The sequence below is a fragment of the Sphaerodactylus townsendi genome, linkage group LG02 (assembly GCF_021028975.2).
Source record: "Sphaerodactylus townsendi isolate TG3544 linkage group LG02, MPM_Stown_v2.3, whole genome shotgun sequence".
NCBI classification, from domain to species: Eukaryota; Metazoa; Chordata; class Lepidosauria; order Squamata; family Sphaerodactylidae; genus Sphaerodactylus; species Sphaerodactylus townsendi.
The window spans coordinates 49,435,581-49,498,367 of NC_059426.1; the positions used below are offsets into that span (position 1 = coordinate 49,435,581).

At 41.0% G+C, this 62,787-nt stretch overlaps 1 protein-coding gene across 1 annotated transcript; it reads left to right on the top strand.

The window, feature by feature from the left end:
- Positions 1 to 20,765: 20,765 nt before the first annotated feature.
- Positions 20,766 to 60,703, top strand: NXPH2 (neurexophilin 2). Its single transcript, XM_048486465.1, has 2 exons — positions 20,766 to 21,110; positions 57,499 to 60,703. Exons 1-2 carry the CDS (start codon positions 21,054 to 21,056, stop codon positions 58,240 to 58,242), a joined length of 801 nt encoding a protein of 266 aa, XP_048342422.1. The 5' UTR covers positions 20,766 to 21,053; the 3' UTR covers positions 58,243 to 60,703.
- The last annotated feature ends 2,084 nt before the right edge of the window (positions 60,704 to 62,787 follow it).

A 62,787-nucleotide genomic window follows, 5' to 3' on the forward strand; every position in this document is an offset into this window, starting at 1 on the left:
AATGAGAACCTGCAAGAGTTCTTGCTGATATATTTTAGATTTAAATGATATTTTTGTAATTGTGGTTTTAAAGTATTTATTGCTGTTTTATGTATTGTTTTACTGGTTGTTGTAAACCACCCTGACCTTCTAGGGAAGGGTTAAACAAACAAATAAACGAACAAACAAACAAATAAACCAGGGGCTACAGAGGTTAGAGAGCTTTGGGGAGCAATTCGGTCAGTGGCTTCCTGCTGGTCCAAATTAGTGTTCAGATGAACATAATGATGTGGATGTTCCCTGTTTCGCGTCTGGCTTTCCTACCTGTGCATGATGGATTTCCCTGTGAACCTTAGAGTGCAATGTGTAAGCCACTCTTTCACCTGTCTGTTCTTTCCCCATACTTGATCCTAGTCTCATTCTACAAGATGTCTCCTATTTCTTCCCTGCTTTCCTTCCCTCTTCCCCATGGAAAACCGTAGCAATTCTCAATGAGGGAGGATGCAAAAAGTAGAAGGTACTTTTAACTAGACTAATTTTTAATAGCAGAAAACTGATGAATGATTCACACTTCACTAATAAAAACTTATGTGTATTAAAGAGGCTCAGAAATTTCATGTGCTTCAGAAGTGTATTTTGTGGAAACTGGTGATAGACTGGGCTACCAAAAGCTCCCATGAGATACTCGACAAAGATTTCTTCTTCCTCCACACATTTAATGAGCATTTTAAAAAACCCATAAAATTTAGAAGAAAAAAAGGGGAAGGGATTTGCACAAACGCTGAAAAAAGCATATGCCCCACTGAACTCAATGGCCTATTATGCCAGCAGTGCTTACCTGGGGCACTTTTCATCACAGTGAGCTTTTCCCACAGCTCTCTGTTTAAATTGGAGATTTTCCTGCTGCAAGGCATCCCCAGCTAGGCCAGCCACCATTTTGCTTGCCCACCACCCCTTGTTGCTTCCTGTATTGCCTGCCTTCTTTTATTTTGGTTTGGTTTTGGCTGTTGCAGGTCTAGAATACCTAGGCTAGATCAGAACCTCTTAAAAAAAGAAACCCCTCAGGCTTGAAGAGTGGTGGAAACTACTATTGAGTGGGCAGCAAAAGGTGGGCGTGGCAAGCAAAGCCAAAGCAAGCAAAATGCTTTCTCTTTCCCTTCTCTTTTTCTGAGGGGTGGGGGAGTGGGTCGCACTTTTCCTGCTTTCAGAAGTCATGGAGCAACTCTGATCAGAGCCACCATGAGTTCCAAAGAGGCTAAAATGAGTGTGTAACTGATAATCCAAGCCGAAGGGATGGATGCTCAAAGCGAGGTGGACCACAAGAACATAATAGGCCAATGAAATTTCATTTTTCTTCATTTTTCCAGTTGGCTTGGCAAATCAGAAATAAAAAGCCTACACAGAGAGGGGGGGGGAGGAAGGAAGGAAGGAAGGAAGGAAGGAAGGAAGGAAGGAAGGAAGGAAGGCACTTACCAATCAGGAAAGTTCTCTTCTTTTTTTCTAATTTTAACCAGTTGCTCAACTGGAAATCACAGCAAGTTATTTCTTGCTTCAGAGGGTACAGGCTATGATTTCAAATCAAGTAATATGGAAGCTATTCTGGGTTCCTCATGGGACTTCTTGTTGTCGTTGAAGCCCTGGATTTCAACTGTTGTCCCAGACCAACAAGTATGGGAGCAAATAATTTAAACAAGTGCCATGATTTGTAGGATTAGCAGTACAATCCTATCCAGAGTTAGACCAGCCTATGCCTATTGATTTAAATAAGCTTAGACAGTAGGGATTTCCCTGTAATTTTACGAGTATGTAGGATTACCAATTTTAAGATGGGGCCTGGAGTTCTCCCATAATTAAGACTTCCATCTAGACTACAGAGATCAGTGTCCAAAGAAGAAATGGCAGACTCTACACTGCTGAACAACTTCATAAACTCTGCCCTCCCCAGGCTCCAGGCTCAAATTTCCAGAAATCCCCTACACTTGTGTAGGGAATCCTGAGGGTAATAGTAAAATAAAATAAAATGTTTACAGTAGAATCCTAAGCAGGTCCTACTTCAAATCTTGCTCAAGTCTATTTAACAGGGCTTAGACTCAGGAAAGTATTTTTAGGATTACACTGCTAGTCTGTTCATAATTAGAAACACTAACAGCTCCATTGGAACTGATTTAAATAGCAATTAACAGAACCTGTGCATAATGCATTTTGTGGTCCAAAGGTTTTTGTGAACATGCATTTTCTGTTAATCTCAGGGAAACATGGTTTTAGGTGATGCGTTGATCACTAGCATGACAAATCTAATGCCATTTTAATGGGGTCTGATCATAACAGGACAGACATTTATTCAGTAGTTTAAACCCTATTGTTCCACTGAACACCAAAGTAAGTTCAGCTTTCCTTTATGAGACATAAGATTCACATTTTTAAAAATCTTTCTAAATTCATCATCTGAATTTAGATTATATCATTTTACTTGGAAAATTTTACTTGTATAATTGTAAAATATGTTTTTCAGTCTTTCTGCTTGAATATAAAGATCTCAGAAATATGCTGGCAATTTCTCCCCTTATCTCTACTCGTAATACTACCTTTGTGCAGCAGATAGCGCTCAAGATGTTTGTATTTATGAAACAGGGCCAAGTGATGGAGTTACCAGCTGTTGTTCGATTGCTGTCAGACAAATTTATCTTTATTCTTTCTGGCAAACTTCTTAGAATTAGTTAAACTGCTTTCTTTGAAAGGATTTCTTCTTCTTACTCTTTCATTAACTGATTTTGAAATAATTTTCATGTATTATTGTATTACAGAGAAAGTAATGTATTATTGTAATGTATCACTGTGCAAGTAACAAGCATATGCCTAAAATGAATATCACAATTCTTGCAAATCCTACCAAATGAAATTAATAGATTTAAGCCTGAATCTAAAGAGCTACTTAGGCTAAACAAAAGAAATGTCACTAGTCTCAAGGAAATTAATTCAATTCAGAGCTACAGAAAAGAAGAAGAAGGGTTTGGATTTATACCCTGCATTTCTCTACCTTTAAAGTCTTAAAGGAGCTTACAATCACTTTCCCTTCCTCTACCCAGAACAGATACCTTAGCCCCTTTCACACAGGCCAAATACAGTGCTGTGCAAACTGTGTAAATAACACCGGGTCGCCCTGGTCCATTTGCACAGCTGGCCCTCCCGTCAACGGCAAGCGAATCGGCTGGACTTTGCATGGCGGTGCGGCGGTTTTTTTGTTGGCCATCATTTCTGCATAGCTACACAGGAATGCGCCTCCTGCCCGACCGTTCGCTTGGCACCGGTTGCAGAGCACTGTTTTTGGAAAGAATCGCTAGTTTAGCGATTCACCAAAACACCGTTTGAGAGGGAATGGAGCATTGCAGCTTCGTTGCAGCAACAGCGGCTATGCCAGTGGTGGCGAACCTATGGCACGGGTGCCAGAGATGGCACTCAGATCCGCCTCTGTGGGCACACGGGCACAGAGTTCATCTTGTGATAATAATGTAATTATTTCAGGGAGATTATTAGCTTTAAACCGAAGACCTAGTTTTGGGGAAGCAGTGTAGGTAACCCTGTTAAGCGCTGTTAAACCCCACTGATTTTCATGGGAAGAATGAAAGCGTGATCTGGGAGTAAGCTCAGTTGCTGGCAATGGGGTTTGCTTCTGAGTAAACCCTCCTAGGGTCGTGATTCACCCGTTTGAAGTGTTGCACAGTTGCTTCAAAGCGAAGCCACCAACTACCACTGAGCTTACTCCCGAATAACACGTGCCTTGGAGCCAACCGTTTTTTCTATACTAAAACCTCAGTATTCAGGTTAAATTGCCGGGTTGGCACTTTGCATAAATGTGGGTTTTGGGTTGCAATTTGGGCACTCGGTCTCTAAAAGGTTCACCATCACTGGGCTATGCAAACTTCTCTCCCAAAATGGTGTTTTTACCGTCCTTAAACCACTTTTTTGGCCTGTGCAGAAGGGGCCCCTGTGAGGTAGGTGGGGCTGAGAAAGTTCTGAGAGCCGTGACCAGCCCAAGGTTATGTTGCAGGCTTCATGTTTAGGATTGGGGAAACAAACCTGGTTCACCAGATTAGAATTCACCACTTTTAACCACTGCACTCTACAATATTTAATATTATCATTTAAGAATAATGGTTTAGATCCAAATCTCATTATCTACACATGAAAGGGCACTTCTACTATTGGAAAGAAGAATGATTTTTGTCTGTTCACCCCAAATCGCAGTTTATATTATGATCTTTGAATATATCCTGCATGATTCTGTAACTTAGAACCATATTTCAATATTATAACAACACTCTAGTACACATGACTTGTTGCAACCATAGCATAATATGCATATACTTGTTAAAGTATTGTATCTTTAGGTTGTAAGTAAAGTTGTTTCTACAGACCAACTGTTTTAGTTTTAAACCAGTTTATTCAGTCCTCCAGGTAACAGGTAGCATTTTGAATATGCCTAAACACAATTCTCTTAGACTAAAACCACAAGCGTTCTTGGTATGTAAACTACAGCATAAAAGTACCATTTTAATTAATGTGAACTCAGAACCATTTGGTTTTAAGAATGATCTTCATCCTTCCTGCTTTTGATTTCATTGTCTTGACATCACTACATTGTTATTCACCACCTAAAGGCATCATATTTTCAATAGTATTTCACATGCACAGATGTAAAAATGACTTCTGCATAGTAAAAATTAGGATGGAATGTCCACACCACACAACATAGTGGGTTGAATCTCCCAAACCATCAGCAGAGGTTGTGGTTGGTTTTCCTGGCTTTCCCCTCCTCACAGCACTCCTTTCCAATCCCAGGGAAATTTATACCCAGGCCAGGATGGCAGAATCTGCATGAAGTAATGTCCATGTGAGCAGTGGAAATTGCTTTATCCTCCCTCTCCATGTACCGAGCAAATTTCACCCCTTCCTGCTCCACACAGAAGCTGTCCAACGCACATACTTATTACTCCATGTGGTTCTCTTATGCTTAGGAATAAACTTTCCCAAGTTGGAAAGGACAGCTAGAGGGCAATTGAATGACAGGGTGAACAACAGTCCTTGTACAGTCTTTGTGTGAGCTTTGCATTTTAAAATATTGGCAGGTATAACGCATATAATAGTTTGAAACATAGGCTCATTCCGCACATGCAGAATAATGCACTTTCAAACTGCTTTCAGTGCTCTTTGAAGCTGTGCGGAATAGCAAAATCCACTTGCAAACAATTGTGAAAGTGGTTTGAAAACGCATTATTTTGCATGTGCGGAAGGGGCCATAGTGACTATTCCATACTTAATGAGTAATATATGAAAAATAACCCCTTTGTCATAGTAATTGTATGTTCTGGATCCAGGCAGTGTTTTTGCTCCATCTCGCCCAATTCCCTTCCTGACTACAGCCCCTGTTCTACTTGGCTTTTTAATGTCCCATGATCCCCAGCACATGCTCAAAGAGGATGTATCCTTCCTGTTATCACCTGGCTGAATCCAAGCCAATGTCTATATTTATACTATTAGGATTTTTTTAAACACACACATTTATTTATGCCATTTTTATATTGCCTCGCCTGAGTCCTGCTTGAGGCACTTTACAGGTAAAAACACCATAAAATTGTCAAATCATCATGAATTAGTATAAAACACCCACCCACAATTAAAAACAAATGATTTAAAACAAGCTAGAGGCATAAAAACAGTATAAAGAATACCTCGCACAAGAATTTCTTTTTACCACTGCTACTGAGTAATACATAAGGGATGTCTTTTCCGAGGTTGCAATTATCTTTTTATCATATGTCATACAGCAATTAAGAAAATATGGCCCCTATCAGTTCATGCAGTTACATGGATGCACGCATGCTTACTGAACCATATTTGTACTTAAGCAAGATCCTAAATGTGGCAGTGGGTAATGAAACCTGATTGTCATATCTAGTGTACACTTCCAAAGGGTCGATGTAGGACTATTCCATAGGTTTATGCACAGCTTCTGAAAAAAAAATTACTTTCTTTAAAAATTGCAATTTTTTAAAATGATGGACTTGAAAGTAGTTTGGGGCCATTTGCAGCAATAGCAAAGGTTGTAGCCTTCATAATTTATCTCAGGGCAATGGAAACCAAAAGAGGAAGGAACTGCCTGCCGTCCCACTTTCACAAAATGGTTCCAATTATATTTGTGCTTTTTATGGCTGCTCAGAAATGGAAACATGTTTTTTTCCCATGATGCTTGTTTCTCCTCTTTTTGCTTATTCTCATACAAATCTGTCCAGTGACCAGGCATTCTTGCAACCCTTCACCTGCCTCCCAACAATGGATTTGCTTTCTCCACTTAATATGTGCAATGCTTCTGATTTTCCTCTAACGGCCCAAGAGATAGCATTCTCTGACTGAAATTTTCCTTCTGTCTTATAGATCCAAAATTAATTAACAGTGTTTTACAGCACTACTCCTGTGCTTTGTATATGATCCTGTGCTATGGTGAGGGCCCCCCTATGTGATGTAGCAGCTGGTTTCCCATCCTAAGGATCAGTCGAATTCAGAGTCTTGGGCTGTCACAGCGGAATGAGAAGCATATGACAGGATCAATGGAAGAGGCTGAAGCAAGTAACAAGAATTTTCATACATGTTTCCCAGGAGATCACCATTTTAAGCCAAGTAAAAAATGTGTCAACGTTAAAAATGTGTCAAAGCATGTGCAATGCTTGCAGAACCTGAAACCTGAATACGTGCTGCCTTTGACAAAAGTTATCATGCTACCATTTACCTACTGAAGAATACAGAAAAAAGGAATGCTGGGAACAACTTGTCTGAGAAAGGGAACTAATACTTAAACTAACTGCATAATGTAATATACTATAGAGATATTTTCTAACATAACAATAATGTGGTCCCTGTAATCAAATGGTTCTGTGTTCAACATCATGGATTTGGAAAAGGAGGTCTTGAGGGCATTATTGTACCTTTCTGATGATTCAAAATATGTCATTTTTTAAAATGTCATCACAGTGCTTGAATGCCCCTGAAGTACCCAGCCAGAAATCTGCTTGTCCAGAGCTTTTATTAAAGAGCAGTGAAACACCTAAAAGGCAATTTCCTTATGTTTACTTGACTCACTCAATTCCACACATTTCAAGTGATATCACATATTGCATCACAGAATTACAGAGAATTAGCTTTCTAAAATGCTTATGAACAGTATTGTGAGGAAGAGCAGGACTTTAAGCTTGGATAGAAAACTACTACTCTGAAATCAGTGCAGAAATGTTTTTGATATAGCACAAAAAAGTGATCAAGTATCAAATCACTGTACACGAGAATCAAACTTGAACTCTAAGAAAAAGCAAACAAAATGTACAACACACTGAAAACTAGAGTACAACAATATGTGATATACACTTTAACAAACACACAAGTTAGAACTGCAAATACATTGTTTTTAGGTACGCTATATAAAGGAAGAAGTACTTTAAAGTAATAGCATTCTAATCAAACAAAAAGGTGGGGGCAAAGCAGAGGTGGGATCCAACCAGTTCTCACCACTTCTCTAGAAGTGGTTACTAATTTTTTCTGAGTACCGAGAAGTGGTTACTAAAGCAACCTCCCTGCCCAATAGGGACTGGAGGTGCGTGTGTGGAGCCGCGCCACTGTTTGAATCCTACCACCATCGCAACCTGTTATTAAAATTTTTGGATCCCACCACTGGGGCAAAGTTGCAAACAAACCAAGCAAGGCATGCTATATCTAGTTCAGTCTTTGGTATAATAGTGTCTGGATTGTAAAATGGGAGCGGCAGAATGCTTGTGGTAGTCATTTGCAGCGTTTTGTGGGATACTGAGTCCATTTTATCCATTCTTCTCTATCTTTAGATATTGCTGTCACTGTTTCTGGAGCTGAGCACAAAAGCACAGCTCTGCATTTATCATTCCTTCCACCCTGAACACTTAAAAGATAGTTTTCCCTAAGCCAGTAGTGTAGCGCTAAGGGGACAGGGGGAGTGCCATGCACCAAGCAGGTATCCCTGTGGGGGGCATGGCAGGGCATTCTGGGGGCATAGTGGGACATTCTGGGGGCATTCCAGGGCGGGGGCTGATGGCGGTGTGGCAGGGGCACAGGATGCATGCGTGCCCTGGGCACAGTTCCCCCTCGCTCTGCCCCTGCCCTAAGCCAGCTGTTAAGGCTCAAAAGAAATTCCACTGATAACTAAGGATTTTGAGATTGCAAGACATCAGTTCAATCCAGAGGTCCCCAAACTTTTTAAACAGGGGGCCAGTTCATTGTCCCTCAGACTGTTGGAGGGCCGGACTAAAAAAAACTATGAACAAATTCCTATGCACAAATGATCGAAAAATGTTTGATTTCACCTTTCAGCCTTTCTGTCATGGTCTATTTTTAGAACAGTGACCAAAGTATGTCAAGTACAGGGTGGGCTCCAAATATTGTTGGGGAGGCTGTGGAATACCTTCCCCTGTAAAAAAAAAAAAAAGCAGAACTTTCCCAATGAAGCATTCCATCTAACCCAGGATCAGGTATCTTCCTGGGTTCTTTCCTCCCTAGCAGCCAGCGAGCGATTTGCCAGCCTGGCTGATGCCAGTGGGAGTGAGGTGGAACAGAAAGCCTGAGAGCAACACATGGAGTAGCCGGGAGGGAAGGACAGAACAGGAGTTGCCACGTGTAAGGTTTCCAACTCTGGGTCAGAAAATTCATGGAGATTTGGGGGTGCCATCATGTAATTGCAATCAGCAGCCGTTGGGGCCGGTTCCTGCTCTCCCTCGAGCCCCCACTACACATGAATGGAGCCATCGCCGCCATGCCTGGCGGGCCGGATAAATGCCTTCAGGGGGCCACATTTGGCCCCCGGGCCGTAGTTTGGGGACCCCTGGTTCAATCAATCAATGTTTATTAGCCACAGGCCATACACACAAGACATCAGTTGATACAAACATACAGAAATAGAGGGTATCCCACACAAGTCTTACAGTGAGCATGGGAAAGAGTGAAATTGACCAAAAGGGAAGAATTGTTTACATCTAAAACCCAGAGAGTGTCAATTTCCCCGTTCCGGCAATAATTCACTTGATGGGTTCAAGGATTTTATTGAAGACATGAGAAAGACAGAAGAAGACAGTTCTGGTGAAAAGGCACCAAATCAGTTGATAATATGTTGCAGCAAATCCCCATGCCCACATGTGAACCAAGTCAATTAGGAAAAGTCCAGCCTGAAGGCCCGTCCCAGCCACTGAGCTCCAAGGCCAGGGAAAAAGATAAAGCAGCAGCTGCAAAAGCTAAAGCTCTCCCTAGCAATTCCCCCCTCCCAACAATGGCATCCTGACAGAGAGAGAATCAGAGCATAATGTTTACTTTGGATTATACTCCTTTAATGGATGACATTAAAAGAATTATTTACAAACATTGGCATCTGTTAAGAGATATTCCTGGTTGTGAAGCTTCCCCTAGAGTTGGATTAAAAAGAAGAGAAAATTTGAGACAAAATCTAATATGGTCAGACATACTGAAGGTTCCTAGAGCTATTTCCATTACTGAGAGGAATTATAGCTGTGGACACTGTGGAGCTTGTAGTTTCTCCATGAATATTAGTCTTTAAATAGTCATTTATGGATTTTGAGTGGAATATCAACCATTTTTCTACTTGTAGGATGCTGCTGTACGTGAGTATGTCCACTAGGGCCCTGAACACCAAAGTTTTTGAACATGACAAAGATAAAAATACACAACAAAATGCTCCTTTAGTATCTCATTTTATTGAGGCAAAACACTGAAAATGACAGCAAATTCTGTATTTTATATAAATATGATCCAAATCCCTTTCAAATAGTAGACATCTGTAGACACCTTTTGCAGATGTAAGCTAGGTGGATTTTTAAACTGAAAACCTCAACTTCTGGAGGACTTAACTGAAATGTGGAATTTCCCAGTTTTTTATGATTTATTTGAAACAGTCAATAATTCTCTGGCAGAAGCAGGTTCAACCACTTTAAGTTACATCAGGATCTGCAAGAGGACAAGAGTCACACTTAAAACACAGCTGTAAGCAACTAACTTGATGTATACAAATCTAGCAAGCTTTATACACGCAATTCTAGTCAGTGCATGGTAGCCCAAAGGAGACTTGAGAATATTTGTTCAGCAATTAATGTGCTTCTCATATATCTATTCTGTACATAATACTTGAATTTTAATTGATATATTTATGATTTTTATAATATATTTATGGACTTATTTATAATTGTTTACATATTAAAATACTGAGTTTTTACCAGCTAGTACTAACTGGCACTTTATTGTTGATGTATAATTAATAGATACGACTTTATCTGTTAGCACTAAGAGACTCTTTATGAACAATGTATTATTAATACATTATGACACAGCCAGTATCTAGTGTTAATAGTTGTAAGCCCTGCTATATATTGTTGCTTACTACTCAGCTCCAGAAACAGTGTGGGCAAGATCTGAAGATTGGAAAGAGCAAAGTGGGCTCAGTCTCCCACAAAAAACTGCCATGACCAGCACGAGTGTTCTGCTGTTCTCATTTTACAAGTTAGTTGCTGTTACACTGAATGAACTGGATATAGCAGACCTTGCTTGGTTTGTTTGTGGCTTTGCTACTGTCTTTTTTGTTTGTTTGTTTGAATAGGACACTACTACTTTAAAGGGCTTCTTCCTTTATGTAGCATATCTAAGAACAATGTATTTGAAGTTCCAACCTGCGTGTTTGTTACAATGTATATCATATATTATTATACTCTAATTTTCACTCTTTCACACTATAGTAAATTTTGTTTGCATTTCCTTGAGGTTCAAGTTTGATTCACGCATATGGTAACAAAAAAACCAACCCCAGAACATGTTTTGCTGTGTATGTTTCATGTTTTTGAAATCTCAATAAATTAAGTGGTCAGAAATTCATCCCCCTTCACATGTATTTATTTATTTATCAAATTTTTAGACCGCCCTCCCCCAAAGGGCTCAGGGCGGTGAACAACAATAATAAAATTATAAAATAACAATAATAACAATATAAAAACCATGTACATTACAGCAAATTGGCTCAGATTATGACATTTATCCACACACATCCCTTTCCCTGGCCCCCCATGGGAGTCCTAGATGTTTCAGGGATCTGCCAGTTAACCCGGCTGGCCAAATGCCTGACAGAACAGGTCCGTTTTGCAAGCCCTGAGGAAACTTTGTAGGTCCCGCAGGAACCTGGTCTCTCTAGGGAGCCTGTTCCACCATGTAGGGACCAGGGCCATGAAAGCCTGGTCCTTATAGAGGCCAGCCGGATATCTTTCAAGCCAGGGACCTCCAATAGGTTCTCCTCCGAGGAGCAGAGGGACCTGGTGGGGCAGTATGAGGAGATGGCCTTGAAGGTTAAAACAAACACCTTGAACATGACCCAGAACTCGATGGGCAGCCAGTGAAGCTGATACAGGACCAGTGCTATCCAGTCCCAGCTAGATGCACCTGAAAGGAGCCTGGCTGCCGCATGTTGTACGAGTTTAAGTGTTTGGATCACAGTCAAAGGCAGGCCAGTGTAAAGCGTGTTACAATAATTGAGCCTAGAGGTGACCGTTGCATGGATCACCGTGGTCAGGTCAGAACGGGAGAGATATGGGGTTTGCTGCTGCCTCTGCCCGCAGATGGTAAAATGCTGTCCGAGCCGTCTGAGTGACCTGGATCTCCAGCGACAATGCCTGGTCCTGTGTCACTCCCAGGCTTCGGAAAGACGAGGCCAAATGAAAAGCCTCACCATCTAGCAAGGGCGGACAAAAGTCCACCGGTCGTTCCTCCTAAATAAGTCTTTGATAAAGAAAGCTTTTTCCCAGTGGAGAAAGACTTCTGATAAACATGGTCTTTTTCCACTGAAAAAAGACAGGACAGAGGAATTCAGATTAGCAGAAGGGAATTATAGTATCCAACCTATAAAAATGTAATATGTTAAATGGTCCATAGGTTGCTTACCCATAGTAAATATCATTGCAACAAAAGTTCCTTCTCCATATGGTGAATTGGATTCTTCACTCCATTATCATGTATATGAAGCTATATGGGATCATGGAAAATGGAAAATGGGCTGTCCTGAAATAAAGAATTTGACTTTTAATAAATTTGGAACAAGTTTTAACCTATCGCAGTGACACCGAATGAATGTTTCAAAACTGGGAACACAGTCTTTGAGTGTGAGCATTTCAGACTTCAGTAACAATATAAGAGCCCCTGTTAGATCAAACCAGAAGTCCATGTGGTCCAACACCTGCTTCCCATGTTTTCCAACCATATGCCTCTATAGAAAGACACTATTTTCAAACTGAACTTTCACAGATCAACTTATCCTTGAGGAAATCATCTAGTCCCCTTTTAAAGCTATCCATGCCAGAGTAACTATATTACATTGCAGCGGTTCCCCATTATGTGTGGAAGGGAATGCTTCATTTTGTCTATCCTGAGCCTTTCACCCTTTCACTCTCTATTATGCTCTCTTCATTACCTTTTCTCTAAATCAGAAAGCCACAAGCCCTTCTGCTTTTAAAAATTATTTTTCAGGCCTTAACCAAACCCAGATACCAGGTCTATAGGATGACATGAAATGTTATCATGGCACCACTTATTTCTGGCAATGATTTTACTGGAGTGATTCTTTCTGATCATCAGTAGAAGTACAAACCTTATTCATCATTTTCTATCAGAATATTTTGACATATATTAAAATACATGTGCATGAAGTTAATGTCACTGCTTCTTTTTATGTTAATTTTTCACCATTCAGTGGTGGCAGATGAATTCATTTCTTAAAGAGTTGCTTCTGTACTTCCGTTAAATTGAGCTTTAAAATTAATAATGCAATTATGAGAAATAGAGAAGATGTTGGGTTTAGGGGTTAGACTTTTGTTGAGGACAACCAGAGGAAACCAGAGGCGTAGCTGGGCCAGACTCCATCAGTGCATATTTGAAGTTGGAATTCAGGTTTGGGGCGGGGGGGGGGGGTTGTTTTGAGGAAAGGCTCAGAGGGCAACATATTTTACATTTACTTGATTCTTGTTTGAATTTGAAGAAACCCCTTTGACTATTTCTCAGTCCACTTTGATCATCATCCAGAATCATTTTGTGTTAACAGAAAAGTTACCTGCTTCAGTATTCACATCTGATTTCATACAATTCAGAGAATTAGTTAAATAGCACCAATACAGATCCAGATCCCTGCAGAACTCCATTGTTTCACTTCTTCCATGAGAAGTGCTTTCTGTTTACTTCTGTCCTGTGATTCTTATTGTTTACTCAGTAAGAGCATTTGTCTCCTTATCTCACAACTGCTAGATTTATTCAGGATCATTTGATGAAGGACTAAAAAAAAGTTTCAGAAGTCTACATTTCTAATACCATATCAACTTTATCCATGTGCCTATTAGTAATCATTAAAGAATTTTAAAATATTTGTGGCACAGGATTTTTCTTTGGAGAAGCCATGCAAATTCTCACTCAGTAGGGTTTTTTCTTCTTCTATGTGCTTAATCTTTAATCTATGTGCTTAATCTATGTGCCTATCTTTAATAGAGCTTGTCACCAATTTTACTAGTTCAGGCATCTGGCCAATAATTTCCTCTTCCTCCTCAGATCAGTTATCCCAATAGGCCCATTGTTGGATATCTTAAATGATTAAGCTGCCAAACAGTGCAGTGTTTTAAGGCACTGTAGTATGGTAATTTAATAGTTAATATGTAATAATCAGTGCAGCTGTCCCTCCTACTTCATTGAGGTTAGGGGTGCAGCACCCCCTGCAATGTGGAAAACCATGAAAAAATGCCTTCCTTTTTTCTTTTCTGGGGTGTTTTCAGTGAAGACATACATATAAGAACATAAGAACATAAGAAAGAGCCTGCTGGATCAGACCAGAGTCCATCTAGTCCAGCACTCTGCTACTCGCAGTGGCCCACCAGGTGCCTTTGGGAGTTCACATGCAGGATGTGAAAGCAATGGCCTTCTGCTGCTGCTGCTCCCGAGCACCTGGTCTGCTAAGGCATTTGCAACCTCAGATCAAGGAGGATCAAGATTGGTAGCCATAGATCGACTTCTCCTCCATAAATCTGTCCAAGCCCTTTTTATAGCTATCCAGGTTAGTGGCCATCACCACCTCCTGTGGCAGGATATTCCAAACACCAATCACACATTGCGTGAAGAAGTGTTTCCTTTTATTTAAGACAACACATATCACACATACAAAATACACCACTAACATACTGAACACTGTATATGGCAACTTATTACATGTGTTATCACTAACCTATTATTAACATTATCACTAAATGTATTTATTTATTAACTGTTTGGCATTCTCATCATTTACATCCGTGGAGGTGGATCATCACAGAGCTCTTTATCACTATCGTTTTCCATGGCCTGAAAAGAAGGAGAATGGGCAGAGGTGGTAGGGGTCGATGGAGTGGCTGGGGTGGCACCAGAGGTGGAAGGGATGGATTCTGAGGGATACTGGTTTTAACTAAATGATGATTTCCATTTGGCCTTTTTGCCTCTTCATTTCCTTAAAGATGTTAGTGTAGGTAGATATTGACTCCTCACACAATTGCTTGACCATCAAGGCACATATCATTGATGGATCAATTTCATAAAAAATAGTCCAACACAGTCTTAACCAGTGTGGTGTAGCGGTTAAGAGCAGGTGCATTCTAATCTGGAGAACCAGGTTTGATTCTCCACTCTTCCATTTGAGCTTTGGAGGATTATCGGTGAGCCAGATTAACTTGTGCACTCCAACACATGTCAGCTGGGTGACCTTGGGCTAGTCACAGTTCTTCGGAGCTCTCTCAGACCCACCAACCTCACAGGGTGTTTGTTGTGAGGGGGGAAGGGAAAGGAGATTGTTAGCCTCTTTGAGTCTCCTTATGGGAGAGAAAGGGGGGAACATAAATCCTCTTTTTATATCTTTGTAAACCTTCTGCAATGTTATCTGATATAAATCTATTCTCTGTAACTGTTTCTTCATCATCTGGGATCACTTCTTGTTCGGGAGTAGTCAGATCCACAAGTTCATTCTCCGTTAATGCTTCTGGGTTGGTGTTGATCAACTCTTCAACTTTCCCTTCTTTCAAATCCTCAAAATCTTCCCTATCAAAACCAAAATCACAATGTTTTCCAAAAGCTACAAATTGACTTTTTCTGGAGTATAATCTTGAACCAGCAATTACTGGACATTCTGGTCAAAAAAAAATTCCAGCCTAAGCCTACTGACTCAGTCCTGATAGCTTTTGTAGCTCTCTCAATAACATTAAAGGCATCAGCAATATTTACCTCCTTCCACACTTTCATTATGTTGTCTTTGTCAGGGTTTTATCCATTGAGTAGCATGCATAGTGTGCCTTAAATGTCTGGATAACTCCCTGATCAAGAGGCTAAATTACAGGTATGGTTTTAGGTGGCATGTAGATGGTTTCAATGGCTTCAATGTGGAATTCATGGAGTTCTGGGTGGCCAGGGGTACTGTCCAGAAGCAATAACACTTTAAAGGGCAATCCCTTAGAATCACAGAATTGGACGAGATCACAAGGGCCATTGAGTCCAATCCCCTGCCACGCAAGAAGACACAATCAAAGCACTCCTGACAGATGACCATCCAGTCTCTGTTAAAAAATCTCCAAAGAAGGAGACTTCACCACTCTCCAAGCAGCGCATTCAACTGGCAAACCGTCCTTACCATCAGAAAGTTCTTTCTAATGTTAAGGTAAAATCTCTTTTCCTGTACAGCCTTCTCGGTCCATGAAAGTCAAAGATGATCACAGGGGAAAGGGGGGAAAGGCACCCTTTCACCATCTAAAATAGTACCCTCTTTGCACAGAATCTTCTATCCACAGGAACACATTCCTTCTCTTACCACCTCCACCGCAATTCTCCTACCTTAAATTGTTGTGGAAACATTTTGCCACAGTTCGTTGGGACCATATGCTTCTAACCAAATGTCATTATTAGCATTACTTTGTTTTTGTAAGCATTCAAATTATATTCTGCTTTCAGGTTTGAAGAGATCATTATTTGAGGCAATTTAAATTGCGGCTAATTATGGAACAACAATGGTGACAATCAGAGCTGTTCACCAAGCAAACACTATCTGCCAAGGTGTGAGAGCCCCTTTGGTCAGAGACAATGATAATATGCTTTAATAGCTAAACTGGTGCATAATTACATAAAAGCTTGTTGTACGGGGATGAGAAGTCAATTGCTACTAAGGCTAAATGCCTGATCAGTCATAAGCCCTTTGTCCTAGAGCCGTCACAGTATATATATACTGTAGCTCTTTCTGGGAGTCAGGAGGTACACACATTTATTCCTAATTGAATGTTAGAAGAGGCTACACAATGCCTTTCTTTCTTTCTTTCTTTCTTTCTTTCTTTCTTTCTTTCTTTCTTTCTTTCTTTCTTTCTTTCCTTCCTTCCTTCCTTCCTTCCTTCCTTCCTTCCTTCCTTCCTTCCTTCCTTCCTTCCTTCCTTCCTTCCTTCCTTCCTTCCTTCCTTCCTTCCCTCCCTCCTTCCTTCCTTCCTTCCTTCCTGTTTACTTACTTATAACAACAGAGGTAGGGAAGAGATATTGGTGGCAGCTTATAAAAACCTATCTCAGGACAGCAATGTACCAAGAGTGTTTACTGAGCCTTGCTAAATTGTCTATATTGAAAGTGATGTGGCAAATAACATTAGTTACGATGATGCTGTGAGAAGTTTCACTGAAAAAAAGCACAAAAAGTTCACTTGTAATTAAAGGTGAGATCATGGTTAACACATATGCATAAAATGAAATTAAGTAGCAGTAAATATACATATAATTACTAATGCTTATTTTATTCTTCCATTGAGTTCCACAAATTTTTTCCACTTGGTTCTGAAAACATTTCCAAGTGCTTTTTTCATCATTGTTTCTGAAAATACTTTCACTTTTTCTGCACTCCATACTTGCCCTATCCACCATTTACAATGAAATATGTCTGTACTCTCCTCCTTCAAATGCTGTTTCCTAGTAGATTTTGTTGTTGTTGCTTTTTTCACACATGCATTGCAGTGATGATTCATAGTATAGCTCATAGGTGTTAAACTCGCAGCTCTCCGGATTTTATGGACTACAGTTCCCATCATCCCCTGCCAGCATCATCCTGGCAGGGGATGATGAGAACTGTAGTCCATAACATTTGATGGTCCCAAAAAAGGGGGGAGAGGAAAAAAGCAATTAAGAGGAAAGGGTGAAGCAACGAGAGGGGGGACAAAAAAATGGCAGAACAATCACAGAAGGGAAGGTGGGTGACCGCACAGAGGTACTGGATAGTGGCCCACCATTTTGGTGGGAGAGAAAAATCATTTTAAGTATAATCATTTTAAGTATAATCACACTGCTAGCTCAGAAACATTTCAGAAATGTGGTAAAATTGTTTTCACAAATCATGGAGAGAAAACTGCTTGGAGACATTTCGCAAACCTAACAGGGGCGGGGGGCGGGGAATGTGTGGAAGTCCATGGAGGAAATATTTTATTATCATCTTGGAAACGTTGTAAGTGATTTGTGCAGAAAAAGACTTTCACTGTGTTGTTTTTTCCTGAAACAGTTGTCATGATGTGAATGTACTTGAAACAATTTTTTGTTCCCACCAAAACAGCAGGCAATTATCCATGCCTTCGTGCAGTCGCCCAACATCCCCTTTGATGCTTGCTCTGTCAAAATTTGGATATATCATAAGGGGGCCATCATTCTGTCCTCTTTCTCCTGCTGCAGAAAAAAATGTAGATCCACCTCCAGCTTTGAAAGAGATCTCTCTGGGGGAACAGATATGGAAAAGGTTACATTCTAATTGAAAATCCACAAGGATATCAAGGTAAGACAGGAGCTGGCAAGTATCTAGTACTCATATATCTTTCAAAAATACCCATATATGGATTCTGATATTAACTTTCTCTGTGGGGAATCACTTGAAAAGCACTAACTGCAAAGCTTTTCAGAGCTTCCTTATCAAACTCCTGCGGCCCTTTGGTTTTCAATGGATGTCCCTGATTCCAAACTCCAAACCTGCAGTAAGGAACTCATAGCAATAAACATTTATTCCTAATTGTTGCTTGCATATAGTGTATCGCAGCCACTGCAGTAACCCTAAGGCACATGTGTCAAACTCAAGGCCCACGGGCCAAATCAGGCCCTCTGTATAAACACCCCATTGTCTGGCCCGCGGGCCTGGAGCCATGGGGGAAGGGCGGTGTGGGACCTGGGGAAGAGCAGCCAGGGAAAGGCTGCAGCCAAGGGAGTCTCTTGTACCCACCCAAACCAACAGCAGGAGCCTGAAGCTTGCAGCCTGCAGTGAGGGACGAAGGAGGAGGGGAGTGGGCAGGCAGGCTTCCCCTCTCCGGGGCTGCTCTGGCTCCATTTTGGGCCCGGCTGCCCCTCCCCGGGGTCCCAGCTGCTGCCCTTTGGGGCTTCTCTGGCAGCAAACCTGCTCTGGGCACTGCAGAGAGAATCACACGGGACACTCAGTGTATTTATTAGAGGGGTTCCTTGGCATTCGAAGAGCAGCTCCAACTGAGCCTCTGGGGCTGCAACTTGAGCATCAGTTGAGCATCAGTTGCCTCCAGTTTCCCTTTCGTTCTGCAGCTTGGCCAGCCGGCTGAGAGATTCCCTCCCAGGGAACCATATTTACATGCAAACTTTGCAATCCTTTGTAAGTAATGGTCTACCTTTTCCTAGCGCCAGACCCAAAAGGAGGCTGGTGGCCAATAATCTCTCCCTTGCAAGAGAACTCGGACTCGACAGGCAAACACAGCCCCCAGCCCTGTAATCCAGGCAAAAAAGGGGACCATGAGTTACAGAACTCCAAGCCAAAAGAAGGGCAAGCCCTCCTCTTTCACTCCACCCAATCTTGCAAACTCCCTGCCTCCAAGTCCCGTGGCATCTCCTTGTGGGCAGAAGTTGGTGTGTGTTTTTTTGCCTGGTGCTTTGCATGAGTTTTTTTGCAAGAGCCGCCCTATCTCTGGGTCATGCTTTGGGTAAGGCGGCCGAGTGGAAGGGGCGGATGGGAGGCCCAGATTCAACTTTGTGCCAGGGGAGTCCTGCTCTGACTTCTATTCAGACCTGCAGGGTAGGCTGCCGTGTGGGATGAACAGAAGCTGCTGCTCTCCGTAGGGCAGAGGGGGTTTGCATGCCTAGTGCTGCTGGCAGCACCAGTCAGGCTGCTGCTGCAGTCCCCTCTCTGCCCAACGGAGCAGGCGATTGCTTTCTCTGTGGGGCAGAAAGGGTTTGAATGCCCAGTGCAACCAGCTCATGCAGCACAAGAGCCGGCAGCACTGGGAAGGCTGCCGCCGCCCCCTCTCTGCCCAATGAAGCAAGCAGCTGCCTTCTCCATGGGGAAGAGAGGATTTGCATATCCGGTGTTCCCAGCTCACGCGGCGCAATAGCAGCAACAGGCAGGCAAGTCCCCTCTCTGCCCCATGGAGCACGAAGCTGCCTTCTCCATGGGGCAGAGAGGGTTTGCAAGCATGGTGTCGCCAGCTTGCGCGGCGCAAAAGCGGCAGCACCAGGTAGGCCGCCGCTGTCCCCTCTGCTCAACAGAACAGGCGGCTGCCTTCCCCATGTGGCAAGGGGGGTTGCATACCTGGTGCTGTTGCTCCCTCTGCCCAACAGAGCAGGTGGAACAGCTGCCCTCTCTGTGGGGCAGAGGGTTTGCATGCCTGGCACCGCCGCCCCCTCTGCCCAATGGATCAGGCAGCTGTCTTCTCCGTTGGGCAAAGGGGGTTTGCATGGCCGGTGTTCCCAGCTTGCGCGGCGCAAGAGCGGCAGCACCAGGCAGGCAAGTCCCTTCTCAGTCCAATGGAGCAGGCAGCTGCCTTCTCTGTGGGGCAGAGAGGGTTTGCAAACCTGGTGTTGCCAGCTTGTGCGATGCGAGAGCAGCACCACCAGGCAGGCCGCCGCTGCCACCATCCCCTCTGCCCAACAGAGCAGGCGGCTGCCTTCTCCATGGGGCAGAGGGGGTTTGCATGCCTGGCAATAAATGGTTATCCTGTTCGGCCCCCAACCTAAAGTGTGGTTTGAGTTTTGGCCCCCTGTGCAATTGAATTTGACACCCCTGCCCTAAGGTATCTTTCAAGACAAGTAAGGAGGAAGACACAGCCTGGGTTGTGGGATGATACAGTAATGGAAGCTAAGCAGGGAAGCTTAGTTGGGAAGCCACATCAGCTAGGAGGCAACCCAAGTTTAAATAGGATAGCAGGCACATGGGTCAAATGTGCTCGTGTCAAGGGAAGATTAGCCCTTCCTGCTAGTAAATGAACCTAAACAAATGCCTATATATAAATGCCTGAGCTGTACTCATTGAAAGAGTCCCACTGAGATGGTTTTATGGACCTTCCTCTGCGTCTGTATGAAGAAAATATGGTTCAGAAATGACGTCCAGCACTGCAGCCCTCGACTAAAAAAATCCCACCCCTGCCCCACTTCGATGAGGCGCGTTTTCCTACTCCACACGTCCAGGATCCTTGCCCACCCCTTAATAAACTCCAACCTGAACCCCGCCTTCTGGCCCCAAAGCAGCTCCCTCAAGTCGTTTTCCCGCCAAGAGCGAGCCAAGCGCCCTCGCCCCCCAGCTAGGCTGTGAGTGGCTTGACGCTCGCTGCCGCTCCGCTCATTGGTCTCTTCGCGGGGTGGGGGGTGGGGGGGGAAGGGGGTATCTCCTCTCCGGGATCTCCCAAGCTAGAGGAAAGGGAGGAGGGGGGGGGGGTGACACGGTTCTTGTACCGCTGCTAGTCGGCTCCCAGTCTCCCTCCAGCCACCCACCCAAGCGCCGCCAGAGAGTAGTCGAATGAGCGCCGGAGGACTGGTTTGGGGAGCCGCTCCTCTCCCGCCTGTTTGCCCCCCTCCCCGCGCGCGAGTGTCAGTTCGCTCGAAGCTCCGGGAGAAGGCGAAGAAGCGCCGTGGCATGTCCCTCGACTCAGTCCTGCCCCCCGACGTGGAGATGAGCAAGAGCCAAGGCGGGGACACCACCTCGTAGACGCCGAGCCAGGATGGTGCGCCTGCCGCAGCCCCTGCCTCTCGTGGTGGTGCACGGCTTCCTCCAGCTCGTAAGTCCACTTTTTCTTATGGGGAGGGGTGGGAAAAGGGAGCGAGCCTTCTTTTGTGCGGCTGGCAGAATCCCTCCAGATTCCCCTCGGAATGCACACCAGCCAGCAGGGAAGAAGGGGGGGGGGGTTGTTCTCACGTTCGTATGGGGTTATTTAATCCCCTTGTTACCAGCTGTTTTTGTGCAGGCTTGGAAAGATCTTGTAAGTTTGTAATGATTCAGCAGGAGTTCCGCCCGCAGCAAAATTCCATCCCCACCCCACCTCCGACCCCCGACCCCCTGCCTTTCCCAATCTATAGATGCAAAGGGATGCCTCTTCACCAGGCAGGCTGGGCTCGGAGGTGTCGGGGGCTAGCCCCCAGGTGCCTTTTGTTTTTTGCCAAAGAGGGTGTGCTCCTCGGTTTCGATCCCTTCCGCTTGTTCCCGGCTGCTTGCGGGAGAACTTTTGCACAGCGGACGAAGGCGGCGAGCTCGATGAAACATCTGGGTTTCTGTGGACGCTGCTGTCAGTTTTGCCAGGAGATCGTACTACATCGATTCGTTTGCTTGCTTCGGGGGGTGCAGTTCGGCATCCTCCGCTTCCTTCAAAGCAAGCAACTGAGTTGAGCAGTCCAGTAAATCAAAACCGACCAGAGCCAAATCCCCCCTTCCCAAATGTAAATAGAATGCCCTAGAGAGGCTTTTGACCAACATGTTGAATGTTCTGATCAGTGGATTTACCAATGACCGTCCGTTTGGGAATATGTGTTAATGTGACCAAGCTATTAAATTCTTTGAAAAATTTAGCTTCAAAGCACCGCCTCTTCTGATTATCTCCCCAATTACATCACTGTTTGCTAGATGCTCAGAATATACTATACATTTATTTAAAAGTAAAACAACTATTTAGTCTATGTTTCTGCAGGCAGGGATATTTCATAAAAGAAAACATGGTATGCTTTGAGGGAGGCCTCTTAACTGTACCAAATTGACATAATGCATCTTGGTTGATCACTGAGAACTTCAGATGTGTTTTGGGTTGATTTTCAATATAGAAAGATTTGCTTATATGCATTGTATGTGTGTGTCCCCAGTATTGTGGTGGACTCACGTCCCACTCTATCCAACAAGAAACTTACTGGCATAATCCTTTGATGGTTGTGGATTCTGATTATGTGCATGTTTCCTCTAAAGTAAATTTCCCAATGTTCAGTGAAGTAATTATGTGTAAGATTGTCCCTGCTGAATTGGATATGACCGATTTATCCGGACTGCAGCCTCCAGAAAACAACAGAATATAGTTCAAGGCATATATGCAGAACTTCAAGTGAGACATTACTATGGTGGGCGCAGCAGATAATGCAGTTGCAGCAAGTTTCTTAAGGTTTTCTTGATTGATCATATTGTATATTATGGCAAGGAGAAGAAAAAAGTAATTAACATATTCCAGTTTTGCCAAAAAAGCAAAACATTAAACATGGTCTTGCAACTGTATTTCAGCATTCTCCTTTTCAAGAAAACGCTACTAGTTTTATGTTCCCACCTCTAGCTGAAAGTTTTTTCCTTCTCTCTGTGTGTGTATATGTGTGTGTGTGTGTGTGTGTGAGAGAGAGAGAGAGAGAGAGAGAGAGATTGCAGTCATTAAGGAAATGTGTAATAAACCTTTAAGGATTAGATGCCTCCTTAAGAGCAGGATTCTAATATTACCGCATGAGTTGATTGATTAGTTTTTGAGGAAGCTTATGTCAAATTCTAATCCGTTTTTGGATTGTGCTTGTCTTGTAATGTTGGGGGAGAGAGGGTTTGCTCCAGCACTTTATCATAGCAATGAAGTGCCATGCTGCATCCTTGCGATAAGGCACACATTTTCTTTCTCACTGCTTTTCTTTTGGGCAATAAAAGGCTGTTTACATTTTTAGAGTGGAATTTCTAGCTAAACATAACACAGGGGTTAAGGGATGTGAATGGAATGCTGTAAATGGATTACAGAGTTGCTGAGCAGGAAAAAGCTAAATTGAAATACCTCTTTTCCCCCTTTAATTTCATCCAGATATTAAAGGGACTGATTAAACCTTCTGACAGATGTTGGTTTTGTTCCACATTTTATTGGATGATGTTGTGAACCTCTTTACAACAATAGCTTAGTGTGACTTCTTTGAAGGATGAAACTGTTTCCTTTGAGAAAAACACACCAGGCAGCACCTGTTCCCAGATGATACAGCATATAACTGTTCATTTTGATTTTTGTACTTTTATATATTTAAACTCAAACCATTGCAGTCTGAAATATTTTTATCCTTTAACTCCTAATAGGGTAGAGAACCCAATTTGTTTGATTTTCTCAAGAAGTTGGTGTCTTAAGTGAACATAGTAAGTCACATACTAAAATGTGCTGCTATATTTTGTACATCATCTTAACTACAGTTACTGCATAGAAGACTTTGGGATATAATTAATGTGTGAATAAAAATAGATAGTGATTCAATGCCTCCATAGTGTTAAGACTGTTGTACTCACTATATACTTCTGTGTCCAGTCATTCCAATGATTAGTGTAATCAAAGTATATAATTAGTAGATAAATACTGAACAATACTGGCAGTATTCCAATTCTTGTGAAAACAATTAAGTATGAACATGGAAAATATTATTACTTTCACATCAACTAGCATATTGACTAATTGGGTTCGGCTTAAATTGAACCAGGAATAATGATGAGGGTTTTTTCCTTAATTATTTTCCTGAAACAGGGTGTACAATGAAATATGCACAAATTGGGACTTTGGGTCTTAGGACCAATGTGGTAGCTACATTCAAAAGTTCTATTTCCTATACCTATTTGTACTCCTTTTATGGATGCTTTTTTCAGCAGAAGGAAGTCTTGCAAAATAGTCATTCTGTTAGTGATGTAAAAAGTTTTTATTCATTGTAAGCAAGTTTCTGTCTCCCTCTGTTTCTTTGAAAGAACTGTAATGCAACATAGAAAGTGCCCTTTGCATGCCACCTTGTACTGGATATACATTATATATATATAATATATATATTTACATATCCATTTTATACAGATTTTTTTTCTGTAAACATACAGTCTATGTATATATACATATCTGTCAGTGTAGGTACTCGCTGTGGTATAAATAAAAATGCAGGTCATGCATTCATGGCAGAGGGACAAAGATGAATTTATAATTCACCATTTGCTCAATATTTTTCAATCAATATATTTAAAAACCATGATGCTATATCTGTCAATAAATGTCTGGGTAGATATTGGCTTAAAAGCAAAAAGAAAAATGCTGTGTCCAGCATAATGGCCAGTATCCGCTATTGCTTTAAATTTAATTTTAATAATGGTTCAACTATTCTGTTGTTACAAATGTTAATGATTAGGTTAGAACAACAATGACCTCAGAGACACTGGCAATGAGTAAGTGCCTCATAAAACTGGTTTTGTGGCCCAATTCCTTAAGACATTGCTGACAACATATTACATCAAATTAACATTCAAAGTTTTCTTGCAAAAAATCCTGACATTATTTATCTGGTATTGATTACAATTTCCCCTAATTTTACTGTTTGCAAATAAAATACAATAAAATAAAACTGAATATGGCAAAAGGTATTTGGTAGTGTATTTCAAAGCTTACCGATACTTAACAGGTCCAAAATGTACAAATTAAATTCAAATCATCAAAAGACATTGTGAATTGCCTGTTCTGTCATTAAAATTCTATGCAATGTCTATATTTCTTATATTAAATTTTCTCTCCAAATCAGAAAATACTTCTAGTCTTCTATTAATGGGGAAGTTATCAAACTATGATCTTGTTTTGCAAACACTTAAGTTTTGTATCTCAGAAAAGTATGCATAAATTCTCAAGAGAACTTGATGGTATATTGCCTGTATTATATCATCTGAATTATAAGGGAAAGATTTTTTCCTACATTAAAATAACAAAGTCCATATTAATAAGATCTTTTCTTACTTCAGATAGTTTCTGAATGTAAATTTAAAGTTTTCTACATAAGCTATGCCATACATTGCTGTCTATATAAGTTTACATTGTGCTTGATATTCTGAGGTAAAACAAAATTGTCACAGCTTTATTAGCATTTTCTACTAAGGTCCATATCTCATATTTAAATAGAATAGGTATTTTTTCCCGTGGAAGTGAAAGGTAAATTTATAACAATCATTTTACATATCAATGTGGACTGTTACACAAATTGGGTATTTTTAAAGAAACATCAACATCTTGTACATACGATTGTCTGTAAATAAGATGTTTTTGTCCTTGAGTTGGCCAAAGTAGATTTTCTTTAAGAGATGCATTGTTAAATATATGTAAATGTTATACTAGAATGTTTTGAAGGCATAGGAAGTGATTGTATTTAAAATGGGATCTAAAAAGAGTAAAGATAGTCAGTTCTTTGTGCAAGCACCAAGTCTTTATTGACCCATGGGATGACAACACATTATGACATTTACTAGGCAGACTGTTTACATGGTGGTTTGCCAATGCCTTCCCCAGTCATCTCTAATTTACCCCCAGGAAGCTGGGCACTCATTTTATCAACCTTGGAATGATGAAAGGTTGAGTCAACTTGAGCTGGCTCCCTGAATCTGACTTCTGTTGGGATCAAACTCAGGTTGAGAGCAGAGCTTTGACTGTAATACTGCAGTTTACCATTGTCTGCCAAAAATGAGTTTAATCAGATTTATACAACATTTCAGAGTGTGGGTTGTACTCATCTGGGTCTTTCTCCATCTCTTTCCTCCTCTATTCTGTCATCACACACAGCTCCTCCTCCATGCTTTTCTTGTCTTCCACAACCATCCGTTCCACCCTATTTCCAAATGGTAGCAAGGAAGAATAAAGAAAAACAGCCATTTGAACAGCTGTGCACTGTTGAGTGGATAGTAGTGGTGGTTATTACCTAGTATGTAGCCTTCATAATCTTTAAATGGTGTTAGACTGCATACTGCGCACAAAACCTTTTCCCCCTAAATCTGGAAGAAGGAAAAAGAATGCTTAATATAGCATTCAGTCTCCTGTTAAACAAAGTTGTATTGTGATAGCTGCTTTAAATATTTACACTTATACTGTCTCACACTTATGAGTCATTAGCTACTGAGGGCTGGAAGGACATGTACTAGAATATTTGAACCAAAAGTATTGCCCAGTAATAGTCTTGATATGTAAATTGTTAACTTATTAGAATCAGAACAGAGAAAGATTCCTAATTTGAAAACATTTAATTCATGAAGCAGTGCAAATCAATTCTGAGTTGTTGTAATGAATTGTGTGGGGAGAGGGTCAAGAAGTTTTTCGTCCTCCTACCAGATGGCATTTTGATGCCTTAAAAAGAGTGAGTGTCATTCTAGACTTGTCTTTCTTGATATAACAGCCTGCTTGCCTTTATTATCAAATAACAAGCAAGCCAGTTGACTGGTATTTCCAATGTTATTGTTACTAATTAGAAGGGACTAAACAAGTGGATAGCAGCTAGTCTGGTTAAAGAAGAGAAAGTAGAGATGGAAAAGACATACATGTTCTACAAACTCAGAGTGATATTAGAATGTATAGTGCAACGTTGTATTCAGTTGCTGTGATTCCCAATACATAATGTTCAAACATTGCATGATTTTTCCACAATGTGCAAGTCATTGTTGTCCCCTCACCCTGCCACTGCTCCAGGACTGTAAAGAAGGAATAACAGTTTGAACCTAGAGATGAAATCTGGAGTCATTAATCAATCTGTAGAGTATCAGAATCTGAGACAAAGGCAGTGCAAAGTCTGTGTTTGCAGTGATTAGAGCATATTTCCTCCTCTGTTTCTTTTGTGCGGCATTTCATGTGTAAATAGTTCCTTGTAGCCAAGGAAGTTAAGGGTTGTGATTTAGCATCTCTACACACTGCATAGCAAATTCTATAGATAATGGGTGTGCTATAAAAAGGCAGCCGACCCCTTTCACATATTATAAAGTCAAAACCTCCAGTACCTTTCTGCATGCCTAATGTAATTATTTGCATTCTATCAATAGCAATTGTCACTGCCGAGAACATACATAGTACAGTGCACTACATACATATAATCCTTTAGTTGGCAGATAATGTAAACAACATTCCCTTGTTGTTTGCATATAATATCTAGTTATTATATGGCATCTGATAATAGAAGTTTCCATTTTGGTTCTCATGGCCGATAGACAGAGATAGATCTTTGTGAACATCTAATAATTTTACAGATCCATGTAGATGAGTAGATGCTATCACAACTTACAGTAAACATTTCATAAGTTAACCATGCACAATGTGTCACACTAATTCCATTACTTTATCCTGAACATTTTAGTGTTTTGCAAAAGACCGTTCCAAATGTGTAGCCATGTCAGTCTACAGTAGAAGACCAAGATTTGAGCCGAGAAGCACCTTAACGACCATCAAGGTTTCCATGTATAAGCTTTCGAGAGTCAACCCTCCTGACACAAGAACTTTGACTCTAAAAAGCTTATACCCTGGAAATTTTGCTGGTCTTTAAGATGCTACTTGTAATATCAGTTAGAGGAAACGTTTAAGTTGGTAAGTTAGAAATGTATTATAACATAGAATTTGAAGGAGAAGTCCTCAATTTAGTACATTATTGAAATGGGTATTAGAAAGATTTCACCATGAGTTGGGTTTTCCTTTCTCTTTGGTAGAATAATATTATTAAGTAAATCATCCATTACTGTACTATATAAATGTTATTTTGTTTGTATATTTTCCTCCTATTTTTGTTTGTATGGTTATCCCCTACTTTCCCTTATTTTCTGTAACCTTTTAATCTTTTAAACAATTTAAACAATCTTTAAAAAAGTGATGCTATAGACTCGAACCTTGAACAGATAGACTTTTGCTTGTTCTTACAATTCAGAATCACAAGTTGTTTTCTTTCCCTTTTTAAAAAATAAAAAGATCCATCTCTTTAGCATCCTTTTGTAGACAAGAGAGGCTCCAATGCTCTGATTAATACACTTGCCCTCTGCGGTACCTTTTTTTGACTCTAGGATATTTTCATTGAGACAAAATGGTCATACTGTGCACAGCATTCCTAATATGTGCTACAATAACCTTGAGACCTGTTCAGCACACTGTATGTGGAGCTGCCCTTAAACACAACACAGAAGCTAACATTGGTGCAGAATGCAGAGCTACACTAAATTCTTCCCTTTAAGATCATTACATTCATCATTGTGTTGCTATATTAAGTTTGAGATGCCAGAATTAATCTTTATAATCCTTCACAACTTGAGACCCACTTATCTGAGAGACCACCTCCAACCACGTGTGACTACTAGGCCAGCAAAAACTACTGCTTCTCAGGATTGTGCTTGCTTTTTGTTTGTACCTGCTCCATGGAAAACCCTGCAGGTCTTGGAAGTTCCATAAAGCAGATTTGTTATTATTGTCATGCTTTGGGTAATGCTACTTTGAGTCCAATCACTAGGGAGAAAAGGTGGATTTAAACATAGTAAATAAATAGATAAAGGTACCGTATATACTCACCCTCAACTTATACGTGAGTCAATAAGTTTTCCAGTTTTTTGTAGTAAAATTAGGTGCCTCGACTTATATGCGGGTCAACTTATACACGAGTATATACGGTATGTCAACCAAAATGATATTTTGAACTTTGCCATTTTACTTTTGGGCCTTCTTAAAATAGAATGGAAGCAGCTGCTTTTACTACCCTGACAAACTGAGCTGATGATATCAGTTAGGTTTTCACTATAATGCTATAACTTCACTATAACAGTTTTTTTCCTTGTAGAATAATAGCATCACAGAATTGGAATGGGCCATACAGACTATCTAGTCCAACCCTTTGCTCAGTGCATGAGCAGCCTAAACCTTCCCTGACAAATGTTCGTCCAGCCGCTGCTTGAAGACTGCCAGTGATCATACATATGAAATTAATTTTTTGTCCCAATGGGCTTAGCTTATTCCTTGCATCTCAACTCCTAAATTGTCTAGTTTGGCAACTGCAATTATATTTTTAAAAAACCTTCTTTGCTTAGGCCTATATTCAGACAACTAGTTTATAAAGTGCTCACGACATGTAAGTGGACACTTTTGATAAACAGTCTTTTATATTTACCTGTAGAGTAGAAAATGCCAGTCACTGAGTTAAACCCATACAAAATGTGTGGAATGCAGCTATTATTATCCAGTAACAGAAATAGGGGCTAAGGTGGTATCCACACACAGACAGGCTTGTGTGGTTTACCTGTTACTGCTGCTGTTGTCAATACAGTACAGCAGCCACAGAGCTTCCACATGGCAAGTTTCCCTGCCCCAGTCCAGCAGTTACTTATACAGTAACTGATTGTGGCACAGCTTGTATTCTTGATATGTGTTAGCTTCCTGTTCTTAAACCTGCAACAAAAATCATACTAGACTTAAAAATTAACAATGTAGTGATGGACACTTTCCCCCCAAACTGCACTCATCTTCATGTAGGCAGAACAACACATGAGTCAGCCACCTGATTATTCTTTTTTTTTGTCTTCAAATTTTATTAGCATTTAGAGCACTTACCGAAACAAAGAAAAGAACAAAATCACATCAACATCGAGTGTTAACAGTGCAAAAAAAAAAAAAATTTGCTCTTTAACCATAAACATTAAATTCGAACTTAATAGCCCCTACTAATAATTAACATACTTTTAAAGTCTTTATTGTCAAAGGCTTTCATGGCCGGAATCACTCGGACTTGTGGGTTTTCTGGGTTGTGTGGCCATGTTTCAGTTTTCAACTGAGTCTCTCTTGTAAGGAGACTCAAAGGGGCTTATAGATTCCTTCCCTTTCTCTCCCACAGCAGACACCTTATGAGGTAGGTGGGGCTGAAAGAGTTCTGAAGAATTGTGACTAGTCCAAGGTCACCCAGCAGAAATGTAGGAGAGGGCAAATCCATTTCACCAGATAAAAGAGTATTCCGCTCATGTGGAAGAGTGGAGACTCAAACCTAGTTCTCCAGATTAGAGGCCACCTGCTCTTAACCACTACATGGTTAAGCACAATCACCAACCATGCTGTAACCAGCAAAAATCATATATTTTAAGAGACTCCAGCTTACGCAGTATTCCGTGGTCCATAGAAAGTAATGCTTATGTTCGGTATCAAATTGATCTGGGCTTGCAGGTGTTCTAGTTTAGTGTTACCTACAACATCTATAGAAATGTATTTAAAAAATTTCAAACTCTTTCACAAGCTCCTTGTAGTGTTTGGGCCTTTTTACTGATTTACTCTACTGAAAATGTTTTAGGAGACATTCAAGGGCCATGTCCATGGAATGTCAGTTGACAACTGCATACACTAAAATGATGTAGTATCTGTAACTAGATCAGCCTATCTGAACACTTTTACCTAACAAAAATGAAGAGACTCTCTTCAACAAAAGCATGAGACTCCCCCCCCCTCCCAAAAAGAGAGTCTGAAAATAAACAGAACCTGACTACCAGTACTAAAAACACTAAAACTAAAAACCAGGGGTCCTTTCAAACACCATTCAACAACCCATCAGATGTTATAAACTGCTTCCCTCTTGCCCTCCCCCACCCACCTGGCCTCACCTCACTATGATTTTTGAGATGAGTCAGACCTCCAGGACATGCACTTAGAAATGCAACTGTAAATGAACTCCAGCTGGACTTGTGCAAATGCACCTTATCTCTCTCGCACTTCAGAGATGGACAAAACAAATACTCAGCTACATCAAGCATTCCACACTGTTCTATAGAAAGAAATACATCTTGCTGCTGCAATCCTCTGAAGATGCCTGCCATAGAAGTGGGCAAAACATTAGGAGCAAAAACTATGAGAACACAGCCACACAGCGTGGAAAACCAACAGGCAGTTATAAAGCCTTACTTAATATCCAAATATGCTAGTAGTCCTCCATATTGTCACTGTTTCTGTCCAGATAATGTTTCCATCCAGATAACCCACTTTCTTTTGGTTGTTGTGGGTTTTCCGGGCTGTGTGACCGTGGTCTGGCAGATCTTGTTCCTAACGTTTCGCCTGCATCTGTGGCTGGCATCTTCAGAAGTGTATCGCAGAGGGAAGTCTGTTACACCAGTGTAACACTTTTCAGTTTTATTAAATATGCCAAATAGTAATTTTTTTCTGCTAAGTATAAATGATACATTTTAACTTAATTCAGTAAAATGAGTTCAGCATGTAATCTTCCAGGGAGGGAGGTGCAGAAGGGCTTTGGAGACAGTGTAACCTCTACACCAGTATAGATGCCCCTCAAAGCAATGTTAAATGCCATCCACTACTTATGCTGGTGCTAGGGCACTGTGCGGCCATGCGCCGCTGGGCATCAACACTGTCATGGCACTGGCACCCCTCCAATGCAGGAGTCTGTGTCAGCACTCATAAGGGCATTCCTGGGAGTGGAGCTGGATTTAGTCAGTTTCCTGTGGCCTTTCAGCCTAGGAACGCCCACTTTTGCGGGCGCAACCCATTGGGCTACATGGGTCCCTTTCAGCATGGTTGGGGGGGATTTACCTGTTTTCATAGTCCCGCACATCTGCAATCATCTTTGAAGGCAGCGGGGGTGCACTGTGTCTGGCCACTGCTTATCTGCCCCCCCCCCTTTCAGGATTGCACTGCTCATTTGATAAGAAAGTAAATAATGTGTATATTTTAATTTGTCCTGAAATTTTTGTCCCTTTACTCCCCCAAAAAAGTCTCCTCCATGGTTTCAGAATCTGTGGAACTTTTACATCTTTAGAAGATTGTTTCATCCCAAGTGCCTGATCAACTGAAGTCTTGCTTTGGTCTCCTTTTTAAATAGATGTAGATATAGAAATAGATAAGGACATAGATGTAGATATCTTTTGCCTCAAGAAGGAGTTTAGATTACAATGATTGGCTGCTTGGAAGAGAGGCAAGAGTGGGCAGAATCAAGCTCCTGTGTTAATAGGTGCAGAGCCAAATATGGTTTTCAGAAGAACAGAAGATTAGTCAATACAAGTGAACAATGTGCTTGGGTGCAATTATTATTAACTTATTCATGAACGCACGCATGAACTCAAGGACATCATGGTTTTTATACCTGCCTCCTGAATAGCTGATATGTCGTGCTCATTACATTACACAGAGTTATCTATGTTAAAAGACAAGGTCATCAAATCAGAGTTGGCACCAAAACCTTGGTTTAAAACCAAATGTTTTGAAGGCCAAAACTTTACAGAGTGGTTTACTTGTTTCTTAGAGAACAAGGGAATGTTTTGTTTCCTTTGGGTACCTTCTCCAGACATTTAAATATTCTTGTGTGTATTTTAGTTAGTTAGTTATGCACTTTATTTGTATTCCACCTTTCTCCCCAGCAGTGACCTAAAGCAGATCATAGTGTTCTGTTTTCCTCCATTTTATCCTCAAAACTGTACTTTGAAGTTAGGCTGAGAATGTATGATCAGCCCAAGGTCACCCAGCAAACCTCCATGATAGAATAGGGCTTTGAACCTGAGTTTCCTAGATCCTAGTCTGACATTGTGTGTGTTTGTGAAGAGCAGTTAGTCTTCTCTGAAAATCTAAATGAAGAAAAAATGTAGCATTTCCTATTCAATAAAGGAGTGAGAAACACAGAATTCAGAAGTTGGAGCTTAGTTTAGTTTATGCTTACGTGGTTTTTGCAGTATCTGTGCCCTATCCCATTCCAAACAACAAAGTGACATACTTATTATATGCTGTACTCAGACATCACAATCCTGTGCTTTCATAATTTATAATACAATCCTACTCAGAGTTACTTCAGTCTAATCTAATTGAAATGAATGGGCTTAGACTTGATCTCTTTAGGATTGCCCTGTTAGTCTTTGGTATGCACGGGTTGTTGCCTTGAATATTGAAAAACCCAAATGACATGCATCCCAGGGAACTCCGCAAGCATGTATGCAGACCTACAAGATGCCATTTTGATGTGCATACACCTCTGCAAGAGTTAATAACTACTTAGCATGTAGCTTGGTTTTCCCAGCTAGTTTGTGATTTCTCATTAGTTTCAGGCATCCATTTCTTGACAGATGGAAGCCCTTTCCCAGCCTTGACATTCCCATGCTCATTCAGGCAGAGGAGTCACAGCTGACAGAGAATACGGCTCCCTCCGAAACAAAGTGGAATTACTGAGTGTGCTGTGATATTCCAAGCTTAGCAATAGAGAGCTTGGAATATCTCATGTTTAACACATAGACCTGACTTTTTCAAAATACATTTGAATGATAATATTTACTGTTCTGTTGCTTTTGTATTTGCTGTTTTGGTGATGTCTGATGCTCATTTTCTTCTGAGTTGTAGCATGGTAAATGTAGCTTTTTATTTACATGTGTGCTTGTGGACTGTAAAATAAAAACTTAGGGGGCAAAGTGAGAGAACAATGCAGCTGCTTTACTTTCTTCACTGATCCAGTTCCCTTTGGTCTCTAAAGTCAGAGTTACCTCATCTATATATAAAAAAATGGAACCATGTGTTTGTTGCTTCGAGAATAACCCCGCACCTGCTGGCCCAAACGCTCTGAAAATTTCACAGACACTTACTCATTCCCCCGACTGTGTACTTACGTACCTCCCGCTGTCAGACAACACACCTGAGCCAGGTAAAACATCTTTTTCCTGGTGCACCAGGCCATGAAGCTGCCTGTGTGTAACTGTCACCCTTAGAATGTTCATGCCCTTAGAATGTTCGCTCAGATGGCCAGATATGAGCAGTGAAAACAGTACATAGGCAATAACTTGAGTGGACGTGAAACACATACACACGTTGCCGTGTGAGACGTCAGGTGGGGTTCCCCCCCTCACACGCAGGTACCTTTCACTCTCTGTGCCTCACCCACTACTACCACACAACACACCTACTCTCATACACATTCAGCAGAGGGAGGGAAGGGACGGAGAGGGAGCCATGCAAAGGAAGAGAAGTGAGGGAGGGGACAGAGAGTGAGGGGTGGCATGCAAGGGAGGGGAGAGAGAGGGCCCAGCATCTAGATATGCCCCACCCACCCTAGCAGAGGGAGACGGAAGGGAGGGAGGGGTGGCATGCAAGGGAAGAGAGAGTGGGAGAGGGAAGGGACAGCATGCAAGGGAACAGAAGTTAGGGAGGGGAGAGAGTGAGGGGTGGCATGCAAGGGAGGGGGCACAGCATCTGGATATGACCCACCCACTCTAGCAAAGGGAAAGGGGAGGGAAGTAGGGGGAGGGGTGGCATGCAAGGGAAGAGAAGTAAGGGAGGATGCGGTCACAAACATCAATGACATCGCACAGTATCTGCCTGCGCGTTTCCATGAGCATGTACTGCTGGCCTCTGCAATTGATTTGCTGCTACTGTTCCTTTCCCATTTCACCACAATAAGCCACAGAAACGCGGGGCCGGGCCCTGCTAGCATTGCAATAAAAATTAGGCTATTTGATTAAAAAATTATTACACAAGTGGGTTGTTTTTTGACAAACAGATGAAATAAATTAAAGCTTTGCTTAGGAGCATCTGATAGCCTTAGAACCTCGTACATGTAATTACTACTGTTTCTTGAGGAAAAAAAGTGTAAGAGTATGGGTGATTTACTTGGATGGGACTGGCTTAGCAACTTAATTGTACTATATGACATACCAGAGCAAACCAAAACAAATGTATTAGATTCATTTGGGAATGACTAGAAGCACTATCTTTTATGCTTCTTTTACCAAAGGTATGTGATCATTTGATTCTGCTGTGTAGGTCTACACTGAAATCAATAGGCTCTTGGAATACCAAGTAAAGTCGCTCAGATCCGCATGTTATTGGTCTCCACCGCATGTTATTGGTCTCCACCATTGAACAGCATCCTGCGGAGGTGTCTGGAGCACAGTCTGGTACAGTTTTGTTGGATCAGTTTCAGTTCTTAAGGTACATGGACACGTTGCTTGCAGGGATACAGCCTACTACTAGTCCCCTGGACCCTTGTCCATCCTGGCTTCTAAAAGCTAGTGAGGAGAGGGCTGATCCAGAGGTTTAAGGAGGTGGTGAATGCCTTTTTGATGTCAGGGGTAGTACCAGCACTTCTGAATAAGGCAGCAGTCCATCCCTTTTTGAAGGGCCCTCTTTGGGCCCTGTGGTGCTGACCAATTATCACCCAGTGACCAACATTCTATTTTAGGGAAAGGTCCAGGACACAGTGGTGATAATTCAATTGCAGGCTTACTTGGAAGAAGTTGGTTTTCTGGACCCATGTCAATTTGGTTTCAGTGTGGTTATGGCATGAAAATGGTCTTGGTCACCTTGATGAATGACCTTTATCAGGAGAGAGACAGGGGGGATACTATCCTGTTGATTATCCTTCATCTCTCAGCAGCTTTTGATACCATCAACCATGGTATTTTATTAGACTGGCTCCAGGGCATGGAGTTGGGGGTCACTTTGTTACAGTGGTTTTCCTCCTACCTTTGGGGTCCATTCCAGAAGATAGTGTTGGGGAACTCATGTTTGTAGTCCTGGGAGCTCCCTTGTTGAGTTCCCCAGTGTTGGTCCTGTCTCCTATGCTGTTCAACATCTATATGAAGCCACTGGGTAAGGTCATGAGGGAATTTGAAGTCAAGTGTCATCAATATGGGGATGACACCCAGCATTGTCTCTCCATTTCATCAGAGTCAGAAGAGGTGCTCTGTGTGCTAGAATACTGCCTGGAAGCAGTTATGAGGAGGATGAAGACCAATAAACTGAGGTTGAATCCAGACAAGATGGAGGTTCTCTGTGTGTCGGGAGATCATGATCTCCCAAGTCCAGGAGATCATGGGGCACCCATGGGTTTTGGATGGGGTTGTATTGCCCCAGGACTGGGTGCAAAATCTGGGGGTTCTCCTGGATTCATTGCTGTTCTTTAAGCTTCAGATGACGATGGTGGCACAAGGGCATTCTAGCTGCTCTGTTTGGTTTACCAGCTCCGCCCATTTTTGGACAAAGGAGACCTGGCCACAGTATTACATGCTCTTGTAACTTCCTGATTGGATTACTGTAATGCACTCTATGTAGGACTGCTCTTGAAGACAATCTGGAAGCTGGAGTTGGTGCAGCATGTGGCAGTGAGGTAGTTAGCCTGTAGATCTGGCTGGACACATATCACACCAGTCCTTAAGGAACTCCACTGGCTTTAAATTTGTTTCCAGGCCCAATTCAAGGTGTTGACATTGACATACAAAGCCCTAAACAACCTGGGTCCTGCCTACGTGAAGGAGTGCCTGTGCCTGTATTTACCTACCCAGTCACTGAGATCATAGGGGTAGGTGCTACTAGTAGTACCTCTCTCTGCCGAGGTGGGGGGAACAGGGACATGTGGGAGGGCTTCTTCTTATGAGTTTATGCACATGGTGAAGACCTTCCTTTTCACCCTGGCATTTGGTTAACTCTCTGGAATCCCCCTCTGCAGCTGCTGGTCCAGGGTGGTGGTGGTGGTGGGAGTAGGGGTTGGGGTTATTTTAATGTGATTTTATTGCTGTTTTAATTGTTATATTTTATTCATATGTGTTTATTGTGATGTTTATTGTTTTTTAACCTTTGTAAGCCACCTAGAGATGCTAGTATAATGCAGGGTGTAAATATCATAAATAAATAAAATAAAAAAGAAATCAAGACTAGGAAGCACATCATCCAATTTAAAAGAAAAATGTATCAATTAAGCATTAAGTGAATAATAGAACAATCTTAAACAGGTCTACTCGATAGCGACAATAAACTGAAGTTGGTCAATGGAGAGTCTGCTCAAGGACTGAGGAGCCAACCTATGCTGGAAGGGATTGCACTCTCCCTGATGTTGCCAGTGCCCAGTTGGGATATACCTGGAAAGGGGGGAGGGCGGTGTTAGAGCCTGAGGAGGGTGTGGTTTGGGAAGGGGAGGGGAGGGGAGGGATGGGATGGGATAGGATGGGATGGGGAGGGATTTCAGTGGGGTATAAAGCCATAAGGTCAACCTTCCAAAGAGGTCATTTTTTTCCAGGCACAATTCAAAATGCTGATATATACCAGTAAGGCCATAAATGCCTTGTGAGCAAGATACTTGGACCGCCTGCAGCCCACCAGTTAAGGTCTTCACAAGGCCTACTCTCTCCCCCCATGCCATCAGAGGTGAGGTAGGTAGAGACAGAAAACAAGGCCTTTTCAGCAATGGCACCTCATCTGTGAAATGCCCTTCCCATGGAATGTGCTGGCTCTTACACTGTTCTCTTTCAGGCAACAGGGCAAAACTTTTCTTTTTACCCAAATTTTGTATTTAAGGGGCCAGTTTTTAATGCCATTCTTGCTGTGAAACCAGCATGACCCTCACACTTGTGTCAATGCCACCTAATGCCAGCATAAGTGGCATCTGTGCCACCACAGGGCCAGTTATGCAAGTGTTGGGCTTCTGTGCAGCAGTTCGATGCCCAGATGCTATCCAAGCCTTTGCACCAGAACTCCTCCAGCAGAGGAACCCTCACTGACATAGATGGGGGCATTCCAGGGGCATTCCCAGGATGGAGCTTTTGGTCAACTTTCAATGGGTTTTTAACCTAGGAATTCCCCCTTTGATGGTGTGGAATTATGGCATCAAAAAGGCAGGCGTAGTCCATTGAGCTGCAAAGGGGTTTGCTAGGTAATCAGGGATGTTTTTGTGCTTGCTGTTCCTCCTTTTTGGAGCACTGGCAGCACAGCAGCACCATCCCTGACTGCTGCATAACTACCACAACCACTGCCTTTAGATTCGACTGCCTGACTGAAAACATCTTTTAAAAACCCATTTAAAGCCACATGATTTTTTGTTTTTATACTCTGGGTTTCTAGTGCTGGGTTGTAATCAATAAATTGTATAATGTCTTATTTTGTAAGCTGCCTCAGGCAGGTTTCCTGGAAAGGAAATAAGTAACGAAATAATGCTGAGAATCATGGTAGTGGTGATGTTAAGTGCCACCAAGTCATAACCAACTCATGGTGATCCCATAGGGTTATCAAGGCAAGAGATGAACATAAGTGGTTTGTCATTGCCTGCCTATGTGTAGCAACTTAGGACTTCCTTTGTTGTCTCCATCCAAGTACTCAGGGCCAACCTGGCTTAGCTTCTGAGGTCTGATGAGATCAGGCTAGTCTGGAACACCTTGGTCAATGAACTCAGAATCCTTCTGAAGTCTATTCAGTAGGGCATACTGTCAGGAAAGATTTTTGTTTTTAGGATTGCAGTGTAAGAAAGGGTTATAGTACCTTTTCTCCAAGGAAGAGAAAGTCTGTAAAAGAGTTTTCATTTTCTGTTTCTGCTTCCACAGTGGCTGGAGCACACATGTGATTTTGATTTGATTTGAAATTTAATTTATATACTGCCCTCCCCCAGAGGGCTCAGGGCGGTGTACAACACAATAATAAACAGCAATACATTAATACAGTAGGACTAGCATGAACCACGGATAAACAACAATAAGCCAGTATAATGAGCATGACAACAACATCATTTACAATAAACCCTAACATAGACCAACAGCAATTCAATAATACTTAATACACAGTAATACTAAATATTCCTATCACAGGTCAATAATTCATAACATAACCATCATAACACTTCATAACATTTTGTAATAGCATAACACATAATACAATGCATCCTGACACCTACATAATGGCTTGGAAACACTTGGTTGTGAATGCAGATGGAAAATTTCTGTCTTCATTGAAATTTGGTGTAGTCCAGAACATTAAATCTCTAAAGCTAAAGTATTTATTTACAGTATTTATGGTCCTCCTTTTACAGCGAGACTCAAGGTGTCTTATATAATGTGAGTCAAATACAATTGTTGAATGGGTATATCCAATAAACAAAGCAATCAGGTTTGGACTGCAGAAATCTGCAAACAGAGATGAAACAAAGCTTAAGTGGTAAGATGGCATGTTAAATTATATGGAAATTACATACCGGTAGGATCATACTGAAATGTTACAAGCTACACATACGTATATACCACAGTGTAGTCCACAAATTGTTAGCACTCCTTGAATCACTTAAAAACTGTTCATGGTGCATTTAGTATGGAGAATTCAGCAGAATCACTCAAGAGACATGAGGCATTTCTGCACACTTGACAAAATTCCTATATAGTCTCAAAAATAACTTAGTAAATTAACACATACACACACCCCAAAAGCACCCTGAAGATTACTGAACGGGCTCATTGCCCCTCTGAGAGGCATGGAATATCAAACACAGGTTTGTATGATCCCTAATGCATTCCAATTGCCATGATTTTGGATGGGTATATAATTCATATATTTGTGAAATATAAAAATACAACTCTCCCACTTTTCTTAAATAATTATACCTTGTGAACATGCAAATAGCGCTGGTTTGGAAAACAATAATAAAATAGCAGTTCACAATCAAAAACATCGACATTGTTCCAAACAGAAGGAAAGATTTAATGTCAGGGCTTGGAAAGAGTAGGCTGGATCCAGACACTTGTGTAATGGCGCTAAACAATGGATGCAGTTTTGGGATTGTGCTCTCAAATGCTAGGTGGTGAACTGCTTGTGAAACTGAAGGCAATTATAGAGCTGTGTCAGTTAAGTCATATTGGTTAAACAATTCTGTTATGCTTGAAAATTCTATTCATAATAAAGTCCAGCCAATTTGTCCTATCAGTCTGAAATTTGGCATTGAGAATCTATTTGGAAAGCAGTGTTACTGGCCAAATTTGAGAAACATGCATAGAATTGTGGCTGAGTTATTAAAATTTAAACATGTTGCCTTGACCTTGAAACTCCACAAATTTATGAATGCTTTTGCCTCCTAAAATATCTCCTTTTTTCCAGTTTAAACAATGAAAGGTTGGAGAGATTGTGTCATATGATTTGGTGAAAACCCATTGAATATTACTATAAAGAGTAAAAATCCAATCCAGCTATCTGGGTAAGGAGATTCAGGCTAAATAAAATCAAAAGGGGAATAAGGCGGATAATTATTTTAAATTTAATTTTTTGAAATTATTTTCTGGAGGGTTGTTTTTGATTTTTGAAGGGGGCCCTCACACTTGATCAGTTTGTAATACAATATGGGGGTTTGCTACCCAAAGGAAAAAGATTAAGGTCTTTTGTGTCCTTGCTCAGTCTTGTCAGGCATAAGTAGGGTGGATTCATATTATTTGCCAGAAATTCACCTTGTTGTTCACTTAATAGACAGCTAAGTGGATTTGCTTAGGAAAGCTTTGGGGGCATTGCAGTTGCTGTTCTCTGCTTTTTATATTGGTCTCTGATCTGATTGATCCTTTACATTGATTTGCTTTCTTATGGATGTATTACAGAATCCTGTATTTGGTTGGCATTAATTGTAATGGTTTGTTATAATTTGTCAGTTGCTTTGTAAATAGTCAGAAGTCAGGATATAACCATTTTAAATAGTCAAAAAGTTGAGAAAATAAATATCCCTGTAACATAAATTAAGGTAGCATTGACTTCTTTAATAGTAAGTTATCATCATATACAAAAGGGCTGTGGTGCCTTATGTATTACTTGGAAGTAAGGCTCACTGAGTTCATTGGAAGCTACTTTGGAATAAGCTTGCATAAGATTGAACTGCAAGTAGAAACTGGTAAATTTGAATACAACAAGATTTTGGGAGTATAAATTTTCAAGAGACAAAGCTCCCTTAGATTCTGGCTGTTCTCTGAGGTGCTACTGGACTGGAATCTAGCTGTTCTGCTGCAGACTTACTCGGCTACCCTCTGAAACTAAAGCTGTAACTGGGTTAGTGTCAGTGAAAATGAAGAATGGTGTTTTCCTGTGTTTTCCAAATATACTCACACATATACCTTCCTGCTGCCTGGTGAGCTGTCCAAACTGTTTCTAAAGGTCAGGGAACCTCTTGGAACAGAATGGAATGTGAGTTGTAGTCCTGCAGCGGGAATAAGTAATCCGAATAAACTGGGGAAGGGAATTCCTCTGTGCAGTTAGAATTATCTGTAATAGTAGTGGGGCAACATGTGAGCACCCCATTATTTCCCCTTTTCTTTATACTGGTTACTCTATCAGGCAGGTGGGGGAGAGGCAGGCAGGGGAGGGGAGGGGAAAGAGGAAAAGTCTTATATAATCCCTGGAAGGCGAGCGCTCCATGGGACAGCCAGCTGTGCGAAGGGACCAGGGCGAGGCTTTTATTGGCCCATGTGGAAAGGGCCATAGAGGCAACTGCATTTGCCCCCCTGTAGAGCAAGGTACAATTTGGGGTGGGGGATAGTTTGCATTGGCAAAACCACAGAGGACATGTTTCTCCACCCAAACACTGCAGACCTACTTGGAAATGCTCTCATTTTAGTAGAAGTTGGCAGCTAATGATAGACTCTATTCACTGAGCAACCATTTTGTAATTGACACCTCCCAAGGATGGGAGGAAAGGTAGCATGGTATAGGCCAGTCTTATCAGATCTTGGAAGTTAAGCAGGGTTGGTACATAGAAGGGAGACCACCAAGAAAGACTCAGCAGAGAAAGACAAATTAGCTCTGCTTCTCACTTGCCTTAAAAACCCTTTGTTGGGGCTGCCATAATTTGGCAGCAGCTTGATGGCACTTTGCACACGCAGCTCCCAAGGATCTGGGGAAAAATTAAATAGCTCCTAGAAACACAAGTTGTCTCTTCCTCTGATTCTGACAGTGATTCAAGTTACAGAATAACTTACATTAGTATTTTTTTCTGACATACGGGAAGGATATATCCAAAATAACCAAATAAGGCTTTTGTTTAGCTATTTTTGAACAAAGACGAATATGAAAAGAAAATTGCAGAACAGCTGCTGACAGGGCCCACTGCTGTTGACCCACCTTACCTATTCACCTCCCTTGTTGCCCACCTGAGCACCCTTTCCTTGTGGATCCATGAGAGTTCTGCCACTTGTGCTTCTGGCTGCATATGCTACCCAGCACCATGAGAGAAAGGTCATTTAGACAGAGTGGGCAGCTGTGAATGACAGGCAGTGAGAGAACTCACAAGCAGTGTGTGGAGAATGGATAAGCATATGGGTAGATAGAAAGAAAGGTCCATTGACAGCAAAGGAGAGGAGTATTCTTTCTCCATCTTCCTTTCAAAACCAGGAACTGCCTCTGAGTGGAAGGCGATGTTTTGACAGGAAGGTATAAGAAACTCAAATCTCAGGAAACAATGCTGTTTCCCAGGGAAGGAAATATTAAACTGCTCAAGTTGCCAGATAAGAAGAGATGAGTTTTCTGCAAGGAGATAATTTGCTCATCTGCCAGGAAGGGGATAGATGGGTGGCTGTGTGAATACCATGAGATAGGCAATAAAGGTGGGAGACATGCACTCCAAGTTGATTGGAGAAAAGTGGGCTGAATGTCCCATGAGGGCATACCTTCCTAAACTCAGGACTGGGTAAAGGGGCTCCCACCCAACTTGGGTAGAAAGGGTAGTGACAATGATAATGGATAGCTTGATGAAAATGTCAACCCAGCTGCTGTGAAAAAGCAAATTCCATGCCAGCCATAATTAGAATAGGGATATGTAGAATAAAACTGCTATCATCCTACCCTTATACAAATATATGGTGAGACCAACCATAAAATGCTTAGGGCTGCTTAGCCTAGAAAAAAGGCAAATATGGGGAGATACGATGGAGGTTTATAAAATTATACATGGCATGAAGAGAATGGTCAGGGAGATCATTTTCTCCCTCTCCCATAATACTAAAACTCAGGGTCATCCACTGAAGTGTAAGGGTGGAAGATTCAGGACAGACAAAAGAAGTATTTCTTCACACAGCATATGGTTAATTTGTGTAACTCGTTGCCACAAGAAATGTTGGCCACCATCTTGGAAGACTTTAAAAGACAAATGGTCCAATTCATGGAGACCTGACCTATCAGTCATGATGGTATCTATAATCTACTCTCTCAAGAGGTATTATGCTTCTTTAATTCAGTTGCTGGGGAGTGCTGACAGAATGATGCACTTGTAGTCTTATAGTTTGTGGTCTTTCTCCAGGCAGTTGGTTGGCCCCTTTGTAAACAGAAGGCTGGGCAAGAGGGGCCTTTGGTCTGATCCAACATTATTCTTCTTATATGTTGTTATGTTTTTTAAGTATTAAAAAATCTGGCCATTCTGTTAGCAGGTTTCAAGGAGCTGGGCAAACCCAACCTTAAGTGAACAAGAAACAGAGGAAAGCATAGAAGAGTTCTGCCTCTGTTTCCTAAGTTCCAGTGGGATTGTGCCCATCCTGTAGAGGTGATGCCAAAGGTAACATCTATGTCACTAAAGTTTAGACTAGACCAATTTGGTTTTCTTCATGAATATTTGAAGTAGATTAAAATTCTCTATTCATCTCACAGATCCAAAGTGCTAACTAGTAGTATATTTTCCCTCTTGAGATAGGTGCTAAATAGAATTGTTGTCTTTCTACTCTCATTTGTTATCTATATCTAAAACATCTGGCTTGTGTGATTGGACAAAATAATAATAATCATAGCTTTGTACATACCTATTTGAAATCTAAAAGTTTCCTTTATGTGGATGATCTTTTATTGTTGATTTTTTATCGGTTATTTCAGGTTTTTTGTGTACTAAAAAAAAGGATATTCTTTGGAAAGGAAAGGCTCGTAGAGTCACAACAGAACTACCAGCATATTTGGATATCAAGTTAAACTTTATAAACTTTGAGCCTGTTCTGATCAAGCCCCTAAACAGATCAACTTTTTACTTTTGTCACTATCCCTGTGTTGTTCAGTGAGGCTGAATGCTTGAAGTAGATGTGACAGTAATTGTATGATTATTTACATATACCCATACGTTGCAGTCAGACATGAGTATGGTTTTTATGCATGCAAGAGATGAGGTTTTGACTTACACTGTCTACATTCTCTATGGTCCTTTCTACCTCCCTACAACTCAATCACATACCATATACTGAATTCCCCAGACTGAATTTCACAGTATGCCAGAGGCTGTTCTATATTCCTTTTCAAAAGGAACAAGATAGGCATACAAAAGCCATTCATCTTAACAGGAAAGTTAATGCACTTACACATTCACTTCTGCTGCAAAAAACATGGTACATGTAAGCTAAGGCAGGCCTTAAATTGTGTACCATTAAGGAATTAATTCATAGTCTCAAATGTCATGGTTGCTTACAAACTAAGCATTGTGTCCCCGTCCTTTGCCTTGGTTTTTCAGAGGACAGTCAACACTTGTGGGTGAGGACAGATATGAGGCAGTTGATCAAGGGAGGAAAAACAAAACACAGCTTTTACAACGGAGGCAGGAATGGATAGCACAGAATTCCCTGCGCTGCCCTCTCCCTGCCTGATTACAGCACAACGAAAGTTGGACATGTGATTCCAAGTATAAACATGAAAGGAAGGAAGGAAGGAAACAAATCGTGCATCCCAATCAGGTACAGAGGCTAAAACAGCTCTGGACCAGAGTACATGGAGGATTATTTGCCCTCTTACAAACCTGCCTCTCCTTCAGATCAACCTCACAAGTTCTGTTCTGTGTCCTCAACTATACAAGTAAAGGTGGAGGACCACCTTCCCTCTCCCTTTTCTGTTGTGATGCCTCAAATAGGGAGGGCACTATCACCAACAGAGGGGCATCGCATGTGTGTGGTGCTCCTCTACTGCTGGAGCTCATGCCAGCACTGATAGGGGTATTCTAGGGGCATTCCTGGACACAAAGCCAATTTTAGTCAGTTTCCTGAGGACATTCATCTTGGGAACACCCCTTTTTGCTGCTGACAATTTAACACCTGCAAGAATGCAGGTGTAGCCCACTGACATACAGTGGAAAGTTTTGGATTGTGTGGGTTTTTTTTTTTCCTCCCTTGCCATTCCTCTTTATTTCTTCTTACAGACAGCATGGCTACCCAATCTCTGGCCACTGCAAAACTATACCCATCCACCTAACAGGGAACTGCAGAATTAGAATTCATCAGTAGGATTGGAAGTATTAGTGAGGTCTGACAGTATAGGTTAACATGTTTAATATATTAAGTAGTCTGTGTTAGCACCAACTATAGCAGTTATGAATAATTGTTTGTTCATTTCAAAGGACAGCCTCATATTAGAACTTCTTATTCATTGTTCACAATTAATTTCCTTTTTCTGACTTTGTTTTTTAAAACCCTGCTGATGGAGAATTCACTTCGTGTATCTAATAGGTCAGTCCCATGAATGCTTATGCTACAGTAAATGTATTGGTGTTGAAATTGTCGCAAGAGAAGACCACCACATGCTTATTACGCTGTTTGTGCTGCAAGTTGCTCTCCTGTATTACAGATGATGGTGGCATAGACATCTGTCATTGTTCACCTCAAAAATAAACCAGAGTTTGAGTGTGCAGAAACTGATATCAAGGACCTGACAGTGATTTCTCCAGCACTGTACTAATTGTTTTGGTTCCCAAGCCAAATAAATACATGCCTGTTTGTTTTTAAAGCCCTGGTTTTTTTTCAGAGAAGAGGAAACCAGCCTATACCAGGCAGCAGCAAGACTGTGCTTTATTAATATTTGTGATGCCACACTAGATGATGATGCACAGGTCACCCAGCACTCAGACTGGGAAGGGTACCAGCATTATGATGCCAGTGATCACAGCCAACATTATTGATCCCAGAAGCTTGTGGACATGGCTGTCTCTACTGCTTTTAGATCTGACACACACACCCCCCCCAAATGGCCCAAGTGGCAACTTTCCCTCAGGAAAGTGGAGAGAATGGGACTGGATTCATCCAGGTTTTCTACTATTCAATGTCAGTCAATTACTATCTTTGCTACAGCCCTTTTCCCACATGGCTTTTAACAATGCTGGTCCCATAATCCACACCATAGCTATTTTGGTGGTCAAAGGATAAAAACGTCTGCTCTTCTCCCTTGCTCACCAGCAGAAAAGCTGGCAGGATCCAACACAATGAGTTTGCTATGAGATTTGACTGTCAACAGTTCAAAGGGAAATCACATATACTGTATCTGAACAATAGGACTTGTTGCATATTAAAGTGCAGCTTAACTCAAAACAGGTCTAATAAACATGTTTCAGTGAAATGAAGTGCATTTGTATAATGCACCTGTCCAGTACAGAGTCTTTATCACGCAGCTTGAGCAGTGATGCTCAGGTCAGCATGGCATTCTCCAGACTACTTTAAAAAATAAAGAAAAGCATGCTGCTCTTTCAAAATACCTTCAGGTTAAATTGAGCATTCTCAAATTTGGCTCAAGAACACTCTTTATTAGATTCCTACCTCCTTCGCCAGCCATTTATGATTTGTAATTCAGTTTCAGCCATGGTTTGCATTCTAAAAGAATCTAGAAGCCCAGAAGTACCCTGTTACAACACCTTTGTCTTTTAGGGGTCTTTGGGGGCTTGTTATTTTAATCCTTGTACAGACTGATTTATCACTTCAAACATCTGTCAGCTGTGCTTTGTCTCACAATTGATAGTGATAGTGCTGCTGATTTTTCAGTAGCAGCTGTTAGAGGTTCATTAGTTACACTCTCAAAGGGTACAGATAACTGTAACATTTTCTTTGTTAATTATCTCTTATGTGTTACAATAATAGAGGCTTTGGAATTCACTCGGCTTCCCATCTACCAAAGTTATTAGGTGTACCTTCAGTTTTCATTAAATAACTCTAAATTCTTATCCTCATCTTAAAAGTCATGGGAAACAAAATAGCATTTGCTTTTGGCTGTTGTGGCTGACATAGATTGTGGCAAATCTTTTGGAAAGATTGTACCAGTGGTGAAGCTGCAACAGTGCAGTGGGTGCTGCGCTCCATGCATGCCCCATTGGTATCATGTTGAGGCAGAAAATGCCCCCAACCCCCCTTCCAGGGGTGGGGCGTGGGCACGCATGAGCAGGTTGTGCCCCCGGATGCAGTTTCCTTTCCTTCCATCCCTGAATTATACCCACATGTATATGTGCATGTGCTTCCAGTAATTTGGGATAGCCAAGTGTGACTATTAATACTCCAATTATCTTATTTTAATAGTGAATAAAAGAAATTTAAACCCCTTTCCAAGAGAAAAATATCAGTATTGTGGAAAAGTGCAGCAGTACAAGTATTGGATGATTTACTCTACTTGCTGTAAGTTAACATTATGTGAAATTCATGCTTCTTTAGAAATTGGAAAGTAATAACAATGAACAGGGAATGGGACAAGTTTACTCCCTGCAACCAGAAGCATGGTCATATCACTCTGAGGGTTGCTGTATTTTCTGGCAAGTCTTCAAAATGAAGACTCCATGGATTCCTCATATATATAACACAAATATTTCTTGCAAAGCTCAAGTATTTATATATATTTCGGTGTTCATTAATGAACTGATGTTTAACTTGAATAGGAAAATTTCTTGAATATAATAAACCTCTTCTTTAAACCAATAATAGCTTTTTTTAAGAAAGAAAAGCTCTCCCCCTGAAAGGACAATGTTGAGTTTCTATACCTTTTTCAACATAAAGATGAAGGAGATTTGAAAATATATCCACTATTTCCTGCACAATGCTTTGCTTGGGTCCCAGTGCCTCAAGGATACAACTAGGTAGGCACCAAGACCCAAACAGAGCATTCTAGAACAAAGACGTTGAAAAAAGTATATTCATCATAGTAGTTGAAGAGAAATTTGTTTAGTATCATGTATGCATGATAGGGAAGAATATTGTTAAATAGTCTGCCTTGAGCCACAGAAAATCTTGGTTGGTCAGGTAGGTAAAATGTTATGCAAAACTACTTTGTGGGGATACCAACCATCAGTTAAAAAAAAAACCAGAATGTCTCCTATTCTAAAAAGAAGCCAATCAAGGAATAAGTGGGGAAGTCCTCCTATGGGTTACAAACTGGTTGAGAAACAGGAAGCAAAGGGTGGGTGTAAATGGGAAGTTCTCACAATGGAAGAAGAGTTTGGATTTATATCCCCCCCTTTCTCTCCTGCAGGAGACTCAAAAGGGCTTACAATCTCCATGCCCTTCCCCCCTCACAACAAACACCCTGTGAGGTAGGTGGGGCTGAGAGAGCTCCGAGAAGCTGTGACTAGCCCAAGGCCACCCAGCTGGCGTGTGTGGGAGTGTACAGGCTAATCTGAATTCCCCAGATAAGCCTCCACAGCTCAGGCAACAGAGCGGAGAATCAAACCCGGTTCCTCCAGATTAGATACACGAGCTCTTAACCTCCTACACCACTGCTGCTCCTGAGTGAGTGGGCTAAGAAATGGCAATTCAGTTCAATGTAGCAAAATGCAAAGTGATGCACATAGGAGCAAAAAATCCAAACTTCACATACATGTTACAGGGTCAGTGCTATCAGTGATAGACCTGGAAAGGGATTTGGATGTCTTAGTTGATAGTTCCATGTGAATGTCAACTCAATGCATGGCAGCTGTGAAAAAGGCAAACTCTGTCCTGGGGATAGAGTTTTAATAATATTAAATAAAAGGAATTGATAAAAAAAACTGCAAAGATTGTCATGCCCTTATATACGGCAGTTGGAGTACTGTGTTCAGTTCTGGTCGCCACATCTCAAAAAGGATATGGAAGAGATAGAAAAAGTGCAGGGAAGGGCAACAAGGATAATTGAGGGACTGGAGCACCTTCCTTATGAGGAGAGGCTGCAGCATTTGGGACTCTTTAGTTTGGAGAGGAGATGTCTGAAGGGGGATATGATTGAAGTCTATAAAATTATGCATAGGGTAGAAAATGTTGACAGAGAGAATTTTTTCTGTTTTTCTCACAATATTTGAACCAGGGGGCATACATTGAAAATGCTGGGGGGAAGAATTAGGACTAATAAAAGGAAGCATTTCTTCAAGCAATGGGTGATTGGTGTTTGGAATATGCTGCCACAGGAGGTGGTGATGGCCACTAACCTGGATAGCTTTAAAAGGGTCTATGTATGGCATCCAATATTGATCCTCCTTGATCTGAGATTGCAAATGCCTTAGCAGACCAGGTGCTCAGGAACAGCAGCAGCAGCAGAAGGCCATTGCTTTCACCTCCTGCATGTGAGCTCCCAAAGGCACCTGGTGGGCCACTGCGAGTAGCAGAGTGCTGGACTAGATGGACTCTGGTTTGATCCAGCAGGCTCTTTCTTATGTTCTCATGTTCTTAAGCCCTTATTCTTCAAATGGAATCTTCTCACGTGAAAAATTAAAAAAACTTAAGTAGGGCGAATCGGTCTCCTTTCTGGCCTCATACTGGCTAGAGCCCTACCTGCAACAGAATGCTAGATCTTTAGTGGTCCCCTTTCCAATCAATCTTACACATTACAAATGCCGTGTAAGACAGTTCCCACTACTTGGCACTGCCAGGAATGGTTGGCAGTGCCTACAAAAGATTCTCCACACAGTTCAAGCAAGTGATATGGCAAGTGATATGTTTTACCTGATATTCCTTCACGTAGGAAAACCTTTTTTAAAAAAGCTACACAGTTTGAATTTGAACATGCAAACTAACCATCCCTACAGAACAGTTTCCGATGGACCTTCCCCACAGAATGCTCCCTTTCAAATAGAGGTAAGGTAACCCACAGATTTTATGAGCAACCCAGAGGGAAAGCTTCATAATACATTTGTTTTGAGACCTATTAGAAAATGTACTTGCAATCCTTGTGATTCTCATCACATTCTCTTTTCCATTAACTTTTTACGTGAGGTGTAGGTTTCTCTGGGAAGAGAGAAAAGAGCAAACAAAATGTTAGTGAAGTAAAAGTTATGGCTCCACATGGTGTTTTTATGGATATAGGTGTGTGTGGCGGGGGGGGGGGGGGTGTGTCATAGATCCTTGTTTAGCAACTATAAACCTCTCTCCTACTGTTTCCCAGGCCGGCAAAACTTTAAATTTCTGAGAGCAGATGTAAACTGCATGGATGGGTACACATGCTCTACTTGAAAACTTGAAATCTATTTTGCTGTCTCTAGGAACACATTGGTGGCTAAAGTGCATAAGTTGATGATGATAATTTGTTTGATTGGTCCTGTTGCCTGTCATTTAACTACACAATTATAATGTATGAAGATTTCATTGTCCCAAAGCTGAAAACTGCAAAGGAGAGCTTGCTCTAATTTAGAAATTTCTAAACCTCAGTGTAACAGGGCTAGGTGATTAAATTATCCTTCAATAAGATTAAGATTGTATTCCTCCCTTCTGCTCCCCCACCCCAGATTGCACCTACTTTAATGGGGGGGGGGGGGCTCTCTTAAACTACATTTCCAAAATCTCTTTCAAGACCATCTCTGTTTAACCACAGAAAGACTCCTGGGGACTGGAACATCTGTGAACTTTCCTGCAGTTAGGTGGATATCAGCACTATAGCTTGTTCAACCAGCAGAGCTAACCAACAGATAATTACAGTTTGAAATTAGTATTTTAATGAACTGGTTTTAGCAAAGGTAAAATGTAATCTCCCAGGCATTAAAAGGAGTACACAGGAGGGGAGATTCATTAGCTGCAAAGTTCAGCAGACGGGTGGTCAGCAGGTGCTTGTGGGAAACAAGTACTAACTGTGCCTATTTCAATCAGCAACCAACAAAAACTAATTTGGGTGCTTTCCAGAGAAGTGGTGAAGTATCTGCATGTCCATTGTTATTTCAGGAAGAGAAGAGACTCCTTGGTGGGCCTTGAGGAAGAAGTGCTTAAATTGCAAATTGAAAATGTTCCCTAACTGAGGGACAATCCACACAATACTCCCCTTAATGAGGGAGCAAGTTTTTAATCAAGCCCCCATCACCTTTATTAGCCTCTAGAAGGAAGGCACCGGCCTCCTTTTCTGGCAATGTAAGAAGCAGCAGCTGGAGACACCCTGTCTGACATCTTTATTTATTCACTTGGCACTTTTAAAATCCCTAACTTCTTCTGAGGAATTCAGAACAGTGTGCATCCTTCCTCTGCAGGGAACCATTTCATGAATGGAGGCACTCACAGCCTTACTATTGAAGTGAGCATCTTTGGCAGCAAGGGTTGCTGGGCAGCCATCTAAAGGAGCCAACTAGAGTCTTCAGCATCCAATTAGAAAGCTGGTCTCTGCCAGACTTCTTTAACTAAGTTATTTACACTATCACAGCTGATGACTGTCCTGCAGCTTGGCTGAACCCTCATTTCGTGACAAAGAGACTGCCTATTTGCAAGTACCAAATGCTGCTGTCTGCACAAAGACCTTTCTCCAGAAGGATGTTACCCATAGAAGGGTGTAACAAATCCCAGACCCCAGGTCACCATGGCACCTATAAATTTCACTGTGGCCCCTAGTATTTTTAGATGTTATAGTTGTGTCTCTCAATGAGAAGTACAAAGCTCATTTATCATTTCACATCAGTGTAGTGTTTAAGAGCGGTGGACTCCAATCTGGAGAATCAAGTTTGATTCTCCATTCCTCCATATGAGCAGTGGACTTTAATCTGGAGAACCAGGTTGTTTTCCCACTCGTACACATGAAGCTTGCTGGGTGACCTTGGACTAGTCATAGTTCTCCCAGAACTCTCTCAGCTCCCGCACCTTACTGTACCCCCCCCCTCTCTCTCTGCTGCATGGCACAGAAATACACATGCATGAAGTGCTTCTCACTGTTGGTTCGCATGTTAACTTACAATATTCAGTGATAGTACAGTAATTCATTTCTTAACCAGTTGCTTTCTGTACTGCTCCAATATTCAGTTTGATGGTGCTTTGAAAACAATAATGGAATGATCAAAACGAGAGATGTTAGGTGAGGTCAGCTTTTTGTTTTAGCGATAACTCTGACTCTCATATTTATTTATATACAACATTTTTGTTATCGCTTTATTGCAATTACAAGAACCTGTGAAGAGGTAAGGATTAAATTTTGTGGTATCAATAATTAGAAATGTATTAAACAATATATGAAACTCTGGAGTCTAAAAACAAGCCAGGGTCTTTAATTTTTGAGCTAGCTCTTTGAACCAAAGAAAATCTGTCAAGGCCTAGCATATAGAATCTCAACATGTGATTGTGTATTCCTGCATGGCAGTGATTGGACTTGACGGCCTTTGTGGTCTCTTCCAACTCTACGATTCTACGTGAACATAATCTACTTCAGTACTATTTTTTAAAGCATAAATAAATTCAGAGGTATCCCAAGAACATTGAGACAACTCTGGTTACAAGGGGTACCACTACCATCTCTGTGAAAGATATTTCATTTGTCACAACATCAAATTATCCAGTTTGGATTCAAAAAAATTGTGTCTATCCAGCTCTGTAAAGAATACACAAAGTATGTATGGGACAGGGTAAATGATTGTACCTCACTATCAACTTACTTGCCCAGAACACATCTGAACATGGTATTTTGCTTTGTCTTGTTTTTTTGTGTAGGTTTTTTGCCAAGAATTCAAAATGCTACAATAAATTAGGTTTTCAGATAACAAATGAGAAAGAACACGTTAATTTCTGAAATTGTTCCCATCAAAGGTTTAATTTGGTCCATCATTTAAAATCCTCTATAGAAATCCTCTGTAATGGAAGGTAATTATTAACATTAAAATCTTCTAAATTTGGTTTAATTTAAGACATTTAACTGGATTCTTGGAAAACTAAAACATATTAAGTTTGTATCATAATTTTTTCTGTAAGAATTCATATCCTTCATCATCTCTTTAAAAATGTAGAAACATTTATTAATTACAACATCACATTATTGGCCTATTGGAAGATTCCCTTATTCTTCCTATACGTAATATTCATAATAACCAATTTTAATATCAAAAACATTAGTACTATTTCTAAATACACATGCTAGAAGTTCTGTACCAAAGGCAAAAAATAGTCCTTCTGTTTGCCATATGTAAACTGTCCAAATGCTTTTAGAGTTACTTTGGAGTTCTGTTGTTATTTATTTCAAGGGATTTGTATGCATTTCATCTTCCAAAGGGTTTATTTTTCCAGTCTGGAGTCCCTAAGCTTCATGTACATAGCATTTTCCTTTCAGATCTTTTATGGGCAGTGATGAAACAAATTTTTGCTATGCATACAGTAATGGTTTGATTAGCTTCCCAAGTAACTGACAGATAGAGAAAGAAGTAAAACACCAAAAAAAACCCCGCATAACCCTGAACACATTCTGCAAGGCCTACAAAGCCTTTTGTATTCTGTCCATTTTATATTTTCTGCTTTAGTTATTCTATCCTTCAGGCACATTTTGAGTGGTGTTTTGAAAAAGCAGGAAAAAAAGTTATATGAAGTGTTTGGGCATGCAAAGCAAAGTTTGCAATTATCTTCTTCCTTGATTTCTTTCCAAGCTTCTATTAGCATTTATCAGCACTACCAGCTTCTTAGACAATGATATATTACAGCAGAAAATATTAATACACACAATTAGTATACTGATATATTGTTCACTTCTGTCATTCCTCATCCACTTTCTGTCATTTTCCTATTATGTTGCTGTGACAATTCCCTAAAGATCCAGAAGAGATATGGCTTTTGGGGAAGTCATGCCACCAATCATTAATAGCCATGTTTTGCATAGAAGAACCTGCTTTCCGTTTTGTCAGCAGAGATGTTGCCATGGCTGTACCTCTACAGGCAGGCGAGTTCTTTATAAGATTCATTTACAAGCAGAAAATTTAATGGGCTGCAAGATTCGATCATGAGAGGGCTTTCTTTCTTTTTTTTCTGCTGAAGCAGCTTGTCATTTTAGTTAACTACAAGAGACAGGACAGAATTGTTAAAGCAATCCAATTATATCAGCTATTGAACAAGGGATTTCTAGCCAGTTTTCATTAGTGCCGTAAAACCGTAATAACTGAGGGCTTTTTTTTAAAAAAATTGACAGGTGGGAAAGAATTTTCAGATTCCACACGCAATATGATCTCCCCCCTCCTCAACAAATCCTGGAACAGTTTGCAAAGAACTCTCCCTTCTCAACTCTGGGGTGTGATGTTGCAGAAAAACAAAGTATCGTTTAGATACAGATGGCTTTCTTTGAGAATGTTACCTTTGTTGAAACTGTCATTCCTACAACACTGGGTGGCTATTAAAATGATATTTGAAAACTACAATCATAGCGCACACTGTAAAACCATAACTCCTGGAGAAGGAAAAATGGGCATAGTTAGAGTATAACTGCTGAAAAAGATCTAGGGAAAGTGATGTGTACTGTACTGAATATGGCCCATCATATACATGTAAAAACTACCACCTCGAAACACAGTATTGAGTGATATTAGTCAAGTGTCATGTCTTTGAAACACAAGTTATAGGGCTGCATGCCCATCTGTAACACTGAGAGCTGTGTTTACCCCCAATGTATGAGCTGTTAACCCCGTGCTGCTCTCTCATTGCTGGTCCTTCAATCCCAGCACTCTCCACGCGCACATGCACATGTACAATATCCCCTCCCACAAGACAAACCTGCAACTATTGCAGACTTATCCTTCTTCCCTAAAATCACATCACCTTCATCGATACCCTCTATAACTCCCTTGTATAGCCCCCACTATTGAACTGCCAGTCCAGTCGTTGGACTCATGTGGCCCCTCCCCATCTCCTCTAGACTCTTTTAACCTGACTCCAGTTGGCCAACACTTCAGTTGTATTCAGAAAGGCCTGACTTTTTCAAACCACAGTCAGTCTGGGTAGAAAAAGCAGGTAGAAAAAAAAGATAGTTGCCAGTTCCATATTCTTTTTGTTTCGCCAAGCCAAGTGCACATACCGGTCATCTATGGCAGCCTAACCCAAGTTTATTTTTCCCTGTCCGTTAAGACTACAGAGTAGTTCTGCCTTGACTTCCATCTGAACTACTCTATGGGTTGTGGTGTTGTTTAGCAAAGAAGGAGGCATCTGAACACTGTATTCCTGGACTGGGAATTTGAGTTATTCCTTGCACTTTCACAGAGGTAGCTACCAGTGCCGCTATGCCAAGGAAAAACTCAGTACAGCATTATAGCATCAATAAAAAGGTTACTTTTGGATCAACCCATAATGCTTTGTGGGCAACCTCCAGCTCAGTTCCCCTTACCACCAATGCAAACACTGATAGCAAGTGGAAGTCACAGACGTATTAAGAGCACAATAACACTATGGGATTGGTAGCATAAGATGGCATATCGCTTTTAAAAATTCTTTTAAAAGTGTAAAGAGAGATTCTGATAAGGATGTTCAGTATAAAACAATTAAAGGGAGATGTTACTTAATTTCTGAACTTCTAGCGGCATTCCTGATGGCAGTCACATCTGCTACTATAAAACCAATTGCAACCTTTGCCTTTGGGAAAAAACACATTTAATTATCAGTAAAGTTCAAGCTCTGCTTGTTATGATGAGTTATTAGAAGCTGGCATAATTTTCTCACCAAAAAGGATTGTAATGGAAAATAGCATTATAAGGTTATGGGTTTTTTTTTCCCAATGTAATTAATAATGGTCTAAGATTTTATTATCTTTGGCGGTCCTGGGGATGAGATGCTGCAAACTCTAATATGATATGGTGTCACACTGATGTGTGTATGCATCACAACAGAACTGATCATATCTGTCAAACTTCAGTTATTTAAAATTTGATAAATGTGGTAGAATCATTGCATTTACAAGAGAATTTCTCTCCCCACCCCAATTAATTTTGCTTTTGTCTTTGTTCCCACACTTCAGTGACTTTGTATCGTTATTGTAATATATTGGGGTGGGGAGACTCCAATCCATGGAATGGTTAGTAGATTTTATCATTTGCTGTGATCAGATCCAGGGTGCATTTTTTGTTGGTGTTTGTTTTGGGGGATAGAGGGAGTTGATGTTCCTATAAATAGCAAAGCCATTTGGCAGTATTTTTCCTAAAGCATCTTTGCCATGAAGCACTTCAACCAGACAAGTTTATAAGCTAGGTAGAACAAGCAGATAAATATATAAAGCATCTTAATTCTGAATCAAACCATTGGTCCAGGTAACTCAGCACTGAAGATGCCAGCCACAGATGCAGGCAAAACATCAGGAGAAAATGCTGCTAGAACACGGCCAAACCACACATCACCCCAGTGATTCCAGCCGTGAAAGCCTTCGACAACACATTAACCCAGCACTGTTTATGCCAACTAGCAACAGCTCTCCAGGGACTTATCTAGTCCTTCATTTTGATACTTAATTCCCTTTTCTTTTCTAAGCTCAACCAGAGACCTGAGGGCATGCAAAGTATATGACATATGACTGAGCTTTGGTTGTCCAAAGGTCAATTTGTTAGAAGCATTCAGTCCCAGAGTATGGTTGGTTAATGGTGCTTATAATCTTGCAGAAACTGAACCAGTCTAGATTTGGGTTCTGTGTGGAGGAATGACTTCCAAAAATCCCTATGTAAACCACCTTGAATTCCATTATACAATACACTAAATATTTAAAGAGCCATTTACTCCTATGTAAGTGGTTGTTTTAAGGCAACTTCCCAATAAAGTCAACCCTTTCAATCTTGATGAAAAGTTACTCTGGCTCTTTTTGCATCGTATTGTCTGAGATAAAAAGAAGAATCCAAACAGGAATATATTCAGTTTGCTGCTTTCCCACGAAGCAGCTATTAAACAGTGGTAGAAATTGATGATCTGTAACAAAACCCCAATCTTGATAGAACAGCAAAATGAGGAACTATTGGATGAGCACAGTTTGTTTTTGCTTCAGTTTATTTAGGCTCCTTCTGTGGGGGGGTTTTAATGCTCCTTAAAATAGAGCTTTGGTGTCTGAGAATATTTAAAACAACTATTGATCAAGGGGAAACAGCTGATTCGAAAAAAATTACTGATTCCAAAAATCACAGCCGGACTAGGATAATTCTCTAAAACAGCTTGCTTATTGTATTGTGGAAGGCTTTCACAGCCGGAATCACTGGGGTGCTGTGTGGTTTCCGGGCTGTATGGCCATGTACTGGCAGCATTCTCTCCTGACGTTTCGCCTGCATCTGTGGCTGGCATCTTCAGAGGATCTCAGGTGATGCAGGTGAAACGTCAGGAGAGAACCCGGAAACCACACAGCATCCCAGCTTGTCCAAAGAATTATTTGGACAAAGAATTATTTTGTCCAAAGAATTGTCCAAAGAATTATTTTATAAGAATTTAATAGAAAGCAGAAAATGGCAAGACCAGCAAATTAAATGTATTATCAAAATAAAACCGATTTAAATACCGAGCTCTCATACAACACAGGCTGCCCAATCCAGTTAAGCTGATTGTTCAGAACGATAGATGCAATTAAAATATGAGTGAAGAAATATAATAGGTTTTTACATAAAATTGCATCTTATTTTTTATATTTAATTAATCATTTGCCAACGTTATCATTTACCTATTAACTATTTGCGATTTAACAAGCATCTAGTAGAACTGATCCCAACTAATGCAAGATTTATACAATATCTAGATTTTCCATTTTTAATTTATGCTTTCTTTCTCTCTCGGAACAGATATTATGCGATGCTAAGCAAATCATACATGCAGCAGACATACTGGACTGGGAAGACAAAGATGCTGCAGACACACTGGTTGACAATGTTGTCCACTCAAGGATCATTAACCCGCTACGCCTCTTTGTTAAGCCATCTCCAGCACTTAAACATGGGCAGATGTCCTATTCAGACAGCACAGACAACTTTTGGGATTGGCTATCCAACATCACTGAGGTTCAGGAATCTCTTGCACGAACTAAACGCAGACCTATTGTAAAGACTGGAAAATTCAAGAAAATGTTTGGCTGGGGAGACTTCCATTCCAACATCAAAACTGTGAAGCTGAATCTTCTTATTACTGGGAAAATTGTTGACCATGGCAATGGGACCTTCAGCGTTTATTTCCGGCATAATTCAACGGGCCTTGGAAATGTTTCGGTGAGCCTGGTGCCACCTTCCAAAGTGGTAGAGTTTGAATCTTCACCACAGTCAACACTAGAGACCAAGGAGTCCAAGTCTTTCAACTGTCGAATTGAGTACGAGAAAACAGACAGGGCTAAGAAAACTGCATTGTGCAACTTTGACCCTTCAAAGATCTGCTACCAAGAGCAGACGCAAAGCCATGTATCCTGGTTGTGCTCCAAACCATTTAAAGTGATTTGTATTTACATTGCTTTTTACAGCGTTGATTACAAACTGGTGCAGAAAGTCTGCCCTGATTATAACTACCACAGTGAAACACCGTATTTGTCTTCTGGATGATGGACACTGTCTTTTTTTGCAATGACTGTTAAAGCAGATAATGTGTCTAAAATTCTTCTTTTCTTGGAGGACAGCGCTTCCCTGCAGGTTTAAATAAAAAAACAAAATGATTTCCCCTAAAAGAAAAACAAATCTTGTATCAGTGGGCCCGCTCACCCATGCATGTTCTTTGCTTGATGACTACAGTTTCAAGAGCAATGTGTATGTGTCAATAAGCCATCACAGACTGGATATCATGGGCAGAACTTTTGTAACCACTCAGATTCTTTCAGTAGTGTCAGGTCACACATTCAGCTGTGAGTCAACAAGCGATGAATAAGTAATGCACATGGATGTGTGAACCAGCCCTAAATATGCACTGTTCTCATAGATATTTTCACATTCAGGCACCTCATGCCTTCTCTTTAAAAATATATTTACTTTCTGGTTCTGGCAGCTGCCATTTATTATGGGAAACTTTGGGCACTAGCAATATATGGATGCCGGGGTGGGGGTGGGGGAACCACGCAAGCAATGTACATTAATTTCCTGTCCTAACACTCTCAGTAAATAATAGTTTAGGATGTGTTGAACCACCATCACTATAGGGATGTTATTGCAGCTCTGCCAGCAAACATGTCTAGGAAACAGTTCAGTTCATTTTCCCAAAATGAACATTTGTAGGAGGTTTGAAGGAAGTTGAAATATTTCTATAAGATTCAGGAGAAATTTTTTTGCAAGGATAAGTTATACACTTGTAAAGCCTAAAGTCAGGTAAAACCTGTGTAGAAACAGAAAAGTTAAAAGAAGTTAAATGAAATTCACTTGCTCTGTCATGGGGAATGAGGCAGAATGCACATCGCCGAGTGGGATTGAATTCTACAGAAGCAGGAGCAGAAGGAGCTCATGGAGATGAATCACTTTCCACTTCACCCAGCAGCACTGACAAGCACTAACATTTTTATGCTGAACTGGGAGACTCTTGTCAACAAGTCATTCCATTCTAAGTAGGGTTACACCCTTCTGAGCCAATTGACTGTGGTAGACTTAGAAGAGTACAGCTCTGCATAAGATGGCATTATGGGAGCTACTGGGAAGGCAGAGAAGCAGGTAAAATCACACACTCCTTACACTTATGGTAGTCAAGACCCTACCTGCTGGGAAAGGGAAAGATGGGAAAATCACCTCCATTAGCACAGTGATCAGCAGCTGGGACAAATAAGCACGTGTTAAGACTAGTTACGGTTTGTTGTGGGGCACGGTGGTTAAGTAGAGTGATCTACAAAGTCTAAGTCTGATCTACACAGTTGGGCACAAATGCCAGCATGGTCCTCTGGATGTTTATAATAGTACAGATAAACACCAAGTAGACTAATCCCCAGGTTTCAGTGACTCTTCAGGAACCCATTTCTATTAACTGCAATAAACTGTAATGCTGATTTTGGTGAAGCAGCCAAGCAAAGATTGCTTGGAGGGTCTGGTCCTTCTATGCAATAGAAATGATGTTGCAGCAGAACAAATTGAAGGGCTCTCATTTTTAGCACCATAATACTTGCCAGTTGTAGAAAAGCTTTTGGATCAGAAATATGATTTAACAACCCAGTCAGGCTTCTGTGGTCTTCAGTTTAGCTGTCCAAATGTCAGACCTAGCAAGATTGTTCCTGATTCTTTAGTTTAATCATGGGGTGGAGAGAGAGCAGGCTATGCCGGACTTGGATAAACATGCTTAGCACTTCTTGATCCATGAAAAATTTTTCCTCCCTTCATAGAAAGTCGTTTTATTGTGCTGTTGACACATGCATATCCCATTTATACATTTTGTCAAACTTGTAGTTCCAGTCAGCTAGTAAGTAATGCATATTGTTCTTTGAACAGCAAACAAAAAGCTAAGTCATCTAAGCATTTAACCATTGCTGAAAGTATCAAAAAGGTTACTAAAAGAATCTGTCCAAAGAGAAGTTTACAAGATTAGAAACCATGACAACGGTGTTCTGGGATTGTAATTAGCTATGTTCAATCTTCTTGTGGAGAAAGGTGAGGTAAAACACCACAGATAAAGAGTATTTTGAAAATACATAGCCCTAGAACTCATATCTTGTATAATTTCTTACAGGAAGCATTAGCGACAGGTTGTAGTTGTCCACTGTGGCACTCAGTGGTAATGAATGATTTCCCCCTGATTCTGTATCATACAACAGTCGACCACAACTGAGATGTAAAGGGTTACACGCATAAAAGTTTTTCACCCTCTTACTTCTGAGAAGCCACATTTCCTTCTCCATACTTACTGATCACATTTGCAAAATGTATAGACAGGCAAGGCTAGTCTAGTAAGAAGATGCTTTAGTGACAGTTTATCACCAATAGTTGACAAGATTAGAGACTCGTACATGTACAAGAACCAATGGCCAGAAATTGCATCAGTAGTTCTAGATCATTCTCTTTCTTTTGAAAAAGAGGAATTCCTAAGCCTGAAGACTTAAAGGCTGATTCCGCATGGGCCAAGAACATAAGAACATAAGAACAAGCCAGCTGGATCAGACCAGAGTCCATCTAGTCCAGCTCTCTGCTACTCGCAGTGGCCCACCAGGTGCCTTTGGGAGTTCACATGTAGGATGTGAAAGCAATGGCCTTCTGTGGCTGTTGCTCCCGAGCACCTGGACTGTTAAGGCATTTGCAATCTCAGATCAAAGAGGATCAAGATTGGTAGCCATAAATCGACTTCTCCTCCATAAATCTGTCCAAGCCCCTTTTAAAGCTATCCAGGTTAGTGGCCATCACCACCTCCTGTGGCAGCATATTCCAAACACCAATCACACGTTGCGTTTTTGGTCCGCATGGACCAAAAACAGCAGTGTGAAAACTGTGTGAAAGGGTTTAAAACGGTGTAAAAGGATTTATACTGTTCTCACACAGTTTTCACACTGCTGTTTTTGGTCCATGCGGAATCAGCCAAAGAAACAGGGACTGCAAAGGGGTGGGGGGGAACCCTAGCTTTTCATTACCATGAACTGACAAGATAGATATCAAATCACTAGAGATGGGCTTTTTTGCCATAGCCAGATCCCCAAAGGCACCTCTTGAAGTGCCAAAATTGGTATGCAGCAAGAAGTAATGATCCCCATTTTTAGCTCAAGGGGCAGTAATAGATATTTTTCTCTGTGCCCTATTAGACTTTCTCATAATCCACAATTTGAGCTAGGAGCTGCTGGACGGAGAAGACCACTGTTTATCATAGTCTCAAGGGAGGAGTTCCTGGTTAAACTTTGGGCTGTGATCTTGAACCACCTGATTTATGTATGTCCTAGGATCATCCCGTCTTTTCTATGCCTAGTCCAACCCTGGCTCCAAAATGTATTGCTCACTGTATTCTTTCCTCTTTCCCCTGCAGTGAAATCACAAACTGAAAATCCTTTCATTAAAGAAAAAAAATTGTCTTGAGGTTACCAGGTTAGAAATGTGGTTTTGATTAATCATATCCCTGATTATAATTTCTCTCCATTACTTTTCTTTGAGCTTTTTCTTTCGTTGAAGTTGATATCCACATACAAAAATTGTAGTACACGTTTGTGTTGTGCATCCTAGATTTAGCTGTATATAAGCTACTATTTATTGCTAAAACCCATGAGTTCAATATTTGGTGCTTTTGTAATTTAGTCGTAAGCTATTATTTTTGGACATGTATTTTTACCCGACACTATAAGCAATTTAAAGCAAAACTATTATTTATTTATTGTAGACTATGTGGAAATTACTAATGTATATATACTTAGAAATGTGTACAAATACAGAATATATGTGTGCACATCTTTCTATGTAAATAAAGAAAATTTGTTAAATCTGTCATTTGATTAAGTCAGATTTGTATAACTTTATCTGTAGAACTGGGTGTTATGATGGGTTCATGGGAATGTAAAATGGGGCTGCCAATTCATTGAAGTTTTGGTTTCTGTGAGCTTTTCCCACTTTTAAGCTGTGAGCTCAGTCACTCACTAATGGATTTTCCCCCCTTAGATTTGATCCAAAAACAATTGACCTTAAAGTGATGGCAGGGAAGGATATGTTAAAAATGGAAGAGGAATAACATAATTATGAAGTGGGCATAGGGTTAAATAGATACAGGAAAGAAAAGACAGCAACATTCTCTCCATATCAATTTCCTAAATAGAACACTTTAGTTCCAGTTGTGTGGAATACATGGCGTAGCATGTGACAGTGGAACAGTGACAGTGGAATTGCCATATAGTATCCACTGCTATATACTATCCACTATATGCAGTTCTTCAATACGTGTACACCCAGAATGTGGCCAGTCACATAGGAGTTACATAGGTAAGGTAGGTTTTTCACACTGGTATCTCAGTGAGTATAAAAGAGGCTGTTTCCATGCCTGGATTCCCCCCCCCCCCCCGAGGTGCACAATATTCCTCTGCTTTATGTGGGAGTTTCCATACAATGCCATGTTCTTTTCAAACTCAGCTTGTGGGGATTTTAAGTAAAGTGAATGTGGCTTAGTGGCTGTCTGTTCTGTTCTGAAAGTTCTGTCTGCAGCCAACATGGGGAGGG

Bases quoted from the DNA above. Each gene is read 5' to 3' on its own strand.
- NXPH2 (XM_048486465.1), top strand. From the start codon at position 21,054: ATGGTGCGCCTGCCGCAGCCCCTGCCTCTCGTGGTGGTGCACGGCTTC. The intron at 21,111-57,498 runs GTAAGTCCACTT...CTCTCGGAACAG, and splicing joins TGCACGGCTTCCTCCAGCTC to ATATTATGCGATGCTAAGCA.